General features: G+C 35.1%; 1 protein-coding gene, 1 long non-coding RNA gene and 1 other non-coding gene across 3 annotated transcripts; all 3 read left to right on the top strand.

Annotated features, from left to right (window-relative positions):
* The first annotated feature begins 41,327 nt into the window (after positions 1-41,327).
* On the top strand, positions 41,328-41,409 carry LOC128196884 (small nucleolar RNA U31b). Its single transcript, XR_008249290.1, has one exon. It is a non-coding gene; the product is annotated as a small nucleolar RNA U31b (small nucleolar RNA).
* A 1,742-nt stretch (positions 41,410-43,151) lies between these two features.
* Positions 43,152-50,654, top strand: LOC108340432 (formin-like protein 5). The gene is made up of 7 exons (XM_017577822.2): positions 43,152-44,082; positions 45,429-46,197; positions 46,284-47,082; positions 47,163-47,365; positions 47,852-48,087; positions 48,764-49,628; positions 50,344-50,654. Exons 1-6 carry the CDS (start codon positions 43,921-43,923, stop codon positions 49,610-49,612), a joined length of 3,018 nt encoding a protein of 1,005 aa, XP_017433311.1. The 5' UTR covers positions 43,152-43,920; the 3' UTR covers positions 49,613-49,628; positions 50,344-50,654.
* A 4,551-nt stretch (positions 50,655-55,205) lies between these two features.
* On the top strand, positions 55,206-55,640 carry LOC108340197 (uncharacterized). Its single transcript, XR_001833180.2, has 3 exons — positions 55,206-55,276; positions 55,353-55,448; positions 55,524-55,640. It is a non-coding gene; the product is annotated as an uncharacterized LOC108340197 (long non-coding RNA).
* The last annotated feature ends 16,449 nt before the right edge of the window (positions 55,641-72,089 follow it).

Here is a 72,089-nt window from a genome sequence, read left to right as displayed (position 1 = left end):
TAAAAATCATAAGTTCTAACCTCAACTCTCTTTATTCACAACTTAACTAAAAACAAGATTTCAAGCAAGTTTCTAAGTCAAAAAGGGCTCATTTAATATCAAAATTGAATAAAAAATAATGGTGAAATCAACCTTTATTAGTTCCTAGCTTCTGTTTAGGCTTTTCAGAATTTTGATGTTGATTTCTTCCTTTTCAAGAGCCTTGCCGAGATCCATCAGATGGTTGACTATATGTGTGAACCTTTTTTGCACGTCATAAATGGTCTTTCCAGCTTTCATCCTGAACATTTCATACTTCTGCACCAGGGAATTCTTTATGGCCCTCTTGACTTCATTTGTTCCCTTATGCGTGACTTCAAGAATTTCTCACATTTCTTTAGCTGTCTTGCATTAGGAAAACCTAAAAAACTCATCCATAGTAAGAGTAGAGGCAATAACATTTCGTGCTTTTACATCATATTGTGCTCTCCGGTTTTCCTCTTTAGTCCACTCAGAAAAAAAATTTCAAACAATTTTTCCATTAATCACAAGAGTAGGTTCAAATGGTCCATTGAGTGTAGCATCCCATACACCCTTGTCTACTAATTCAAGAAAAAATTGCATTCTTATTTTCCAAAAGGCATAGTTTTCACCCAGAAATAGAGGTGGTCTATTTGTGGATGCACCTTCACCAAAAGTCTGACAAACAAAAGCCATCTCAGGATTGAACAATAGATTATACAAAAAAGTTAATCAATTTGTTTTTCAAATAAATTTTGAAAACCAGCTCTGGTGCCAATTATTAGAAATGATGAGCTTTGTTTCTCAACACCAAGAGGGAGAGGGGGGGGGGAATTGGTGTTTTATAAAAATACTCGCTTTTCAAATCTTTTTCGCAAATAGAATGAATCTTTAAACCTTTCTTGAACAGCAAGCGGTGTGTCTTCAATATAACAGTATGTGTATTTGAATGATGATAGTAAGTAATCGATTAATGTAGAGAGATAGGGAGAAGAAAAATCAAACTCTGAGTTTTATACTGGTTCGACCTTAATGCCTACATCCAGTGTCCTTTCAATCAACTTGAGATTGAAAGCCAATTTGCACTATAGAGATTTGAGTTTTTAAAACAAGGGCTTTACAATGACCACACTGTCAAAATGTAAATCACCGCTCTAACTCACTAATCTAATATAGCCAAATACAAAAACCCTACAGCAAGAACAATCCTCTCCTACAGTCACCCCTTTGTGAACCCTCTCAAAGTACAAGAACTCCTCGTTCTTCTTCCTGGCAACATGCACAGGGCACAGCTTCACACAGATTGTGAAACTTCTCCTGATCACACAGCAAGCACTTTAGTTGTGCAGAAAGATCAGAATCTTCAAATAAGTCAAGCTTGTCTCTCAAGAAATCTTCAAGAATAGTCCACCACTTCAATTTCTTGTTTCTTGGAGTGTTTGATCACCTTTGTAAAACTTTTAGCACAATCTAAATCAAATATGAAAATATTAATCACAAATTGTCTTATAGAAATCCAATCAAATATATAGTTTTAGTCAATTAAGACACAATTTAATCGATTACTCTTTTAATATAATCGGTTACATTAAATACTTGTAACAGATTTCTAACCAATTAAGCTCCTTAACTAAATTCGCAATTAATGCAATCGATTTCGATTTAATGCTTAGTCAACACATTTAAAAATATGATCATTGAAACAGTTATGGCAAGCATGAAACAATTTTCAAATCAATAACATACTTAATTGAATACATAATCCATGTAATCGATTATGCTTCAAAACTTAGCACATTTTTTAAAACTTTTTCTTTCTAATTCATACACAGCACATTTGAACAACATATGTGCAAACACATGTGTTTTAATCAATTCACCAATTAATGTAATCGATTCAAAACAAGTTGTTTTGCCTCAGTTTAAAAACACAAGTTGTCTGATGACCTAAATGGATTATCACACCTTTATAATTGATTTAGTCATTCAGATATGTTTTTGTGCACATGATTTCCTTATCACCAAATCCTACAGTATGCATACATAGATATGATCACTTTACAAACACAGTATGCAACAATCAACATATTATATGTTCAACATATGTGACAATCACAATATGTGCATATTTCACAATAATCATAAACACATACAACATATAACATATACCTCAATACATATTCATGTGTTTGTATTATTGATAACAGTTGAGAAACTGTTATTTTTATACTTAAATTTGACATCAAAAACAACCTTTATGACTTAGAAACTAGCTTGTAATCATGCTTTTGGCTATGTTTTGGAAATAAGAGAGTTGGATGGGTTTTATGCTTGGTTTCCCTGGTTTTTGCAGGTTTTAAGATGAACTGAATGGAAGAAGTGAAGTAGCCATAAGTTGGAGTCAGAAAAGGAAGAAAAAGTGCATAAAAGAAGAGTCGCAAGTACCGCAAAGCGGCACTCTGAAGACCCGCAGTCACCGTTGAGGGGCAAAACTGCAGTTGAGTCTCAATCTGAAGTATCGCACTTACCGCTGAGCGGTAATTACCGTTGAGTGCCATTTTTATGGGCCTTGGGCCACTTTTCTGTAATTTTTAGGAGTTTATATAAGGCTTTAGTCGAATTAGGGTTAGTATCTTTTGAAAGAACGAAGCAAAATCACACTTTCTTCACTCCTTGGAGGAGGATTTTGGATGCTCAAGCTCCACTCTTCAAATTCTATGGTTCTATCTTTCATTCTTTCATTGTTTTTCATCTAGTTTCACCATGATTATGGTGAACTAAAACTTCATTGTTGTTGGGGAATCAATGTAATCCTTTGAAACTCTCATGTATTGAATTGGTTCTTTAATTCATATGCTTTCTTTCATTAATTGTTAGGGTTTTTCTTCTATAGTCTATTCATGCTTTGTTTAACTCATTCAATTGCATGATCATTGATTTTATTTGTATGCACACATATGAGTAAATCTAGATATGAAGAAGTTCTCCCAATAGTAATATTGCCTAGATATAGGGATAAGAGGATTGATTGCCTTTAAGCTTTTGTGCGTATGTAATGCATGAATAATTGCTAGGGAGACAAGACATTATAAACTAGTGATTAGGAGTAGGCTTTCTTCACCAAGACATTGGGTTTAAGGTAAATTAGAAAGTGGCATTAACATTAATGAAGAAGATGAATTCTTGAATACATGAGATGTTAGCAAAATGATGAAGATGAAGTTTTGATGATGTCCAAATCAAGTCAAGAACAAACAAGACTCATGAAGAATGATCTTTGAAGACTTGTAACCTTTTGTAATAATTGTTTGAACATAGGAAAATTAGTAGTTTTATGTATGCATTCAAAAGTGATGTAAAAATAAACCAAAAAGCCAAAACTGTGCAGTGCTAATCGATTAACAGAGGGTGTTAATCGATTGTTCCAGTGCGCCATGGAGAAGCCCAGCATTGCAGTGTTAATCGATTAACAGAGGGTGTTAATCGATTAACAAGGGCTGTTAATCGATTAACACAGTGAACGTTTGAAAAATTAGCCGTTTTTAGAGTCGTTGAACTATACGTTGGGTTGTTAATCGATTAACCACTGTAGCTAATCGATTAACAAAGTAAGAAAGGCTGAAAACGAAAAATGGAAGAGTCTTTGGATGAGTCTATAAATAGACTCTCATTTTCTCTCAACAACAACTTGAGAAACTCTTCCCTTGTGCTCAAATACTCAGAAACTCTTGAGAATTGTGTGCTCTTGCTCAGCTAAGGAAACTCTGTCTGTAGAGTTGGTGATATACTGCTACGGTGATAGAGGAATAGCTGGTTCATCCTTGGTGTGTCTAAGGAGGTGTTTGGAAGAGGAAGTTCATCCTTCGTGAAGTATTCGGAGGAAGTGTTTCATCCTTTGTGAAGATTCAAAGGAGGTGTTGTCTCATCTCTTGTGGCATCAAGAGAGGTGGTTTCTAAACTTTTACAAATTGTATCTTTGTGATTGTAGTTTGTAATTGTTTTGTGTTAGTGAAACTGTTTATCTTGTTTTGAAATAAGCGACTGGACGTAGGATTGGTAAGATCCGAACCAGGATAAAATCATCTGTGCAAATTTCTCTCAACCTTACTCTCTTTGTTTGTCAATATTAATTGCTAAGTAAGTTTAACTGAGTAGAAATTAAAAGGCACAAGTTAGTATTAAAAACCCTCTTGGTTTGTTATTCCACGCTAACCATTTCGCTGCAGCCGCTCCTGACAATTGGTATCAGAGCTTGCTTTGATAGTCATTCAAATGGCGGGATCGCATCAAACATTTGCAGAGGGTGCTTCTATCAATAAACCACCACTATTCACAGGTGAAAATTACGCATTCTGGAAGGTAAGAATGCAAATTTTTATGGAATCTATTGATATAGATATTTGGGATGCTGTTGCATCTGGTCCTTTTGTTCCAATTAACATTATGCAGGAACCAAAGCCCCGTGACCAATGGACTGCTCAAGATAAGAAAAAATTTGGTAATGATGTAAAAGCTCGTAATATTATTTCATCTGCTTTAACTGTTGATGAGTTTTACAGGATTTCTATTTGTAAAACTGCACAAGAAATGTGGGAAGTACTTAAAGTAACCCATGAAGGTACAGATGATGTTAAGAGAGCTAGAAAGAATACCTTAATCCAGGAATACGAAATGTTCAGGATGAAGCAAGGGGAAACAATAGTAGATGTTCAAAAACGCTTCACCAACATTGTCAATCATCTCATTGGACTAGGTAAATCTTTCGATACTGATGAGCTTAATATAAAAATTCTGAAATCTTTAGACAGGTCTTGGCAACCAAAAGTGACTGCAATTTCTGAGTCACAAAATCTGAACACCATGACTATGGCGGCACTTTTTGGAAAGTTGAGGGAACATGAACTTGACCTCGGAAGACTAGATGAAGAAGAAGCAAAAGCAAAAAATAAGAAAAAGAGTCTAGCCTTGAAATCTGAGGTTGAAAGAAGCAAAGGTAAATCGGAAGATGAAGACTCAGACGAAGAAGAAGAATTGAGACTCATGATAAAAAGGCTCAACAGGTTCATGAAGTCTAAAGGCAAAGGAAAATTTAGATACGAAAAGAAAGATAATCCAGTATCTTCCTCAAATTACCGATGCTATGGTTGCGGAGAAAAGGGACATCTAAAAGCAGACTGCCCAAATCAAAAGAAGGGTGAAGAAAAGAAATTCTTCAAGAAAAAGAAGGCATACATTGCATGGGAAGACGACAATGAGACCATTTCAGATTCAAGCTACTCAGATGAAGAAGCAAACATCTGTTTAGTGGTGAACGACGACGCTGGAAGCCAAGTAAGTACATCTAGCGATTCTGATAATTCTAGTCAAATTAGTGAAAATGAATTGCATGAAATTTATGCTGCTTTAATAGTAGAATCTGAAAAATTAGATAAAGCCCATGAGAAATTGAAAAAGGATTTCAAAAATTTAAAATTAAATTTTGAAAATATTTCTGAACATAATATAAATTTGAAATCAGACTTTGAAAATATTCTTGAAGAAAATAAGAATTTAAAATTAAATTTGGAAAATATTTTTGAAGAAAATAAAGATTTGAAAAATAAAGTTTTAATTTATGAAAAAGGTAAATTTACTAGTAGTGATAAATGTGCATCTTGTGTTAATCATAAGAAACTACTAGATGAAACAACCTCGGGAGAATGTAGTAAAAATAATGAAAATAAGGTTGTTAAAAATAAGTATGTTCCTAGAATTAAAAATAAACATAATCATAGAACCCGTAGAACATGGGTAGAAAAAGGAACAACTTATAGGAACACAAATGTTGTATCATGCTTTTATTGTATGAAAAAGGGTCATACATCTAACAAATGTAAAATTAAGCATTATGGTGTTCCAAGTGGTAGATATGTTTGGGTTATAAAATGATTTCTTTTTTCTAAATCTAACCCAAAGGACCCATACAAAATAGTTGGGTACCAAATGTTTCATATTTAAGAATATTTTTAAAAAAAAAAAAATTGTTTTTATTTTAAATATTTGAAAAGAAGAATTAAAGAAATTTTTATATGGAACAATTTTTAATATACAAAGCATATATAGTTTTCAAACGAAAAAATAGAAAAATGTGTGCATGTTGTCTTTGATGAAATTGTAGACCTTGAGGCAAAACCTCTTGAGTCATTTGAATTACATGCAGACAATGATAAAGATTTGTAGAAAACAACAAATGAAGTAAAGAATGATGACAATCCTCAAGATGAAAATCTAAACAAAATGTGGAAATAACCTAGAGGATTCTCATTACGAAATTGGAGGCATATCTAAAGGGGTATTTTATGCTTCTATGCTTTTTGTTGTATGTGTGCTATATATTTAACTTCTTTGTATGCTTGCCTCTTTAAATTCAATAAAATGTATGTTGTTTTTCCTTAATATTTCTATGCATACATGCTTTTAATGAGGGGGAGTATAATTTCTAAATAAATTTAGGGGGAGCAATTATACATCACTTTTTAATAATGATCAAAAAGGGGGAGAATTATTTAAAGCCTTAAACTTATTTCTAAGTACACTAACAACTGTTTCTTCCTTAAGTTGTGTTTTATATACAGATTATTACCAAAAGCTTTAAATCAAAAAGAAGGTTTTGATCATCATCAAAAAGGGGGAGATTGTTAGCAAAATGATGAAGATGAAGTTTTGATGATGTCCAAATCAAGTCAAGAACAAACAAGACTCATGAAGAATGATCTTTGAAGACTTGTAACCTTTTGTAATAATTGTTTGAACATAGGAAAATTAGTAGTTTTATGTATGCATTCAAAAGTGATGTAAAAATAAACCAAAAAGCCAAAACTGTGCAGTGCTAATCGATTAACAGAGGGTGTTAATCGATTGTTCCAGTGCGCCATGGAGAAGCCCAACATTGCAGTGTTAATCGATTAACAGAGGGTGTTAATCGATTAACGTTAATCGATTAACAAGGGCTGTTAATCGATTAACGTTAATCGATTAACAAGGGCTGTTAATCGATTAACACGGTGAACGTTTGAAAAACTAGCCGTTTTTAGAGCCGTTGAACTATCCGTTGGGTTGTTAATCGATTAACCACTGTAGCTAATCGATTAACACAGTAAGAAAGGCTGAAAACGAAAAATGGAAGAGTCTTTGGATGAGTCTATAAATAGACTCTCATTTTCTCTCAACAACAACTTGAGAAACTCTTCCCTTGTGCTCAAATACTCAGAAACTCTTGAGAATTGTGTGCTCTTGCTCAGCTAAGGAAACTCTGTCTATAGAGTTGGTGATATACTGCTACGGTGGTAGAGGAATAGCTGGTTCATCCTTGGTGTGTCTAAGGAGGTGTTTGGAAGAGGAAGTTCATCCTTCGTGAAGTATTCGGAGGAAGTGTTTCATCCTTTGTGAAGATTCAAAGGAGGTGTTGTCTCATCTCTTGTGGCATCAAGAGAGGTGGTTTCTAAACTTTTACAAATTGTATCTTTGTGATTGTAGTTTGTAATTGTTTTGTGTTAGTGAAACTGTTTATCTTGTTTTGAGATAAGCGACTGGACGTAGGATTGGTAAGATCCGAACCAGGATAAAATCATCTGTGCAAATTTCTCTCAACCTTACTCTCTTTGTTTGTCAATATTAATTGCTAAGTAAGTTTAACTGAGTAGAAATTAAAAGGCACAAGTTAGTATTAAAAACCCTCTTGGTTTGTTATTCCACGCTAACCATTCCGCTGCAGCCGCTCCTGACATGAGAGTGGATAGGATGAATTGAAAACCCCCAACAACATCATCATCATCATATATTTTAATCATGTTTTGCTTCTTTTGATCCAATTGATCAATACATGCATTCATATTTACTTTTCGGCATTTGCATTCAAATTACAAGAATTTGTTTTACAAGTCTTATTTAATTAACTAATCACATAACTGTTTAGGCCGTGAGTCCTTTGGGAAACGATACTTGGTCTTATAATTTTATTATTACTTGATACGATTCAGTTACACTTGTCGAGGGTTAGTAAGTTTTTGGGGCCGTTGCCGGAGACGTGCGGTTTAACTATTCTATTTGTGTGATTAATGATTAACTTTGACTTGATTTTTTTTATCTTTCTATCTTTGTTTTTATCTTTATCTTTTTATCTTTTTAGTTTATCTTTTGATTGTTTTAGTTTTTATTCTTTTATCTTCTTATCTTCTGTTCTTAATCTTTATCTTTCTATCCTTTTAGTTTATCTTTTCTATCTTTTTGTGCTAACAAATTTTTATAGGGACTTTTTCCTTGTGTATGCAGGGTACAATTCGGACTAGAAGCAAGGAAATTTCGGATCCTCTTCTTGAAGGATTGGACGAAAGTAGAAGGAGAAGGAGGATTCAAACTTCTAGAGAACTATTTCCTTCTTCGGAAACACTTCTACAACCTTCACCACAAAGGTCCAACCAAAGCACTGAGGATATGGCAGAGGAGAACAATGGTAGACGTACTCTGGCGGATTACACCAAAGTTGTTGGCTCTCATCACTTTAATAGCATTGCTAGGCCGAGGGTCAATGCTGCAAACATGGAGGTGAAACCGGCGTTGATATAGTTGGTCAAGAGCAACCAATTTAATGGGCTATCACATGAAAGTCCATTTGAACATCTCACCATATTCAACGAGATTTGCAACACTGTAAAGATCAATGGTGGGCCAGATGAAGCAATAAAGCTTAGTTTGTTTCCTTTCTCATTGGGAGGCAATGCTAAGTTATGGTTGAATTATTTTCTAGAGGAAAGTTTTACTGAATGGGAAGTCGTAGTTTCAAAGTTCTTAAACAAGTACTTCCCACAATCTAAAATCAACAAAGGGAAGCAAGAGATCTCTTCTTCTAGACAAGGCATGGAGGAGACGTTAGGTCAAGCCTGGAATAGATACAAGAGCTTGTTAAGAAAGACGCCCACTCATGGCTTTGACAAAGCAATAGTAGTCATTCTTTTCCTTGGAGGTCTTGGTTCATAAACCAAGTTGATGCTAGATGCCTCAATTGGAGGTAATATCAAATGAAAAACTCCAAAGGAAGCCACTGAATTGATTGATAATATGGTTGTTAATGACAATGAGATGCATAATGAGAGAGACGCATCTTTCAACAGAAGGGAGTTTTACAATTGCAATCAAATGATGCCTTGCTTGCACAGAACAAAATCATAACTCAACAGTTGAAGAATTTGACAAAGACACTTGATCAGTTGCCAAAGGAGCTAAAGAGTGTTGCACAGGTCCAACAACAACTTTGTGAACTGTGTGGTGGTGACCATATCAATGGTCAATGCGCTTTTCCAGTGGAAGCTTTAAAACATGTCAATTTCATGGCTAATCAATTTCCTTACCGTCAAGGGAATTATAATCAAGGATGGAAATCACACCCAAGCATGGGTCAAGGTCAGAATGGACAAGTCGGACAAGCAGGACAATTCATTAGACCATAACAGCAACCATCAATTTGGCAACAAATATCTGCATTAAATGAGAAATCATCAAAGCTTGAAGAAACTCTTCAGCAATTTATTCAGGTGACCATCTCCAACCATAAAAGTACTAAAGCTACAATTAGAAATATGGAGATCCAGATTGGCCAAATGGCTAAGGATTTAAAGGAGAAGCCTGAGAAGAATTTTGGGGCTAATACTGAGGTTAACCCTAAGGAAGAGTGCAAAGTTATTGTAAGTGCAGATGATGAGAGGGTGGATGATGAAAAAAAAAGAGTTGAGTTAGTAATAAAAGAAGAAAAAGAAGAGAGAAAAGAAAGAGATGAGAGAAAAGAGAAAGACAAGAAGAGGGGAGAGAAAAAGATAGAGAAAAGTGATAAAATTCTTCCTTACCCTAAGGGGAGTGAAAAGATTGAAAAAGAGAGACAATATGGGCGCTTTAAAGATATCTTCAGGTAATTGGAGATTTCAATACCTGTGAATGAAGCATTACAGCAAATTCCAACTTATGCAAAGCACATGAAGCAAGTCTCCATAAAGAAGAAATTTCTAGATGAAAAAGGAGATTGTAGTGTTATTGAGAAGAAGCCACTTCCTCCAAAAGTGAAGGATCCAAGAAGCTTTACTATTCCTTTTGTCATAGGGAAGGACAAAATAAGGAAAGCCTTAATTGATTTAGGGTCAAGTATTAATTTGATGTCTTTATCTCTGCTTGAAAGATTTGGTGATCTTGAAGTCAAGCCAACAAAGGTAACCTTGCTAATGGCAGATGGATCTTTAAAGAAGCCCTGTGGTATGGTGGAAGATGTTGTGGTGTGTATTGACACATTAAAATTCCTGGTGGACTTTGTGGTGATGGAGATGAAGGAGGATGATAAGGTTCCAATCATTCTTGGAAGACCGTTTATGAAAACGGCAAAGGTAATCATCAATGTGGATGAAGGGACTATAGTGCTTCAAGACCGAGGAGAGAAGTTGATCTTTAATGTCTTCAAAGAGGAGTAGTATATTCAAGAGAAGGAGGCTAGTCATAAAGCTGCATGTAAAGATGCACCCTTGACTAGTTCAAAGGCTGCAAAGCCAGGCTTCAAAGGTAAAAATTGTTTTTTGTCACAGGTTAGGGAAGAAGAAAAAGATGGCAAAGGAAGGAAGGTTCATAATGACTTGATGGAGGAACAACTCAAACTTGGTACACTTGTAAGATTCAAGAACAAGTTGTGGGTTGTGAAATCACTAGTGCAAAAAGGACTTTAGACATCTGTTATTTTGGGCTTTTAACGTCTGATCTCTGTCCGACGTCTATATGGGTGACTTTAATGAGACGTCGGACCCTTTAGGTCAGACGTCTCTATAGACGTCAGACCTATATAGGTCCGACGTCTATATAGACATCTGATCCATACAGGTTAGACGTCTCTGAGGTTGCTCCTAACTCATGGTGATTCGAGTTTACAACTTTATATTTTAGTTGAAGAGAATGTATTGTACATTTTTTTTATTGGATGGTTTTAAAAATGTAGTGGAGGGAATTGGAGGAGTACAAAATGCAAGAAATCGCCGCCATAGAACGCCGCCTAAAGACACGAGAATAACTGCACCAAAACCCAACGAAAATGCATTTTAATCAGTTCAAATGAAAGATAATGCATCAAAGAGTGATGTAATCGGAGTAAAATTAATTTAAAGCGGTGCAAAAGTGAGAAAACGAACCTGAAAAGCGTAACCCATAGAGAGAAAACGCGACGAAAATGATGAACAATGAGTGCGCGTAACGGCTGTCTCGCGTTCACGGTGTTTTAATGCCAAAATTTAGACGTCGGTTCCCCCAATAAACAGACATCTAAAGTGCTTCAGAAGTCGGAGTGGTGGGATCAAACGTCTAAACGGAGTCAAAAAGTGACTTTTTAAATTTCTGGGTTTAGGGTTTAGACGTCGGTTCCCCCAATTAACAGACGTCTAAAGTGCTTTAGAAGTCGGAGTGGCGGGATTAGACGTCTAAACGGAGTCAAAAAGTGACTTTTTAAATTTCTGGATTTACAGTTTAGACGTCAGTTCCCCCAATTAACAGACGTCTAAAGTGCTTCAAAAGTCGGTTCCCTCCATAATAGACGTCTAAATAGAATAAAAAATTATTTTTTTTAACTTTTTCGTTTAGTTTTGGCGTCTATTCGGGGGAGCCAACGTATATGAGTATTTAGACGTCGGGCCCTTCCATAACCGACGTCTAAATAGTTGTTTTATTTACGAAAAATGCCACCGGTCATTTTTTACGTTGGATATTCGATGGTCAGACGTCTAAAGGGTGACGTCAAAGGTCTTTTTTGCACTAGTGAATACTATAAAGAGAATGGAGTGATAAAGATTGAAGCTCCATATTCAAGGATAGTCAAAAAGGTGGACTGGAAATAGCTGATGAGTTGGTGTGATGAAATAAAAAGGAACACCAACATTGAAGATGGAACTTGAACTTTATTAGGTCAAGCTAGTGACAATGAAAGAGCGCTTACTGGGAGGCACCCGAGTGATTTCAGAACATTAATTTTTTATTTTGGTTATGTAATTTTATAAACTATGGACATTGATTTTTGTTTGAGATTTTGTGGTATAGCATCTACTAATGCATGTTAGGTGGTTGAGTATCTACTGAAGGATACTACGTTTGTTTACACCTACTGATGGGTGTTGGTCAGAAAGGTTTGCACTTACTGAAGGGTGCTGGAGGATTTTGGGTCAGGCTCGTGACGTTAAACAAGCGCTACCTGGGAGGCAACCCAGTTGATTTACTTTATTTGTATTTGTTTGTTTTGATTCTGCTTTAGATGCATGATAGGAATGGAATGCATGAGTGATGTGAGAACATAAATGCATAAGGAGAGTAAGAGGCTTGATTATAAGACACCTAGGGCGAGCTAGGAAGAAGAAGAAGAAGAGGTGCCACACATGCCGCTCAGCGAAAATTTCCGCTGAGCGCCAGCACTGCAGAGTTATGTGGGCTGGTTTGGCTCATTTGCGCTCGGCGAGATTAGGCCTATTTGGGTATTTTTATACTCTAGGGCGCGGTTTTGCTTCTGTTTTCAGATTTTCCTCTTCCCACACAAATTTCAAGCACTTTTCCAAGAGTTCTCTCCACTTTTCTCTTCTTCCCCCTTCACGAAACCTCTCTTTCACTCACTTTTGCACTAAGTTTCCATCCAAGTTTGGGGTTTCGTGAGAGCATTGTTGTTGGGGGCTGATTTGTTCACATTCTTAGAGATTTTTTCACTCATCTAGCATCTCCACCCAAGTAAGTTCAAGCATTTTCATTCTAGGGTTCTTAAAAGCATGAATTGATATGAACATGGTTGTTTAAGCATGATTCTTTAGGGATTTTGATTTCTATGCATGATTAGATGAATTAATTGTTGTTTGAACCAATTAAAATGCTTGATTTGGGTTTGGAACTGGGAAGATTGCAAGTGGGTGGAGATTAGGATGTTTTTAAAAATGATTTTGAAAAATCTGCAGAATCGTCGCTCAACGGAAATTAACCCTAAGCGCGATTCTGACAAGTTGATTTTTTGTGATCTTTTGGTTGTTGGCTTGTTGTACAGGTTGTGCTGAGGGGTATTGTTTGCCCTCAGCGGTGATTAGGAATGGTTTTAGGATGTTGCTTATGGTTTACTAATACTCAATGATATTTCTTGTGGTTTTGTGAATTGTGTTTGATGTAGGGATGAGAATTAAGACTATAGGATCCAAAGGAAGGATAAGGAACCAGAACGCTGATGACAAATTTCTGAACACTGAAAAACGGCGCCAAAAACTTGTTTAACCCTCGGCAAGTGTACCGAATCGTATCAAGTAATAAACATGGTAAGACCAAGTATCGTTTTCCCAAGAGACTCACGGCACTAAACAGTTATGTGATTACTCAACTAATTAAGACTCTAAAGAACATATTTTTGGGTTTTAAATGTAAATGCAATAAAATAAACATGAATGCATGAATGCGATTTGATCAATTGAGGTTAAACACAAGAAAGAATGGATGAAGTTGATGATATTGTTGTTGGGGTTTAGATTTAACCTAATTCACTCTCATGCATATAAGAATTCATATTTCTTTTACATTAATGTTAATGCCACTTTCTAATTTACCTTGCGAAGAAAGCCTATCCTAAATTATGAGTTCATACAATTCCTAGCATCCCTAATAATTAATTCTGAAGCACAGAAGCTTAAAGGCAACCAACCCTCATATCCCTATGTCTAGGCGATATTACTTTTGGGAGAAATTCCCCGGATCTAGATTTTACCGTATGTGTCCATATCACTAAAATCAATAATCATGACATCGAATGAGTTAAACAATGCAAGCTTTGAGCAAAGAGGAAAAACCCTAACTAATGATGAAAGAAAGCATGTATCTTAAACAAGATTTTTAAACACAAATTCAATACATGAGAGTTTACAAAGGTTACATCTTTCCTAACAAAAATAGGGTTTAGCCTCCAACGTCATGGAAAAACTAGATGAATAATGGAATGAAAGAATGGAAGAGATAGAAAAAATCGAGGAAGAGAAGCGAAGAGCTGTCACCATCCCCAAATCTACCCCCAAGGGGTGAAAAATGTGTTTCTGTGCTTAAGCCATCAAAAGATACAAACCCTAGGATGTGCAAGTCCTTAAATAGGGCATAAAAATAATAGAAAACAAGTCCAAGCCCAAAAAAACAAAAGAAAATCGGTCCAAGCCCACTTAGAATGGCGCTCAGCGGTATTTTACCGTTGAGCGGTAATAGCGCATGATCCATTTTGCCCCCAGCTGTTGTTTTTGCCCCTCAGCGGTGATTTTGGCACCTGAAAAGTGGCGTTCATCGGTATTTTACCGCTCAGCGGAACTTTTTCTGTATTCTGGTTGACTTTTCAGCATTATGGTTGACTGGTTGACTTTTCTGGTTGACTGGTTGACTTTTCTGCATTCCAATCATTCGGTACTTTAAATCTTCTTTCAAATCATTCCAAAAACCTACAAAATCAAGGAAATTTAGTGATAAAATCATAAAGCATATCCTCAACTCTCTTATTCACAAAACTAAAACAAAATCATGAGTCCAAGCAAGCTTCTAAGCCAAAAAGGGTGCATTAAGTATCAAAATTACGTATAAAAATAACGGTTTTAAACCGTTATCAAACGCTCCTATGCTAACAAGTTCCTTTCATGCAAGCATGAGCGCCACTTCAAAGTTGTCCAAGATAGGAGGCTTTTAATGGAAATGAAGGCTGGATTGATACCTGACTTTGCTCCACAGTTTGGGGAGCAATTGGAGAACAGGAATTGGGGGAGACTAGCCACTTACCCTGCACCAGCTAACATAGTAGTGGTAAAAGAATTCTACACCAACGCAAGAAGGTTGGGTGATCATCCTGCTGAAGATTATCTGAGCTATGTTAGAGGACACGTCATTCGGTATGACCCTGATTCCATTAGTAGATTCTTAAATACTGAATGGGCTGGTGAGCAGTGTCAGTTTGCTGTCAATATGGAAAAAGGAGCAGACTTTGGTGATGTGGAAAGTGTGCTATGTGTGCCTGGTGGACACTTTCAGAGAAATAGGAATGGTGTTGTAGTGAACATCAGGAGAATTGATCTGACTCCTCTAGCAAAGTATTGGATGCCATTTTCTCATGCCAGCATCCAGCCATGCTCACATGCTCAGACATAACTATCAGCAGGGCGCTTCTCTTGTACTGTGTGCTCAGAGGGCTGAGCATTAACATTCGACAGGTTATAGCTAATGAAATACAAGTATGAGCCAACACTATGAACAACAAAGCACCTCTGGGGCATCCCTCTTTGATTACACACTTATGTGAGCTAGTTGGGGTGAACATCTCTGCACCACCATTTGAGAGGCCTAGGAAAGTTATTGATGAGGCCTATTACAGACAGTATTGTGGAGGTGAAGAGGTAGCTCAGCCAGTACCACCCCGCTGTCCTCGCAAAGCGAGGGGACCACCACATAGCCAGGCATCTGGAGAGCCTTATGAGGCAAAGCCATTCAGATAAGGGATATGTATATGTCTCTTATAGATGCCCAGATGCAGTCTATTCACAGAGAGCAGGTGGCCACAGCTGAGATGATTATTGGGATGTATGATACACCCCAACACATAGGTGGACCATGGATGAGTTTCATAACGTGGTTGCATGGCCAGAGGAGCAAGCCCATGGCAGTGAAGCTGGAGCAGCTGGAGCTTCTGCTATAGAGGATGATGATGATGATGATGAGTTTGAAGATGTTGATGCTGAGGATGATGAAGAGGAGGAAGATTCAGATGACAGCATGGGTTGATGAGGAGCTGAGATAGCATCTACTGATGGATGTTATGATACAAGAAGGCCTAGCACCATTGGGCCTATCACAAGAGGGATGATTAAGAAACTACAAGATGAGTACCCTCCCAAAGGCCAAACCCTCTTTGCTATCTTTGGATGGAAGATTGGAGATCTAGAAGATGCTTTTAAGATGCCAAAACATGGAGAAGGGTAAAAGTGGACTTTGGCACATGGGGGGGGGGGGGTGTGCATAGTAGCCTAAGGGGTAGTATTAGCTTATTTTAATTCCCTTATGCGCCTATGTAATAAGCCACGTGAATAATATGGCTTCTAGAAATCTATCACATTTTGCACATGTGGGTGAGGTGGCATTTGATCCGTATTTTATGGATCTACTTACCTCACATGTATAAGCATTGCCTGGACTTGAGATTTAGCTATATAATCTCCTGGGCTAAGCATGTATTTCACTTTTGGAAATATATAGAAGATGAATTCTGCACTTTGCAATTTTCTCTCATCCGAAAGTCATCTCTACTTGCTTGCTTTTCCATTGCTATCTTCTTCCATTGTGGAAGCCGCCTAAGATAGTCTACCATTCCCTCAAGCAAACTTCCATTTCACCTCACCATAATCACTTCAATCCGCTGCATACATTTCACTCAGTCCAGCCAAAACAGAGAGCCTTCTCGGCTACAACTGATCCAGCACTGCACCAAGCTTTTCTTGATTGTTCCATTGATTCTTCAGTTGCAGCAGAGCTGGTTGCTTCCTCCAGTCTCACGGATCTGCGCCTATGCATCCTCCTTGATGCATCAAGTGGTATCAGAGCCAGGTTCAATTTAGAACCGTGAGATAAGTCCAGATTTCTTTCATTTCTTTGCTGTCAAAAATTTCCTGGTTGTTCTTGATGTTTTCTGAAAATTCTGCACTGTTTTCTGAAAATTCTGCACTGTTTTCATCAATCATTGTTGTGTCTAGGATCTACTCTTACTTTCATTGGATACTAGCTGTCTTTGCTTGAGTGTTCCTTCATTTTATTCGGCTGTTATTGGTTGTTTGAGTTTATTTTACTATTTAAACATCATTTCTGGTTTTGTCTTAAGTCTTGTTAGTTACTTTGCTGTTTTTGTTATCAAGTCTGGTTTTCAACCAAGTTTTACCAAAAATCTGAGTTGTTTGAATGTGACTACACCAATTAAGAGCAATGAATACTTCAGAAATGAGCTCAAGTGTTTAGATCTACCATTCAAACTCAAATCTATGCAGGTTGTTCAAATCTGACAGCATTTCAGTTTCTGTTTTCTTTTGTGCTGCATTGCCACTGGTCTTATGGTCATTTATTGTTCTATTGAACAGCAGTTGAGTGATCCATTGTCTGAACAGTTTGGAAGATGAAATGAGTTGATTACAAATAGTTTGTCATATGGCAAGAGTGTCCAAGCATTTAGCCGAGATGCATGTGTTTTCCTTGAGTGAATTCTGCCTAATTGTGTGTGGTTAGTATTAGATCATTGCTAACCATTCTCAACACTGAATTTCTGCATTTGTGCAACTTTCAAATACCATTTCTAACTCCTCTTTTCTGTTTTCAAATCAGAATTGCTTTTGAATCAGAATTTGACCATGCTAGTTGTTAAATTTAGCTGAAATTTGGTACTGCAGTAGTAATTTTCTGTTTTATATAGTTTTGATGCATCCAATTAGTTCCAACAAGTCATAATTCATCATCAAAACATGTTTGAATCATTGGAAAATAACTAGGTGCAGTACTATTCATTTGGTATATTTTACTGCATTGAAAAATTGACTCTGCTGCTGGTTTTTTGTCAATTTCTACACTGTATTACTTTGCTTGATTCATCACATTTAGATGTAGTAAAAGCCATGGTCCATTTAGAATATCAAGATAACAATTCCAAAGAGATATTACATATTTAAAAGGCACTTAGGACCATTGCATCATCAGTTTCGAAAGTGAAGTGTATAGTATTGTTGCTGTTAAAATCTGGTGCAGAAATCTGGTGCAACTCATGCAGGCATTTCATCAAACAGTTTTGTCAATTTTCAATACATAACCAATTCGTGTGTGATTCTGATTTAAAGTCTTTTCTTGTGTTTAAATCTGATCTAGAACCCTTCTTAGGATCTATTTGAGGTGCCACCGTGTTTGAAAACACTTTCATTGCTTGATTTTCGAATTTTTCTACATTCTGCACACCAACTGTTTGAAAAATTTCCTGGTGTTGCTGTCTTTTGGTTGTGAAAAATTACAGCACTTGAGGTGATATTTTCAGTGATTAATTGGCTTGTTGGGTAGGTGGTTTATACCTCAGGAGGTGTATCACAATTGGAAGCATCAAAGAAGGTTCAATGAAGAGGAGCAAAGACAAGAAGATGGTACTTGGGATGGAAAAACCGTGACAATTCTGCACTTCCAAAATGTGCTGCAGCAAGTGCTGAAACAGCAGCCAGCAGAATTGTTGCTGCAGAGTTGTGTTCTTGAGTGATCACTTTGCAGCTGAGAGAATTGTTTAGAATCCAGTAGATTCAAGTTCTTTGAGAGTAACCAAAGCTGCACACATTGTTCCTTAGCCTATTCTAACTTTCCTTTTCCAAGTTACCAAATTTTCTTTGTAATTTCCATTGTTTTCTTTGGTTGTAAGTTCCAAATCCAAGCAAGTGAGGTGCTAGAGTTCACAAGTGCTCTTCCCTCATTTGTAACTAGACTCAAAGAAGTCTCACAACCTAAAATTGAGTAGACGGTGAGTGTGTCTTAGATCCAAAGTCTAAGCCTCACCTAGGAGACCTCACTTTAATGGTTTTTCCAATCTTCGACTAGATAGCATATATCTTGTGCGAATAGGAAGCTCTCTTAGGGGTCCGAATTTAGAGTTAGGTTGTGTTCTTTCTTTGCTTTGTGTTTTCTTTGTTGTCTTTAAGACTTAAGTGGATTTAAGAGTGATTTTGATCTAAGGACTCTAGTAAGTAGCAAGAAGCATATTTGGCAAGGATAAGGCTTGGTACTTAAGCATTCCTAGTGAATCACCTCCCTTACCTGGAATATTGCTTCAAGTGAAAATCTCTAATCTTTACTTCAAGAATAACATTTAAGTCCATCATAATGTCTAGAAGGCATTCTCCTAGGATTAGTGATAGTGAAAAAGAACATTTTTCTCTTCAAACTTTAGTTAATGAATTCAAGGAAATAAGAAGAGAAATGAATGAAGAGAAAGTCAATAGAGAGCTTCAAAATGCTGTTATTCAAGACGAGTTGAGAATGATAAGGAAAAGTAAGTCTAGGGGAAGTCAGAGTGAAAACTCTCAAGAGGGAGGGATGTCTATGAGTCTGCGTGATTATTACCCTCATCAGCCTTCTACTTCTAGAAGGCATAGGAGAAATTCACATGCACCTCCAACCCCTAAAGAAGTCAATGTTGTGTTGCCTCACTTCCATGGGAAGGACAATGTAGAGGCTTATCTTGATTGGGAGATGAAGGTGGAACAATTATTTGAATGCCACCAAGTGAGTGAAGGGAGGAAGGTCTCTCTAGCTACCCTAAGTTTTCAAGGGTATGCAATGTACTGGTGGACTGCTTTGGTCAAAGAGAGGCTTAGACATCAAGCCCCTCCCATCCACTATTGGAATGATCTCAAGTCTGCCCTTAGGAGGAGACACATTCCCTCCTACTACAATAGAGAACTCATGGATAAACTCCAAAGGTTACAACAAAGGTCTATGACAGTTGAGGAATATAGACAAAAGATGGAGTTGTATATGATGAGGGCAGGTATAGTGGAGGGTCCAGAAATTACTTTAGCTAGATTTTTAAGTGGGCTCAATTTTGACATAAGAGATAGGGTTGAACTTCTACGTTATAGAGATTTGAATGATCTTGTTCAAATATGTATAAAGGTAGAACAACAAAACTTGAGAAAATCTTCTTCTAAAAGAATTCAAGTTCAACCTACTTTTGAAAAGAAAATTTTTAAAGAAAAAGAGCCATTTAAACCTCTAGCCAAAATAGAAGAGAGACCCAAGAAAGAAACACCCTCACACACCAGAACCAGTGAAATCAAATGCTTCAAATGTCTAGGAAGGGGTCATGTAGCTACTCAATGTCCTACAAAAAGAAACATTATTTTGAAAGGCAAGGACATTTATAGTAGTGAAAGTGACACCCCAACTAGCACAAGTGAGAGTGAGGAAGAAGAGAGGGAAGAGGAAGTATATACTGATGATGGGCAACTGCTCATGGTGAGAAGGATACTTAGCAACCAACCAAGTCTTGAACACATATCACAAAGAGAGAACATCTTTCACACAAGATGTAAAATTCAAGAAAATCATTGTTCTCTCATTGTTGATAGTGGATCTTGTTGCAATTGTTGTAGCACAAGGTTGGTTGAGAAGTTGAAGCTTGATATTATACCCCATCCAAAACCTTATAAACTTCATTGGCTAAATGAAGATGGGGATATAATAGTCAAGAATCAAGTGAAGTTGGCATTTTCCATTAGGAACTTCAAAGATGAAGTTTTGTGTGATATAGTTCCCATGGAAGCATGTCATGTGTTATTGGGGAGACCATGGCAATTTGATCATCAAACTATCCATCATGGTCTAACCAATACCATCACTATCCATTAAAAGGACAAGAAGTTTGTGCTTCATCCTTTGACTCCTACCCAAGTGGCTAAGGATCAAGCACAAATGAAGTCTTTAAGAAAGCAAGAACATGATCAAAAGAAAAAGTCAAAAAGAAAGGAAGGTATAGCAACAAATGTGTCACCTAAGGTCACTCAACATGAAGTCCTTTTAAACAAAAAGACTTTAATCAATACACTTCAAGTTGAGCAACCTTCATATCTTCTTCTTTGTCAAGGGACACTTACATGCACATCTAGTGATTCAAAGACTTCAACTCCTTCTCCTTCCATTCAAAAACTTTTGAAAGAATTTGATGATCTATTTCCACAAGAAATTCCAAAAGGGCTTCCACCCATAAGAGGAATTGAACATCAAATTGATTTCATTCCAGGGGCAATTCTTCCTAATAGGCCAGCCTATAGGACAAACCCCCAAGAAACTAAGGAGATTGAGACACAAGTCCAAGAGTTGCTAGATAAAGGCTTAGTTCAAAAGAGTCTAAGTCCATGTGCTGTACCAGTGTTGCTTGTCCCAAAAAAAGATGGTAAGTGGCGCATGTGTTGTGATTGTAGAGCTATCAACAACATCACAATCAAGTATAGACATCCCATTCCTAGGCTTGATGATATGTTGGATGAATTGCATGGAGCACAAATATTTTCAAAGGTAGATTTAAAAAGTGGCTATCACCAAATAAGAATTAAAGAAGGTGATGAATGGAAAACTGCCTTTAAGACCAAGTTTGGATTATATGAATGGCTAGTTATGCCTTTTGGTCTTACAAATGCTCCAAGCACATTCATGAGACTTATGAATCATGTCCTTAGGGATTGCATTGGGAAGTTTGTAGTTGTTTACTTTGATGACATCTTGGTATATAGTCAAAATTTGCAAACTCATGAAAATCATTTGAGAGTTGTTTTAACAATTCTTAGAACACACAAATTGTTTGCAAACTTTGACAAGTGTACCTTTTGTGTTGATAGTGTCATATTTCTTGGATTTGTGGTCACCAAAAATGGGGTTCATGTGGACCTAGAAAAAATAAAGGCTATCCAAGATTGGCCTCCCCCAAAGAATGTAGGAGAAGTAAGGAGCTTCCATGGGTTGGCAAGCTTTTACAGAAGATTTGTTCCTAACTTCTCTAGTCTTGCTTCACCCCTCAATGAGTTGGTGAAAAAAGATGTTACATTCCATTGGGGGGATAAACAACAAAAAGCTTTTGAGCTACTCAAAGAGAAGCTCACACAAGCACCCATTCTAGCTTTTCCAAATTTTTCCAAAACTTTTGAGCTAGAATGTGATGCTTCAGGATTTGGCATAGGTGCAGTATTATTACAAGAAGGACATCCAATTGCATACTTTAGTGAAAAACTTCATGGTGCCTCTTGTAATTACCCCACCTATGACAAAGAACTATATGCACTTGTGAGGGCTCTTCAAACTTGGGAACATTACCTTGTTGCCAAGGAGTTTATCATTCATAGTGATCATGAATCACTTAAGTATTTGAAGAGCCAACACAAGTTACAAAAGAGGCATGCTAAGTGGTTGGAATTCATTGAACAATTCACTTATGTTATTAAATACAAGAAAGGAAAATCCAATGTGGTGGCTGATGCTTTGTCAAGAAAAATTAATCTATTAGCCACATTGGGAGCTCAAATTCTTGGATTTAATAACATTCTTGAATTATATTCACAAGATCTTGATTTTGCTCATACCTATGAGGAATGTCTCAATAAGCCTCAAGGAGGATTCTATGTGAAAGAGGGGTATCTTTTTAAAGAAGGAAAAATTTGCATTCCCCAAGGTTCACATAGAAAACTCCTTGTTAAAGAGACACATGAGGGAGGATTAATGGGGCATTTTGGGGTAGAAAAGACCCTTGGCATGTTGAAAGAAAAATTCTTTTGGCCTCACATGAGAAGGGATGTTCAAAGGCATTGCTTTAAGTGTATAACTTGTTTAGAAGCTAAATCTAAATCAATGCCTCATGGACTTTATACTCCTTTGAATGTTGCTTCCACCCCTTGGGAAGAAATAAGTATGGATTTTGTGTTAGGTCTTCCCAAAACTTCTAGGGGTTTTGATTCTATCTTTGTGGTGGTAGATAGATTTAGCAAAATGGCTCATTTTATACCTTGCCACAAAGTAGATGATGCAAGCAACATTGCAAAGTTATTCTTTAGAGATGTGGTTAAACTTCATGGTCTACCTAAGGTAATAGTTTCGGATAGAGATACAAAATTTCTTAGTCACTTTTGGAGGACCTTATGGTCTAGATTAGGGACTAAGTTATCTTTTTCTACTACTTGCCATCCTCAAACAGATGGTCAAACTGAGGTAGTAAATAGATCTCTTTCCACTTTACTAAGGGTAGTTCTAAAAGGCAATCAAAAATCTTGGGATGAGTCTCTTCCTCATGTCGAGTTTGCCTACAATAGAGTAGTTCATGGAACTACTAAATTGTCTCCTTTTGAAGTTGTTTATGGTTTTAATCCTTTGACACCCATGGATTTAATACCCCTTCCAAATTCTATTGATTTTGTTCATCAAGAGGGGGTATCTAAATCTAAGTTTATCAAAGAATTACATCACAAGGTTAAAAATCAAATTCAACAACAAAATGAGAAATATGCCAAGCAACACAACAAGGGCAAGAAAGAGTTAATCTTCAATGAAGGTGATCTAGTTTGGGTTCATCTTAGAAAGGAAAGATTTCCTCAACTAAGAAAATCCAAACTCAATCCTAGAGGAGATGGACCTTTTAGAGTGATCAGGAGGATAAATAACAATGCATATCAAATTGATCTTCCCCCTGAATATGGTGTTCATGCTACCTTCAATATATCTGACCTTAAACCTTTTGCAGGTTATGCAAGTGAAGATGACGACCCTATGGATTTGAGGGCAAATCCCTCTCAAGAGGGAGGGGATGATACAAGAAGGCCTAGCACCATTGGGCCTATCACAAGAGGGATGATTAAGAAACTACAAGATGAGTACTCTCCCAAAGGCCAAACCCTCTTTGCTATCTTTGGATGGAAGATTGGAGATCTAGAAGATGCTTTTAAGATGCCAAAACATGGAGAAGGGTAAAAGTGGACTTTGGCACATGGGGGGGGGGGGGGTGTGCATAGTAGCCTAAGGGGTAGTATTAGCTTATTTTAATTCCCTTATGCGCCTATGTAATAAGCCACGTGAATAATATGGCTTCTAGAAATCTATCACATTTTGCACATGTGGGTGAGGTGGCATTTGATCCGTATTTTATGGATCTACTTACCTCACATGAATAAGCATTGCCTGGACTTGAGATTTAGCTATATAATCTCCTGGGCTAAGCATGTATTTCACTTTTGGAAATATATAGAAGATGAATTCTGCACTTTGCAATTTTCTCTCATCCGAAAGTCATCTCTACTTGCTTGCTTTTCCATTGCTATCTTCTTCCATTGTGGAAGCCGCCTGAGATAGTCTACCATTCCCTCAAGCAAACTTCCATTTCACCTCACCATAATCACTTCAATCCGCTGCATACATTTCACTCAGTCCAGCCAAAACAGAGAGCCTTCTCGGCTACAACTGATCCAGCACTGCACCAAGCTTTTCTTGATTGTTCCATTGATTCTTCAGTTGCAGCAGAGCTGGTTGCTTCCTCCAGTCTCACGGATATGCTCCTATGCATCCTCCTTGATGCATCATGTTATCACCTCTAGAGCAGGATTTTTACGTTTAGCTTATTTGCTTCTGTTTTTATGAATAGGGTTTGATGTACTCAGTTTGAAACTTTATTTGTTATGATGGTTTGCTTGTGACTTATGCATGATGAGTAATGCTTGATGATGCTTGGATATGGATTGATGTTGAGATTGTGCACATTATATGGTTATACAGGTGGTGATTCACGAGCTATGTGAACAAATGCATGATGTTGTGATTGTGATTATGATGCTAAGCAGGATGTGTATGTGGAATGTTGATAAGCCTGTGTGAGGATTGAACTCCAGAGTTTTTGTTAGTGAGTGCTATTACTTTGAAAGCATGAATGACTTTGCCCAGGTTTTCTATGACTGAATCACTTGCTTGTATGTATCATATGATCAAGGCCATCTGTTGTTACCCTTTATTAGCCAAATGCATGATTTTAGCCCAATAAAAGAGAGCACAATGTGTTCTAAACTTTGAACCCTTAGCTTTGAACATGATAGAAAACCCTTTTTGAAAAGTTTTACCTTGAGTTGATTTGAAGATATCTTGTGGTATTGATAAATGTTCAAGTTTGGGGTTGTTGGGTGGTTTAAGAAAAGGGGAACATGAAAAGCATTGAGCTAAGCATGTGAAAAGTAAAAGAAAAGGGAAATAAAAGAAAGAAAAAGGAAAGCTCAATGCAAAAGAAAGTTGGGAAGAAGGAAGAATGGTTGTGTTTAGATGATTCACTTAACTCAAGGATTTTGTGATCTAGAAAAACCAATTTTCTTGTTAGCCCAGCCACATTATAAGCCATAGAAGAGTCCTTGTGATGATACTTGCTTGTGAATGTGTTTGATTGTGGTTAAATGAAAGGCAAAGTTAATTCATGTGACATTGTGATAGTAGAGTGAAGGAGTGACCTCTTTATACACTTGTGTGTTTGAGTGAAACACTTTATCTAGTGAGGAAAGATTCTATGAGTACATGTTTACATTTATGCTTAGTTGATTGATCATTCATGAAAAGAGCATTTGTTGAAAATTATTTGATTATGTGAACACTAAAGCATGTGTGCATCTTGATTGAAGTCTTTGTGTTGAGCTGATTTGAGTAATTACTTGTCTTGAGAAAAGAAGTTTTGAATGTGGTGAACCATTGTAGGGATTGGTGGAAGATTGAGTTACATCTTGTTTGCTTGAGGACAAGCAAAGTTCTAAGTTTGGGGTTGTGATAATAGTTGAAAAACTGTTATTTTTATACTTAAATTTGACATCAAAAACAATCTTTATAACTTAGAAGCTAGCTTGTAATCATGCTTTTGCTTATGTTTTGGAAATAAGAGAGTTGGATGGGTTTTATGCTTGGTTTCCCTTGTTTTTGCAGGTTTTAAGATGAATTGAATGGAAGAAGTGAAGTAGCCCTAAGTTGGAGTCCGAAAAGGAAGAAAAAGTGCATAGGGTTCTATCTTTCATTCTTTCATTGTTTTTCATCTAGTTTCACCATGATTATGGTGAACTAAACCTTCATTGTTGTTGGGGAATCAATGTAATCCTTTGAAACTCTCATGTATTGAATTGGTTCTTTAATTCATATGCTTTCTTTCATTAATTGTTAGGGTTTTTCTTTTATACTTTATGCATGCTTTGTTTAACTCATTCAATTGCATGATCATTGATTTTATTTGTATGCACACATATGAGTAAATCTAGATATGAAGAAGTTCTCCCAATAGTAATATTGCCTAGACATAGGGATAGGAGGATTGGTTGCCTTTAAGCTTCTATGCGTATGTAATGCATGAATAATTGCTAGGGAGACAAGACATTGTAAACTAGTGATTAAGAGTAGGCTTTCTTCACCAAGACATTGGGTTTAAGGTAAATTAGAAAGTGGCATTAACATTAATGAAGAAGATGAATTCTTGAATACATGAGAGTGGATAGGATGAATTGAAAACCCCCAACAACATCATCATCATATATTTTAATCATGTTTTGCTTCTTTTGATCCAATTGATCAATACATGCATTCATATTTACTTTTCGGCATTTGCATTCAAATTACAAGAATTTGTTTTACAAGTCTTATTTAATTAACTAATCACATAACTGTTTAGGCCGTGAGTCCTTTGAGAAACAATACTTGGTCTTACCATTTTATTATTACTTGATACGATTCGGTTGCACTTGCCGAGGGTTAACAATTATCAATGTGTTGTCATCATCAAAAACTACTACCATAGGGATTCGGTTCAACTATCATAGTACTCCCCCTATCAACATTGGTGATGACGATAGACAGGTCGTCATCCGTGACAAGAGGGTTAGAGGGACCGCCGACATGGTTGGGGTCATTGTCGCCCAACTCATTGGCGAAGGTACACCACTCAAAGGTATCGTTGATGGAGTGGGACTTGAGGACGAGGTCGCAATCGGAGTAGACGATGTCGTTGGTAGAGTGGTCGAACACAACCTCCGTTCACTTCTTGCAGTCGCTGCAGAACGCATCTGACATCTTCTTCCTTCTCTCAAAGTTCTAATACAATGCAAGAGACTTTGTTTGCACGTAGAAAGACGAGCTAGGTTGGAATATGAGCGCGAGAAAAAGGCACAATGGAGGGGAAGACGCTCATGCACGAGAAGAAGAAGAATAGTGCAATAGGGTAAAGTAAAAATATTAAGGATATTGCCTCGGTTATTTACTTACCTGATGCCTAAAGTGTTCGAAAAAAATTCAAAATGAAAAATCTAATGGCGATTTTGAAATTATTTTTAACCTATACGCCTCGGGTCATGGTTAAACCGATGCCAAAAAAGTCTATAGACTCGGTTCTGAAAAAATCGAAGCAATAGGAGGAATTAGAACGTAATAGACTCTATTTTGTAGGAAGACACGTGGGATTTTGCAAACCTTTATGTCTCAGTTCTGAAGCAACCGAGGTAATAGACGTTTTTCTACCTCAATTCCCCTTGAATCGAGATCTATAAGTTCACTGAAATTACAAAAATACCACCGCATTTTCTTACGCTTCGGTTTTCTGGAAACCAAAACGTATTACCCGCGTTAGAATCCTCGTTTTGCACTGGTGGCATTAAGTGAATAAATGAATTATTATTATTATTATTATTATTATTATTATTATTATTATAATAATAGTTATTGGAACATATAGTTTTTATAGTCCGATATTTTATTTCTAACTGTGAAGTTTAATTTTTTTTAAATATTTCAAGTCTTTTTTGAGTTTAGGTTGTAGAGATTTTTTTTACATGAATTTTAGTTTTGTTCGGTCATATATTTTTGTATTTCATTTTCTTATATAAAAGTTGTATGTACTGATATATGATTGATGAATAGTTAAGATATAAACTAAGTTTCATACATGATTTTATATTCTAATAGTGACATGTGTTTTTGTAGGGTTTGTTTTATGTATCTATGAATGTAAGGAGAATAACGATTGTAAGGGAAAGGTAACTTTAGGTTGAAAGTCAGCTATTTATGTTGTTAAAGTTTGTCAGCACACAACGACCAAATTAGAGAAGCCAACAAAATGTCGAACTATTGCTTATTGCCCATGTTATTGTATTCCACCATGTGAGAAACGGTATTGTGATGTAAGCATTGGTTTATGCAAATACTTGTGTGATAAACAGTGAGAAATGACTTTAAATAAACAATAAGGTTTCCAAAATTGTATCCCAAATAGAAAATCATTTTTTCTTTACAAGTTTAGAATTTAATTATTGGAAAATCAAATTTTGAACTCTATTGATCCCTATTGATGTGCGTTGGAATTCATTGTGGCAAACACCTAATTTTTTTACCTTGTTCTTCCACAAAGTTAAATAAAAGAAAAGAATTATAATAAATAATTAATAACTTATAAACAATAACTATTATAAACTTAGATATGAGTAAATTTTTGGATTTTGAAATAATAACAACATTGAAAATAAATTATGTAGTGCCCTAGAAAGACAAGGATAATAGACTACATAGAACTTTCACAAAACTTATGAGAAACATTTATACATATAAGTTTTGTCTAGAAAATAAGCCTATTTTAAGGATATGATTCTACATCCTTCAAAAGCTTCTGCACCATTGTTTCCTCATGTATTCAATACATGTATAATCAGGTTATCACATCGACAACATTTAACCCAATAATCACTTAAGTATACATTTCAACAATTTCCTTTATAATTTATTATAAAAACATTCATTAGACTGAGTGACTGTCAGACCTCAGAAATTTAACCCAAACCCCACCTGTTTAATCTCATTTAATGCACCCAAAACCCTGTTCAGATTCATTTAAAACACACCCAAAACTCTGCACACTGACGCCAGGTGTCAAGAATGGAAGATTCGAAAATCAGTAAGTGGAGGACAGGTGTCCATAGGAGAGGGCACGTCCGTTGGACGTGGGGTAGACAAAAATGATTTTCTGAACAACCTTGTTCACTCTCCTCTGCATGCACTTCTCCTTCCCAACTCTGACTTTCCATTTCCTCCTCCTTCTCTCTAGAAATTCCCCTTCTCTCTACTGTAGCTCACTCTTCTCTGCTCCGATCACTGTTCAGGCACCATAGAAGGATTTCCGACGTCGTGAGCTTCATTCTGGACCGAACAGTTCCAGATTCTGAAACTGGTAAGTTTCTCTTCTCCGTCGAGCGTTCATTTGAGCATGCAAAGCCAAGCTTTGGTTGCACGCGGTCACCTTATCTGAACCAATCTTGGTTTTCTTTAATTTGATTAGTTTAAAGAGTTTGGTTGAGCGTTGTGGGTAGAAGAGTATTGATCCGGCCTAGAACCCCTGTACTTAAATTATTCTTTGAGTATTGATCTAAACTCACAAGAGTCAGTTCATTCAACTGATTCAAGTGGTAAATGACGTTCGTCATATGTGGTGTGTCATTGTCGTCGACTTTATTCTATTCTGGAACGGGAGATTTCTCGAACTCGTTCCTTACGTTCGTCCTCGTTATGAAGAGGGATGAACGTTCGGTATTTTATGTCCTTGGAACTGAAGACGAAAATTATATTAAAGTGAAAGGTTATAAAGGATGAACAGTATATGAGATGAATAAACGGTTGTAGATTTTGAACGAGCGTTCCGGGGAGGACCGACTCTTGGATGAATATTGATATCGTAAAGTATGAACGTGGACAAGGCTTAATTGACAGTTCATCCTGATGTTCCGTGAGTACTTGTCCTCACGTAGAGGAGGGTAGGTCATGTGTGGGAACGGCAGGAGGTCCTAGTCCTTAGGAGTACTTTGGACTGATAGGGATAACCTCGGGTGGCAGCTGTTGAGGGTATCTCAGTTACTACATCACCCGGGTGCACGAACGTCGTAGCTACACAGATTCATACCGTCCGGACAGTCAGTCTAGTGATAGGCTTCGTACTGATATAATTGTGGAATTACTTTTGTGTGTTGGAATGTTTATTTTATATGTTGGTGTATGAATTAAATTACATAAGCTTACCCTGTGTTTTCATTGTGTTGTTTTGTCCTTGTACGTCCGTCTTGTCAATTGCAATGATCATCCGTGTGGATGTGAGCAGAAGGAGACGCATTGTTGGAAGATGTAATTGAAGAGGAGAATCTGGTGGACATTGAAGTTAAGGCCGAGCCTTAGGTCGTTCGGTTAATTTTAGATGTTAGATGTTTCGTTTTGATCGTTCGGTAATTGGTTTTGTAAAACCATTCTATCCGGACTCTTCTTATTTCTGTTAAATTGTAATTAACTCTGTACTTAATGTCGTTCGGCTTTTGAACGTTAATATTAGTGTAAGACTGCACTGTTTGATTATTTAATGTAATTCAATTCTATTATATGGTTTTACTGTATTTTTGGGATGTTACCGTGACCCACATACAATACATCTACTTAAAAACAAGATGTTGTCACGAAGAATAAAAAATTTCAAGATTCAATTTTTTAATAACTAAATTCGAAATGTGAAAAGAAAACAAAAAACAAAAAATAAAAAATAAATAAATAACCTTAATTGGCATAATCATTGTGAATTTGTGTTGTTTATTTAAAATAATTTCCAAATGCCTTTTTATTGATACATTTCTCAGTGTTTATGACACATGCATTTGCATAAACCAGTTATTTGATCACAATAGGGTTTATCACATGGTTCAAAACAAACTATTCGACTTTCGCATTCAGCAGCTGTTTTACATTTGGCTGGGTTCTCTAGTATGCTCATCCTGCACTTACAAACTTTATCAACACAAATAGCTGAATATCTGCATGAAGCTATCTTTCCCTTGCAATCTTTATTCTCCTTACATTCATCCTTACCTAATACAAACCCTAAAAAAACACATGTTACAATTAAAATACAAAATCATGTTAAGCATGAAATTTTAACATGTAAAACTTGATTTATATCTTAAAATTAAAATTCAATGGCTTAAATATCTACACTCATATGCTACGAAACTGATTTATCCAATGAGAAAAAGAAATAACTCAAACACCTTACCATTACAAACTATCAAAGAAAGAACAACTACTACCAAAATAGTCTTCACTGGAGCCATCTTTGCCTTTGTTTGCTTTACTATTTCTTGTACTTCCTCTTATGTATATCTTAGTTTTTTCTATTTCAGGATACAATTGAGGTACATATTTATAGCATTTCTATATCTTCGTCAAAATAAGAAAGCAATGTATTCAATATGTTACTTAGATGATGTTTCAGTCAAACTTCTTTTTATGTAACACAAATATCTTATATTAAATTAATAGTTAATCATTTAAAACGTACTAATTAAGTTTGGAACATCCATTTCATGAATGAAACGTCGTTTTTACTTTGATAAATAATAAAAGTTGCACTATAAAAATATATTCATTTTCAGAAATCAAGGAAAGATGAACTCACACAAATTAATTAAGGTTGAAATATTTATTTAATGAATGAAAGATGGTTTTTATGTTAATAAATAATAAAAGTTTAACCATAAATATATTTATTTTATACTTCTACAAATCAAGGGAAGATGAACGGACACAAATTAAGTTAGTTTTTATAATATTATATAATATATTTTACTGAATAAACGTTAAATTTAACAATGTACTTTAATTTATCGTTTTTTTCCCTTCATTTTGAATGTAATCCTTGTTCTACCCACCCACTTTACACAAACATTGTTATCCAAGAAACATATCTCTATCAATGTTATTTGGATATGAAATAAAGTTAAAAGAAACATTGTTCATTTTATTTAGGTTTAATCATTTTCGATGTTTCTTTTTATACAAAATCGTCTCAAGTAGATCCTTCTATTATTCGTTATCTTATTTAAGTCCATATTCGTGTAAAATTGATTCAATTGTATCCTTGTCGTCAATTTTAGTAAACGACATTAAGATTGTAGTCACGCGGCACACTGACTTTGCAAATCTTAAGGCAAAGTTAGGTAGTTATTTTAAGTTTTAAAAAACTAAAATTTAATTAAAATAAAACATGTTATGCTAAATGAGGGATTTTTTTTCACATAATCAAGTAACGAAAGTAGGGTTTGAGTGAATTATTTCATTTGGTTCCAAATTGGGGTTTATTCAATTAAATTAGTTATTCATCAATAAGATTACGGTTTCGTTGGAGGAAGCAAATTGACGGTGTGATTAAAAGAAACACGATTTGCTCTTATTAAGTCTCGTACATGCTTACGCCACCACCCAAATCACAAAGTCAACGCAAGTTTTCGTAGAGCACCACTACGATTCACCCAACCTTCATCAAATCGCGAGAATCGCGCAAGCAACCATACCTCCAACTACAAATCGTCACCTTTGTGTCTTCACCTATTAACCCAGAACAATCTCCAACTAGAAACATCAAACCCAAACCGCCAATGCCGTGAACCCTTATCACGTCTCATGAACTACATTTGTGTCCTGCAAGAATGAACCTACAATTTCGCAAAACAGGGAAAGCCATCATTAGAACACGAACACCATTGTATAGTCATGTGTCATTGCAGATGAAAGGGGTGAAACCTTATGTGCGTTAGCAATCGCAAAGAAAGAAAAAGCACAAAAGCAAGTTTTCCCTAATTTGAAAACCCTAATTTTTGGGTGAGAAGGGGATTTTCGCAACCCACGTCGCAGAAGAACAATTTCGAACACCTTAGGCGCCCTTTTTAATTAGGGATTTTCACAAATTAGGGATTTAATGAAATCCCAAGTTTTTGTCATTTCAAAATTACAAAACCCACATCACTAATACCCTAAATGTGTCACATGCTTAATATTTGCAAAGTCAGCATGCCACGTGATTGACCTCTTAACGTCGTTTACTAAAATTGATAGCAAGGGTACAATTGAATCAATTTTACACAAATAGGAACCTAATTAAGATAATGAATAATAAAATGACTTATTTGAGACGTTTCTGCATAAACAGATACCTCGAAAATGATTAAATCTTTTATTTATGTTGGAAGTCCGTAATATATAGTACTTTGTATTTGGGTTCATCGAAGTAAAAATAATTGACTTCTTTTTCCGATTCATGGTACTAGAACAAGCAAACTCTCGTTGAAAACTCCTGATAAAACCAGAATCTAAAGATACATTTAAGTAAGTTGTTAAGGTTCCAAAGTTAAAACATTATTATTAGGAAAAACAATTCTTGGAGTATATTGATGTGATGATATCATAAATTTAAAACTTAGAATATTGATTTCACCAGTCAGATCAACTTGTTGATGCTCCAAAACTTTGCTAATAAAAACACCATAAGGCAACTTGTGTTCATGGTTACTTCAAACTTCAATCATATGATCACTCATGGAAGCAACCTAGTTGGTTGGTATTGATGACAAATTTATGAACACCGAAAAACGGCGCCACAAACTTGTTTTAACAATCGGCAAGTGTGACCGAATTGTTTCAAGTAATAAACTCGGTAAGACCAAGTATCGTTCTCCCAAAGGACTCACAGCCTAGTTTAGTTATGTGATTCGTTGATTATTTAAGACTTAAGAACGAAATAAGTGGAGTTTAATATGCAAAACAGAAAATAAACGTGTATGCATGAATTTGATCAATGGCTAAAACAAAATACAAACACTTCAATGGAATATATGGATGAGTATGTTGTTGGGGTTATCAATTTCATCTTATCCACTCTCATATATTTTAGGAATTCAACAATCTTTTCATCAATGTTAATGCCACTCTCTAAATCACCTTGTCAAGAAGGCCTATCCTTAATTACGAGTTCATACAATTCCTAACATTCCTAGTAATTAGTTCTGAAGTGCATGAGCTTAAAGGCAACCAATATATTATTGGGAGAAATTCCCCGGATCTAGACTTCCACGTACGTTCCCATATCGACAAAATCAATGATCATGACATCGAATGAGTTAAACAATGCATGCTTTGAGCAAAGAGGAAAAACCCTAACTAATGATGAAAGAAAGCATATATCTCAATTAAGATATTTAAACACAAATTTCATATATGAGAGTTTCACAAGATTACATTGATCCCCCAATAACAATACAAGGTTTAGTTCACCATATTCATGGTGAATCTAGATGAACAATGATGAAAGAATGAAAAATAAAACCCTAAAAAGGTAGAGAGGTAGCCTGAGCATCCAAGATCCTCCTTCAAAGGGGTGGAAAAGAGAGTGTTTGCTTCGTCCCAGCCAAAGATACAAACCCTAGGACGTCCTAAAGCTTATATACTATTCTAAAATTACAGAAAATTTAGGCCTAAGCCCATAAGTGTGCCGCTCAGCGGTAAAGTACCGCTCAGCGGTAAGTGCGTGAGTTGGTTTCTTCCCCTCAGCGGCCATTTTGCCCCTCAGCGGATCCCCCGTGAGCTCCTGAGTGCCGCTCAGCGGTAAACTACCACTGAGCGGCAGTTGCGGCTTCTCCTTTTGCACTTTTTGATGTCTTTTCTGATTCCATCTCTCTCCTTCTTCACTTCTTTCACCAAATTCACCTTAAAACCTACACAAAAACACTGAAATCAAGCATAAACCTGTCCAACTCTCTTATTTCGGAAAATATGAACAAAAGCATGATTTCAAGCTAGTTTCTAAGGGTTAAAGGTTGCTTTTAGTATCAATTTCAAGCATAAAAATAATAGTTTTCCAACTGTTATCAGGTATCCTTGTCTTTATAGCATTTAGCAAAAACACATCCTCAATTGTTAGATGATTCTTTATAGTACCTAAGCCAGTATAAATGCACACATTTTTTCTTCCCTATTCAATCCATTATGCAGGTACAATTTGTTTACCTTATACCTTCCTAGATACCTCAGACAATCCTTATAAATTTCCTTCTTGTTTGTCCATTTATTAACCTCAGAATCATGCACATGAGACATATAACCTTCAGCCTTTAAACTAGTAAAAGAAAGCCAGACATCATCGTCAATTTTGATATTAACACCTTACCCGAGAATGTATAACTCCATCGAAAACTTTCATATTTGTATAGAAAACTTCTACTAAGTCAGGATAACAGTCACCTTTCATTTGAACAAATTTGGAAAGTCCTTGATGTGCAATCCATTTCTGAAAGAAAAGCCCTTCATTTCTGAATAGCTTCAAATCCAATGTAAGGGACCACAAACTTGAGTTTTCTAAAACATGAGAATCTGTTTCGAACTTCGTCATCACTAATCCATCCATTTGGACTGGCATTCCTTGCAACCTGGGCAACCTTCTTCCCACGTCTTGATAATGAAGAAGAAGTCATTTGTGAACAGGATTTTACAAAGTATCTTTCTTAGTTTAGGGTTTAAAACTTCAGTTTTAGACGAAATGATTGCAAGACTAGATTCACTAATCTTATATTTATAGATGCGAATCCACTAAGTTCAGGAAAAAAACCCATTTAAAATATTTAAAAATTGGAAAAGCCCATTACAACAATTTAATCGATTTCATTAGTTTCTGAATCGATTAAGCTTAAACCAATCTCAAACTTTTGAAAACAGAGAAGCATTGAGAGAAGTTTAATTGATTACATTACTAATATAATCGGTTAAAATTCGTGAAAACATTTTTCAACCAATTTCAATGCAGACAAGCACAAATCATTCACATATATCAGTACACATATCACAGATTAAGAAGGATGCATGAATTTCAGAGTTCAACAACAATTACCACATGTGATACTAAAGAGATTAATGATTTTTCCTTTATGATCCTTCCTTAGTCCTTGTCTGCCACCAATTTAGTTTATTTTCCTACAAAATCATCAAATGGTTTGGAAGCAGGTACCCAAATAAACTTGGGGCCTTTTGTGTTAGTCACAGTAGTTGGTTCTTTGAGAATCCATTTAAACTTTCCCTTTGGAACACCAACTTTCTTATAATAACAAGATCTAATAGTGTGACCAATTGAATTACAATAGAAATAGGTAACAATAGAAGGTTTACTCAAATCAGTAAATTTCTTTGAGTTAATTCTTTCACTTTTAGCACTGTAACTTATTCCTTGCTTATTTATAACCCTTCTTTGAGATCCTAGAAAAACTTCTAATTTTGATCTACCAATTGTAAATTTTGAAAGTGTGCTTGTTAGGTACTTTATCTTTCCCAGATAAGCAGGACAATCTTTGCAATCTTTTTCAACAATTCTAGCTTCAGATTTAACATTCATAGCAGATTGTAAAGTAGCATCAAGATCAATATTCAATTTGTCATTATCTTTAACAAGGTTATCAATTATGTATTCATAATCTTTTCTTTCATTGTTTAATTGATTAACCTTGTATTGAAGCTTCATTGCCTCTGCATGGAGTTCTTGAAAAGCATTCAACAACTGATAATATTTGTCCTCAATAGGCTCATCACCGAAGTTGTTGCCACTGCTTTCAGAACTGACAGATCCAGCCGTGAGACACATATTTGTCTCCTCCTCTAGACTTTGATTATCTTCATCACTGGAAGAACCTCTTGAATCACAGTCTTCCCATTGCTTGCTCTTCTTCCTGTCCTGATTGAACCTTTCCTCAGTTTTGTGCTTCTACTTTAAGGTTGAACAGTCAGGTTTTATATGAACCTCTTTTCCACATTCATAATAGGTGGGAGTAGCAGCCTTGCCTTTTCTTTTGCCTCTTCTTGAATTACCTGCAAAATCAGATGTAGTATTTCTAGATTTCATAAACTTAGTAAAATCCTTTACCATCATGTTAAGCACTTCCTTTTCTGGTACTTCTGCATCTGAATCATTGTTTCTTGAGGCTTTCTTGCTGGAAATTTTGAGAGCTACAGAGTGCTTTTGTTCAGTTTCTTCTTCCTCTTGCAATCTTGCAAGTTCCAACTCATGCTCCCTGAGTTTGCCAAACAGTGTAGCCATGTTCATGGTGGTAAGATCCCTTGATTCAGATATGGAAGTCACCTTAGGTTGCTAGCTTCTATTCAAACTCTTTAGGATCTTGATGTTAATCTCCTCCTTCTCCAATGAATTTCCAAGTGCAATGAGATGGTTAACAATGTGTGTGAACCTTTTCTGGATGTCGTAGATATTCTCTCCATGCTTCATCCGAAATATCTCATATTCCTGAATGAGAGAATTCTTCCCGGCTCTCTTTACTTCATCGGTTCCTTCATGAGTCATCTCAAGAACATCCGCCTTTTTAACTTGTCAATAGTAAGTGCAGAGGAAATAATATTTCTAGCCTTAATATCATACTGTGCTCTTTTATTTTCATCCTGGTTCCATTCAGAAAAATTCTTTGCAATAGTTTTTCCATCAACATTTTAGTAGGCTCAAAAGGTCCATTAATAACAGCATCCCAAATACCTTTATCAATAGATTCTAAAAAAATTCTCATTCTAATTTTCCAAAAAGGATAGTTTTCTCCTACAAACAGAGGGGGTTTGTTTGTGGAAGCACCTTCTCCAAAGGTTTGAGAAACAGAGGCCATCAAGATCAAATTAATCGATTACATATAAAATCTAATCGATTATTTTTCGAGTTAGTTTCGAAAAACCAGCTCTGGTGCCAATTGTAAGAAATGTTAGGCCTATTTCTCTTACCAAGAGTGGGGTGAATTGGTTTTTGATAAAAATGCTTTCTTTTCCTCTCTTTTTGGAAATGTTTAGAAGGATCTTTAACTCGCTAGACAATAAAGAAATAATTTATTAAAAGAGTTAAGGGATAGAAAACAAACACAAATTTTTATACTGGTTCGGCTTCAATGCCTACATCCAGTCCCTTTCAATTAACTTAAGATTGAAAAACCTTCCACTATAAAGATTTGAGTTAATACAACAGGACTTACAGAGACCAACTCTCAAATGTAATCTCCTCACTAACTCATAAATCTAATATAGGAATAGCCACACTCCAGAAAGAACAATCATCTCTCTGTTGTACCCCTTTGAGACCCTTCTCAAAGTCACAAGAACAACACGTTCTCTTCCTGGCAACACGCATAGGGAAACCACAATCTATGGATTGTAAACAAGGTACTAATCTGGAAAGAAAACACCTTAATGTGTAGTTGATTGATCAGCCAACAAAAGTCCAAAGCAATCCTTCAAAGAGTTAAATATTACGTATCTTGATTCTTGGAGAACCAGCGCATTTGCAAAATCTTTTCTTGACTCTCTTATGTCAGATTTAAAAGTTCAAATGATCAAAAGTTGTTAATGTAGAGTGTTACGCGTCAATATATAGATTTTCACATGTCTGACGCTTTTTAATCGATTACCAAAATAATGTAATTGGTTACACATTTAACAAAGTTACACTAGAATTACATTAAAATAGATTTAACTGATTAAGCAATTAATATAATCGATTGCACATAACTTGTAAGTCAAAACATTTGAAAATATGACCATTATGAAAGTTAAGACTTATCATGAAACAATTTTCAATGTGTACCAGATTTAACCGATTAAGGAAACTGTGTAATCGATTAAGTATTACACTTAGTCAATTTTGAAAACCTTTTATTTTCAAAACTCATCACAGCACATTGCAAATAGGTGTTAGCAAATGCACGAGTTTTAATCGATTATACATATAATGTAATCAGTTAAAACTTGTAGTTTGCCATAGTTTAAGCATTAGTTATCTGATGAACTTAATTGATTACATAAGCACTACAATCGATTACTTCATACAAATATGCATTGTGCAAGTGGTTTTAACATTTCAAAACATGAGTATGCATACTACATATGTAAACACATGTATGATCATAGTGAGTATGAAAACCAAACATTTCAGGTATATGTTTTAAACATAAAGAAACATTTTTGTTGTTGTCATGGAAACATATATGTTGTTGTCATCATAAAAGACAAAACACATAAAGGATTGGGTTTAGCATTCACATTGCTCCCCTTGTCAACAGTCCGCTTAGGCAAGAGCAAATGTCCAAAATAAATGAATATGAAACACTATATTCCCCACAGTTTCATTATCAAAAGAGTTTTTCGATTCTTTGAAAATCCTACACCTCCATTCACTAAAATTTTGCTTCCTTACAGAGCTTTCGTAACCAACAATCATTTTGTTAATTTTTTGTCTTTGGATTTCTATTAATTCCTTCAATTCAAAAAACAAGGTATTTCTTTGTTGTTGATTCATCAGTCATTATGAAATTTTTTTGGCTTAATTGCTTACTTGGTCCCTACATTGGGAGGTTTTTTTCTGTTTAGTACCCGCTTTTAAAAATGCATGTATTGCGTCCCCATGTGGTATAATTTGCAACAATCAAGTCCCTTCCGTTAAATGGGCAGAAACAGAGTTAACTCTATGCTGACGTGGCTATGAAATCTGATCTTTTTGTTCTCTCTCTTTTGCTCTTCCTACAACGCCCAACTTTTTATCTCTCTTCTATAGTAATGGTGTTCATAATTATAGGATTTTTATTTCTCTTTTGCATTATTCTGGTATTTAAATCACATTCAATAAATTAAAATAATGACTAAAATCACATTTCCTTCCTTTTGCCATTAAAATAAAAAATAAAATCTTTATTAACACTAATATATAAAATTTCAAGTCTACATAATTTCATGCTAATCTTTTCTTAAATCGTGATGAATATCCCCAATAAAAAGAAAATAAAGACAAAGTAGAGGAGCAGATTCCGGTGGCGCTACCGGTCATAGACTTCGACATAGTCATCTACGCGATGCCACCTCCACGAGATCGCGAAGCGAATGGTGGCCAGCGGGTTCGGTAAGGAGTGCTCGCACGTGCACAATAGTTGAATGAGCGAGTTCCTAGAGGAGAGCATATCGAGGTTAAGGTTATAGAAGCTCAGAATCGAGGACGTTCACAAGATGACGTGGCAGAGAACCCAATAATGCAGCATTACCAATTGATTAACACCTTAGAAAATTATCCACCCAGCAGAGAAAGAAGACCATACGCCCAAGAATAACAATAAAACAAAAACCTCGCATTCTCAAATCGCAAAGAAAGAAAACAAGATTAGAAATTCCAATTCACGCCTTGAATCTACGGAGAACAAATAAAATCGAACCCAAATGCGAACTTAGGACCACCCCCAATTCGCAAACCCATAGAGAAGAACAAAAGCCAAAACCCTCAACTTGCGAACCACCAAAACGTTGTCATCCACTTGCAAAGCAGAAACATAAATCATTACCCAACGCGATGAACGAAGATGAACGAAGACTGCCAAACCGCGAAACACCAGGTCCGTTATTTCCCTCCACGACCACGCCATCACAAGGGTTTCTCGCAGGACGGAGATTTTTGAGATCAAAACCTCGCGGAGGTGCCACTACTGCAACAATCACTACACCGCAAGAAAGGTGTTCGCGCCTTACCTGAAAAACCCCTAACTAGAACCGCGAAGGAGAAGAGGAAAGAAATCCTTTTGACGCGGTAAACCGAGAAAAGAGAAAGGGAAGGAAGCTTCCCTGTTGCACGAGCTCCATAAAGGCAGCCCAAAGCTGGTCTGCCTACAAAAGAGAAAGACCAAAATTTGGGAAAGAGGAATGGGTTTTGAGAGAGAATTGCCAAATATGAAGTTTAATTAGGGTTGTTCAATCTGAATTTCAATTTGGAAAAATTAATCAAGGACAAATTAATTAAAGTTTTAATTAGGATTTTAAAAAATAACATTTAATAAAAAGAAAACCTAACCTAATCAAGTTATAATTATATTTAGGTTTAATGTCTCGGTAGGTCCCTATTTTCGTCCAGAATCTCAAATAGGTCCCCTTCTTTTTCGATGTCTCATGGGTCCTTATTTTGTGAAAATTGCATCAATCAGACCCTTACCGTTAAATTGGACCTAACGACATTAATGTATACTTGACGTGGCTCGTTGGACTATATTTTTAAATGACGTGGAATTCATTATATTCTGACATGTCTTATTTATTTATTTTTTTCCAAAAGAAATTGACAACCATCATCGGGTTGCCTTTGTCTCCTTCGTGTTGCCAACATCTTTGTTATCTCTATTGCGCCACTGTTTATTTTATTAATTGGGGAAGATGTTTTTCGAATCAAGGTTTCGCCCCTTCATTCACGGCGGCCAACGGTGGATGTGAAGGGTCTCTCATTTTACAATTTGAAGGCACAGAGATGGCTCTCTCATGGCTCTGTAGTTTTTCTATTTGCAGGGTTTCCATAGAGGCTTCAATGGTGTTTGGGTGGCAGCATGGTTGTTGTTGCGGCATGGTGGCCATGGAGGCTCGCGACTGACAGTGAGGTTGATGGTGGCGTTTCGTGAACTAGGGTTTATCGCGATTGAAGTTTAGGATGAGCTCTCTTTGATTTTATGGTTTACAGGTTTGGGCTTGGCGAAGGTGATAGAGGTGTGCCACGACGATGCGTTATTGGGGTGGTGCAGAGATAAACTTTCAAGTTCATGGATCAAAACAAAAAGCAAAGAAGTGGGTTGGGTTTGGGCCCCGTTCTGCAAAAACCTAGCCCATATTAATTTTCATGTTTTATAAATGTTGAGAAGCAAATTTCTCCGGTAGGGAAACCCTAATTGAGGTTAGTAAAAATGGCGGTACCCTTGATCTTGAAGAAGATCGTGAAGAAGCGAGTGAAGAAGTTCAAGCGGCCCCAAAGCGATTGCAAGATCTACGTCAAGGTCAGTCAACTGTGTGGGTGAAGTTCATTACGGTTGTGATTTTTTTAGCTTTGTTTAGGTTGAAATGATGATGGTTATTGTTTCCCCAGTCTTAATTTGCACTAATCAATGTAAGATGGTGAATGACATTATTATCTTATCCCTTGTTTTTCAATTTTAGTATATTAGTTTTAGGTTTAGATTCGTCCTTTCTTCCATGTTTACGAATTTCCTCGTTTATAGATTGCTCTTTCCTGTTTTTCAATTGCTCTTTCTGATTGGGCTAGGTTATTTAGAGAAGTAATAGATTGAGATCTTGGTTTCATCTATTATAATCAAAATGTTTGTCTTTGCTTCAGCATCAGAGTTCATTTTGTTCTTGTTATTTTTTTAGCTTAGTTTGTTTCTGTCTTCTAAACATTGCCAATCGGTGTTGCAGAAATAAGGATGATAGGAGAAGGGATGATGATTACGATGAGGATATGATGGAGCAGATAAGGATGATGAGGATATGATGGAGCAGATAAGGATGATGAGGATATGATGGAGCATATAAGGATGATGAGGATATGATGGAGCAGATAAGGATCCTGGGGATGAAATTGGTGAAGATGATGATGTTGTAAAGAAGGATCCCAATTTTTTCTCAATTTTTTAATTTTAAAATAACTCAAATCCACATCATTTAGCCACGTCAATTAAAAATATAGTCCAACGTGCCACGTCAAGTATACATTAACGTCGTTAGGTCCAATTTAACAGTAAGGGTCTAATTGATGCAATTTTTACAAAATAAGGACCCAATTGAGACGCCAAAAAAGAAAGAGACCTATTTGAGATTTTGGACGAAAATAGGGACCTACCGAGACATTAAACCTTATATTTAACGAGAACTCTTCTTGTTATTGTTCTCTTTCCATATTTTATTAAAACTAATTCAATCATTAGCTTGTCTAACTCCAATTCGTTAATTTTGATTTTAATTAATATTTGAAAAGTTCGTTGAATTTGAAGGCTTCCAAACTGCAAAAAGAAAAAACTCATCAAATTGATGTTCTAGATCAAGGAGTGTACGGTATAAAGAGACATTAATATAGAAGAGAGACAAAAAGTTGTATGTTGCAGGAAAAGCAAAGGAGAGAGAAGAAAAAATACAGATTCCTTTGCTACGTCAGCACGAAGTTAATTCTGTTTCTGCTAATTTAACCGAAGGGACTTAATTGGTACAAATTATACCACATGAGGATGTAATATATGCATTTTTAAAAGCGAATACTAAACAAAAAAAAACCTCTCAATGTAAAGATCAAGTAAGCAATTAAGCCAATTTTTTTTGTGAAACTTGAATATTTTATAGAAATCCATATTAAAAAGTTAACAAATCTGAATTTCGAAAACCTTCTCCATTTTACATAATCTATGATTCTTTTGCTGGTTCTTTTATTTAAAAATTTTCAAATAAATTAGAAAATCATAACATAATTAAACCTAAGAAAATTTAGAATAATAGAAGACAATAATGATTAGGAAATTCACATTAAGTATTTTGAAACATACATCACATTTTTTATTTATAGTTCCATGAAAAGAGCAGAGCTGAGAAAAAAAAAATGAAACAACTACAACAACATAAAACAATAAACAATAATAATGGATGAAACAACGAGAACAAATATAAACAGATGTCAAATATTAGATTAGCTAAATTCATATTTTCTCAAATAGTTTTTTTCTTTGTAAAATAGTACATTAATACATTTAAGTTTAATTATTCTAGTCAACCTTTCACAATTAACGAAAATAAATATTAACACACAGACATACCACGCTTTCTGCTGCTGTTTTTTAAATTTCAAATGTAGTAATTAATATATGTTAATTTTCAAACTTTATATAGATTTCCTTTTGATCGACGCTGGAATAGAAAACTGAGTGGAAGACATTTTGAAAGTGGCTGCCTTGCAATGACTGAATCCACCATCCAGAATCTTTTCTCCAAGACGGTTCTTCACGCGTAGGGTTCTTCTGTCTGGCGCCAAGAAACTTCCTTTTCCTTAGCAGCAACTCTCCCAACACATTCATTTTTTTTACTATAAGTCTTTGCTTTTGGTCATCTTTTTACCATTTATGACACACTTTCTGCACACGGGAAAAATAAAAAGTTGTCGCAATCAGCAACATTTCATGGTCAACAACGGTAAAAGCCGTCCTTTTTGAGGTTGGATCCTGCAAGAAGGAAATATCCTTTTCTTGAATCTTAATTTGGAGCTCCAGTTTGTGTTTTCACTTGGAGGGTGATTGATGCTTCGACACCTACCCAAGATTTTGTTTTGTTTGGAGTTGTTTTCTGATTGATGCATGTGGTGGGGTTTGGCTGGACTTGATCTGAATCGATAAAAGTTTGAAGCTTTGGAGAGGGGCAAGTATTTTTGGTGTTAGCTTTCGGTCTTTTTGTTTGATCTTGAAGTTTTGGTTTTTGCTGCAACTCTTGGTTGGTCTTGACGGATTCACCTCTGTAAGGTACCGAGTGGGGTTCTGTTGAAGAATTGAAGTGGTTTTGAGCTGGATTGTGAAAAGAAGGTTCTTTTTTTTCTTGGGGCTGTTTGTCGGCCATGAAGGGATTGGAGGGGGATTTTGTCCTTTGGTGAAATGAAAAGCATATCAAACACTTGGAATGGGAATTCAAAAACATATGGTTAACGTAAAGGCTAGCTTAGGTGTTCTTGTGGTTCTTCTTCTTGTAGCAGCAGTCAGTCCTTTGGAGAAGAAGGAAACAGAAGATGATTTTGTTAGAAAGTTACTTGATCCAGCATCTGGGTTGTTCGATGAACACACGGTAAGGCTCCCTGTGTTCGGATTTTGTAGGTTTCTATTATATATTTGGTTTGGTTTTATGTTCAAATAACAAAAATCCAAAAGGTGATCACCTGATCATGGTATTGGAGCTCAGAAATTTTGTTTCTTACCCTGAGTGAGGTGTTTGCTTTTTGTTTAAGGGTTGGTGTGAATGCTTTGTTTCACTTTCTCATTCTTATTCTTATCTTAATTCTCTTAGACTGACATTTCTTTCATTTGGCAATCCCAATCCCAATAATGCTGTAAGCTTTTTAGCCCAGATATGCTATAGTTTTTTGTGCTTTTGCTGCATAATTCTTAACTCCTAAGAAAATGGTAGTCTCTGGTTAATATGAAATATATTTTGGCTTCTCATAGAGGTAGCTACATAAAAGTAACTAATCTTGCAATGATTTCAGCCTCACATTGAGCTAGTTAACATGGTTACCTAAATCCTTGATTCCATCAAGTTTTGGTCAAAATTGGTCTTAGTTCTTATAGTTCAAAGTTGTTGTTATTGGTCCTTGCTTTTTTATAATTGGAATCATCGTTTCGGGACTATGCAAATTTTGACAGTAAATGAAGGGACCTAAAACACATTTTTTCTTAATAGTATGATGCTCTGATGAGATTTGGATCTAGAGCCAGAAGAAGTTGTTCCGATGTCTGTCAACTTTTTGTGTAAACTGCGAACCTCTAGACTGTTTGTAGGTGATATTGATTGCATAGAGACATCTCATTTGGATTAAATGCAAGTATTTCCCTCCTTTACTGCGCATTTGGCTAGGTCTAGTTAGTCAAATTCTATTGCTATCTTCTGCATAACTCTTTGCATATAGAATAGTGGTTAGAGAAGAGGAATGGCTATAGTACGTTTCACTACTAGTTATTTTCCAGTATGACATCTGGGTCTTACATTGAACTGTGAACTATGCATCCTCTTGTTTTGCATTTTCTGTGTCCACAGATTAAAATGTTCCATCCTTAATCGGAGATCTTACATTTGTGCAAAGTTTTAGTTTTAGTATGTTGTATTGTATGGTTGCCATAGTATATAAATACTAATTTTGAGAGATAATCATCTGTTAAATACTCTATTGTGTGTGCTGTGTTTACATGAGAAACACAGACTTGATGAAGTTATGTTTGCTTGAGCATTCCTTCCAAGTTATTTTTCTAAATTGTTTTGTAATTGTTGCTAGTTGTCATCTGACTCTAAATTATAGGGACTTCATTGTTTTATTATTATTCGTTAGATTTGGGAACATATAACTCTAAAATTTGTTTCCATGATTTGTAAGTTTTAATTGGATAGACTCTAAAAGTTGTTAAGTTACATGACTGCAGGAAAAAGTCTTATGGAAATATTGCAGGAAAGGTTTATTTCATTTAGTGAAAGATGTTGAGAATCATGATTTGTGTCTTTCATGGGAATTATCTGGCAGCGCCAATATAATCAGCTCAGAGATTCAACCATTAGAACGAGAAGAGACCAAAAAATTTATCAATGCTTACTGTTCTCAATTCAAGGACAACATTCTTCACTGTTTGAGAAAAGATAATCCCCCATTACCTGATTCAGGAAAAGAGGATGATTCCAATATTTGGCATGTCACTTATATGGCACCACTTTTTTCCAGATCCAGTGCTCCTACGAGAAATTTTGGTCGTATTTTGCTCCAGCACATATCAGAACCACCTAGTCCAGGCCCTGCACCTAGTTTAGCACCATCTTCTGAACCCAGTCCAGCACCATCTTCTGAACCCAGTCCAGCACCATCATCTGAACCCAGTCCAGTACCATCACCTCATTCTCCTCCAGTACATAATCTTCCTAGACCACTGCAACCTTCTGCACCAACACCCTTTTTTCCAAAATTGACACCACCAGCAGCTTCAGATATTTCTGCTCCTCCATCTCCGGAAGTTGACAAACAGGAAGATAGTCACAGTAATAAAAAAACAGTTGTTCTTGCAGTAGTTATAACTGCATTGGTGACATTTATAGCTGCAGCACTGCTCTTTTTATGCTGGAGGCGGCATCAGAGGACTGGCCATGTTAGACTAAATGATGATAGGCCTCTTCTCAGCTTGAGCATGAGTGACTACTCTGTTGGTATGTATCATGTTACCATTCATTTTGTACCTTGTTATAATACGTTGTACTTGTACTAGTCTTGACAAAGTGGACTTATCCTACAGGTCCTTCCAGTTTTTCTTTTGTGAATTCAATGAAAGGGGAGAAACCTGGGTTTCAGTCAGCTAGTAATAGTTTAGTAGACAATAAGTATACTGTGCAAGAAAGTCAATCAATAGGAGTTCATAATGCTGCTACAGGGTCACCATTTGAACTGAAACCTCCTCCCGGGAGGATGGGAATCATTCCTTCTGGAATGCCTCCCTTAAAGCCTCCACCAGGAAGGTTAAACCCTCCTCCAGGCAGATTAAACCCGCTTCCTCCTGAGCCACCTTCATTTAGGCCTTTGGATGCTGCAGCTCCTCCAGCATCTACCACTACTGTTGCTGCAGTTCCTCCTCCTGCCCCTCAAAAGCCTGCTAGCATTCCACCTACTCGACCACCTCAACCACCAATGGGTGCCAAACCTAGCCCACCTCCACAAACACTAGCTGGTTCCAGACCAGGTCCTCCTCCACCACCTCCAGCACTAGCTGTTTCCAGACCTGGTCCTCCTCCTCCACCACCCCCGGCACCAGCTGCTATTAAACCTGGTCCTCCTCCACCACCACCACCCCTAGTACCAGGTGGTTCCAAACCTGGTCCTTGGCCACCACCACCACCACCTGTTAATGGCGTAGCTCCTCCTCGACCTCCTCCATTTGGCTCAAAGGTGCCCCAGCCTTTGGCTAGTGGATCAAAAGCTACAGTTGCAAGTGAAGTTGATGCTCCCAAAGCCAAGCTAAAGCCCTTCTTCTGGGATAAGGTTCAAGCAAACCCAGATCAATCAATGGTTTGGAATCAAATCAAATCAGGATCATTCCAGTAAGGAATAAACACCAAGCCTCTTTTATTTATCAAATATAATTTATCATTAATGTCCTCAATTGACAAACATTTTACAGATTTAATGAGGAAATGATAGAGACACTTTTTGGCTATAATGCTGTGGATAAGAACAATGGTCAAAGACAGAAAGAGTCTTCCTCTCAAGACCCTTCACCTCAGTTTGTCCAGATTATTGACAAAAAGAAAGCACAAAATTTATTGATTCTGTTGCGAGCATTGAATGTGACAATGGAAGAAGTTCGCGATGCGCTTTATGAGGGTGCTTTCTTGCTCCTTCAATTTTCCTCTAAAATTGCTTATAACTGTAACATTAATATTGGTTCTTCTGGTGCACCCATAGTTGTCCTTATTTTATAGGTTTTAATATTGTTCTAAAATTATTTGATTATCATATGTTGAATACTAGGGAAGATAGATTGCGGTAGTCCTGCCTATGCTTGATACAATATTTTACTGAACAAATGGATTAATGCCTTTGAACCTTATTTTAATTTGAATCCACACAATTGCAATACTATATGTATTATGTTTTAAGAATTTTTCATTCCTTTTTAAATACGAATGTGTCACATATTGTATCTTGTTATTTTCAAAATAAATGTATTTTCATATCGGATGTGTTGTATACAATACACGTAATGTATTTGTGTATCATATAGATATAGAATTCTGAGAGAAAAGTTGTTTAGTTGGACTGTTCCACACTTGTATGAAAGACTTTCTCAACCTCATTTTGGCTGAACAGGACATGAGCTACCCCCAGAGTTCCTTCAAACTTTGCTAAAGATGGCACCAACATCAGATGAAGAACTTAAGCTCAGACGTTTTAATGGTGATCTATCTCAACTTGGTCCTGCTGACAGTTTCCTCAAAACCCTGGTTGACATTCCATTTGCATTCAAAAGAATGGAAGCTCTGCTTTTCATGGGCTCATTTAAAGAGGAGCTTGGAACTACTATGGAGTCTTTTTACATTTTGGAGGTATACATCATACGTGTGGTTGCTTTGCTTATGCTCTTTCCATCTTATTAATCATGGTGATTTAAATTTTTACTTGAACTGATTCCAACTGAGGTTTTAGAATTACCTGAGTATGTGCTATACCTATATCATCCTAATATGGCTACTGCCAATCACAGAACATCAATGCTATCATAGGAAACTGGTAAATACTTGGCTGAGTATGTTGTTCGTTGCGTAAGTAATGCCAAATTAAGGCTTTAATAATATAAAGTGTTTTGGTTAAATGACAAATTTCATTTGATTCAGATGTTGGTATCATTCGATGTTTTGGTTTAATGTCAAAATTATTTGAATATGAAGTATTTATTTCATCTGTCAAATCACTGCATGATTACTTTGTTACTCTGTTTCATTTTGCATACATATCCATGTTAAGAAATATACATGTAATTCAAGTAAATTTATAATTAATGTAAAATTCTGAGTTTGATTGCAGTTAGCGATCTGTTAGTTTTAAAAATGCTATCAAACATTACCTGGTTTAGTTTAGTTTTATGCTATGTTAATTAATTTTAAACCATGTTCTGTAATTGATATCCTATTGTCGTTTTGGAATCTCTGTTCATATTTGTTTACTTTATTATCTTCCTGTTACCTTGGAGAAATAATCTTATTCTTGTTGCAATTGTACAAGGTTGCTTGTAAGGAACTAAGAAGTAGCCGGCTATTTCTGAAGCTTCTTGAAGCTGTTCTCAAAACTGGAAATCGAATGAATGATGGAACTTTCCGTGGTGGTGCTCAAGCATTTAAACTTGATACACTTCTGAAATTGTCTGATGTAAAAGGAACTGATGGGAAGACTACACTCTTACACTTTGTTGTTCTAGAGATTATCCGTTCTGAGGGCATAAAAGCCGTCAGAAAGTCCAAAGATAGCCAGAGTTTGTCTATTATTAAATCAGATGACCTTCAGGATAGTATTCAAGAAACAGAAGATCACTACCATGAAATTGGCCTTCAGGTGGTTTCACACTTGAGCAGTGAACTTGAGAATGTGAAAAAAGCAGCAGTTCTAGACGCTGACAGTTTAACAGGAACAACTGTTAAACTTGGCGAAGGTCTCGTAAACACGCGAGACTTGATAAATAAAAACATGAAGAATGTGGAGGAAGACAGGGGCTTTTGTGAGACAGTGAAAAGTTTTGTGCAGAATGCTGAGGCTAATGTTAAGAAACTGCTGGAAGAGGAGAAGAAGATCATGGCTTTGGTGAAGAACACTGGTGATTACTTTCATGGGAATGCTGGGAAGAATGAAGGCTTAAGGCTGTTCATAGTAGTACGGGACTTCTTACTAATGCTGGATAAAATATGCAAGGAGTTGATAGACACACAGAAGAAGCAAGCAAAAACGGTAAAACAAGAGAATCCCCGGGGACAGTCTTCCTCTGAAACACGGCCACCACCTGATCTTCGACAGCGGCTCTTCCCAGCAATTGCTGAAAGGAGGATGATTGACATTAGTTCAGATGATGAGAGTCCATAGATTCAAGTTGAAAGTGGTATTGAAACTGTTCCCTTACTAAAAGCATATATACTTGTATTGCTTAGCATAATTGAAGACTTGCATATTGTTTGGCCTGGCTTTTCTAGATGTTAAAATCTATTTTAATACTGAAAGCTATTTTGATGTTAAGAGATTTAATTGAAAGTTAAACTTGCTAGATAGTTTGTCAACTTGTATAGGTGAGTAAGAGAAACACATAAAATTAGTTTATTTTGCTACTTTTAAAATGTCCTTTGAAGGAATGACAAATATTTGTACTGTCAGTATAATTGTTTTTGGTGCTATCATTCAATCACCAACTATTATGTATAATAAGTTTGTATACTTTAGAGGAGTGCTAAAAACACTCTTCCTCACACACCTCCCATAAGTTAAAATTCATTGCAAACTACAAAATCCTGAAAGAGAATCATGAAGTAGGATGTGGAACCCACAAATTTGTTTATTTAACTTTTCTCTTATTTTAATAATAATTAACGTTTAAGATGATATAAAAAATTATTTGACAATGTAAAAATTTTAATTTTGCAGTATATGTTCATTAAAGTCTTTATAAAGAGAAACTATTATGATTTAGGTATTCTGTAGAATTCAGCTTGGCTTTGCTTCAACTTTAAGAAGAAAAGTTCCAAATACTATCCAAATCTATTATGTTATTGATCATTGATATTTGAATTTGAACTGATGGTTCTTTTGGCGTACTTGTGCAGAAGGATGGTTGCATGTGTTTTTTCATGAATGATGGAAGTGGCATATATTTTTCACTTCTCAAACTAAATGTCATATGTACAGACCTGGCGGGAGCTGTTATAAAGCAATGCAATTGCTTTCTATCACCATTGATGTGCTTCATAGTTTGAGATAGCCACTTCTGGAACTAAAGTTTGTGTAGGGTCTTGATTTTTTCTCTCCATGATTCTTTATTGAATTTAGTATGTTAGTGCATTTATTTATTGAAAGGGGCAGGAGAATGTAGCATATTACTTTTCTTTAATGAACTTCAAATTGCATTATTTTTTAACTATAGATTTAACAACAAGATTGCACGATAATGAAAAAGGCAACCCATGTAGTAATCATTTTAGTAGATTGTTAGGAATTTTAACAAGTATAAGTTCTATTCGCCAGTTTAATATAAAGTATAAATAAGGAAGAAGATTTTTAATGAGTTTTCAATGGTGTTGAATTTTTCGTGGGAATTTTCCTCAAAAAAAATAGTCTAGGACAGCATAATTAAGCACTTGACAGAAAATTAAACTAAACTATGATCCAATGCTAATGCAAGCATTATGGACCCACATCGGTTAAAATGTTAACTAAGCATTATGGTCATAGGTTGGAATGCCACCTAAGCATTTGTGGTCTACACGTCTATTAGAGGATGATGAGAATACATTTATCTACAACATTGCTTTGTGGGACTAATGATTAATACACAAGACTTTATTTTATAGTGGTCACCTTTTGTATTTAGATTTGTAATTTTTTTTTTGTAAATTTATCATTTATACCATAATCTATTTATATTATTCATTAATCGGTAACTTTATTGGCAGATTAGTAATGTTGAAAGGGTTAATTTTAAATAGCGCAAATTTTTCAATAGTTGATTTGCTCTGATTTCCTAATTATTTGCACAAGTTAGAGGATAATGTGACACTTTATATCAAATAGGTCTTGGGATTCCTAAATCATATTTTTAATTTATGTTCAGATCAATTGGGTTGATAAATGTTGTACCAATTATATGAAACTACGTCCAATAGAACATTATTTAATGTTTTTTTGAAGTAGATATAGATCCCAAAAGGGTTGCATATGTTCTTGATTTTTGGTTTCACCCTCCTTGTCAATGGTTAAAATTCAATATTGATGTTGCAAAAAAAAGGCTCTCATGGTGTATTAGGTTGTGGGTTTGATACTTTTATTTTTCCTTGAAATAGATGAGTGTTTTGTTTTATAAATAGTAATACTATACATACTCATTTTTCATTTGTTTACATTGATTAATAAACTTGTTGAGTTTAACATTATATCCATTATATCTCAAAGTGACATTTGGTGTAATAATGTTTATATCTTCATTTATTTTAAGTCTTTTGGAGATAATTTTATAAAATTAGGGATTAGTTTTAGGCGCGGTGTCGCCTCAAACTTTTTTTTTAACTTTTTCTTTTCTTTTCTATTTATGTGATATTATAATTTTATATTTATCATTTCATGTTTTGGGTGTTGCTCCCTCCACCTTCCCTTTACTATTTTGTCCTTCAGTAAAATTTTATTTTTAGGGTTATTATTTTTGAATTTTTACTCACTCCCAATTCATCCCACTAATGACCTATTATTAGTCCCAGTAAGAAACTTTTCTTTCATTCTAATGTTAGACTTCTTCCTCTCTTTTTTTCACTGTGAGAATATATGTTCGTTCGGTGGTATACTAAGAAGTTGCAAAGGTTGGTGGTGGTGGAAAGAATTGATCAAGTTGTGTCGGGTTTGTCGGGTTTCATTGGTGCAGTGGTGCAGTGGTGCATCCTCTAGGTGCGTGAATAAACCCTAAAATAAAAAAGGTAAACTTTACACGGATGTTGACATTGGCGGAAGGATGTTCACATTCGTTTAAAGTTTATCTTTTTTTATTTTAGGTTTTGTTTTATTAGTTTATTCTTTTATTATTTTTGGAGATATTTTAATAATTTAATTTAAATGTTTTGATTTATTATTTTTGAATATATTTTTGATGTATTTTAATAATGTATATTTATATTAGTTTATATTTATATTTTTGTATTTTGGATGTTATATATAATTAGTTTTTAAATGTAATGATTTTGTAAAATATATATTTTTTATATATGATTTTTGTATCGTTTAATGCTTTAACAATTTTATAATTATATAAAAAATTACTTATTATTTTATTTATATGAAATATATAATTTAATTATATGAATATTTTTATATTTGTTTGATTAATTATTAATTATGTTAATAAGGCTCATTATAATTTTATAGGTGATTATTATTTAAAATGGATGAATATCTTCATATGGATTCTCAAATTGGTTGTAGTTTGAAATCCGATTTCTCTTCATCAATTAGCAAAGTTGTAGAGGGAGATTTAACAAAAAAATTTACCACAAATGAAATATTTCGTTCACAGGAGTACTTAATTCAATGGGTAAGAGGGATGACTTATGATTTAGGATTTGTTGTGGTAATAGTAAGATCTGACATAGCTACTGGTGTACGGGGAAGAAAAATGTTCGTCATACTTAGATGTGAAAGAGGGGGAAAATATCGGAAATACAAAGCCGATGCGGTGGCTAGTGTATACGGCACTCGTAAATGTGAGTGTCCGTTTAGATTAAAGGGTAAACCATGTTTAGATGGGGCCGAATGGGTGTTGAAGGTGATGTGTGGACATCACAACCATGAGTTGGCTGAAACTTTAGTTGGTCACCCTTATGCTGGCAGGTTAAATACGAGTGAGAAGTAATTACTGGTTGATATGACAAAGAGTAAAGTTACACCTACAAATATTTTATTAACACTCAAAAAAAATAATGATTGAAATGTCACAACGATTAAACAAATCTACAACGCAAGGCAAGCCTATAAACGATCATTAAGAGGGTCCAGAACTGAACTACAACAGCTTATGATGTTGTTGGATCGGGATAAGTACATTCACTGGAGTAGGTGTGTTGATGATTCAGAGGTTGTTACTAACCTGTTTTGGACACATCCTGATGCGGTCAAATTGTTAAACTCATTTAATGTTGTATTTTTTATGGATTCCACACATAAAACAAATAGATATAGACTTTCGTTGCTTGAGATTGTGGGTATGACGTCTACAGGCTTAACCTTTTCAGTAGCATTTGCTTTCTTGTCTACTGAAAGGCAAAGTAATTTCACATGGACTTTGGAAAAGCTGAAAGGTTTATTTTTAACATCAGAGGGTGGTCCTAAAGTCATTGTCACTGACCGAGACTTGGCTTTGATGAATGTCATTGCAAATGTATTCCCTGAGTCATATCAGATGTTATGTCGGTTCCACATCCTTAAAAATGTTAAAGCTAAATGCAAAATGTTAGTTCATTTTACTGAGGTTTGGGATGTGTTGATGAATGCATGGGAAAATGTGATGGATTATGCTGATGAAAGCTTGTTTGCTGAGTGTGTGAATGGTCTTCAATACGCAAGCAGCTCATGGTCTTTGTTCTTTGAATATGTGAATCAGACTTGGATTATTTTGTACAGTACATACTTTGTAAAGTTCTAGACGAACAAAGTAATGCATTTAGGGAACACAACCACAAATAGGTATGTTGTAATGTTATTTTATTTATTTGTTTTGTAGATAAATATTTATTTGCAGTTGTTGATGTTTTTTATTGTTTCAGTGTTGAATTTGATCATTGGAGCCTGGAGAAAGTTCTGGGCAATAGTATGGGTGATTTGTGTTCTTGTTGGGATAATATTCATAATTTCATTATCCTACAACATAACAAGATTAAGGCGTCATTTGAAAGTAGTCTATTTCTCACAAGTGACCATTTTAAAGGCTATCGATATAGAGAACTTATTGGGCGTGTCTCTCAATATGCATTGGATCTCATTGCTAAGGAATTGAAAATAGTGCAACAGATAGGATTGAACTCCTCAAAGTGTGGATGCGTATTGAGACGTACATTCGGTGTCCTCTGTGCATGTGAATTAGCACGGTATGATCCTAGGATGATCCTTGTGGCTGAATTTCATATCATGTGGCGAAGATTGCATTTCTCAAATGTTGAATTAAATGAAACTGAGCCCTAGTTATCCATTAAAGATGAGTTGAAACAAGTAGAAGAATGATTCAATGAAGTTGACATTAGCGTTAAAGTCACCATTAAGAAGAAGTTACTTGACATTGTTTGTCCTACATTGACATCAATGGTCCCTCCATTACATAAAGTCAAGACAAAGGGTGCACAAAAAAGTAAAGTCCAACGAAAAGAAAGGTCTACTACGCGGGATCCATCATATTTTGAGCATGTGGATGCCTTTCATTCAACCATAGAATCTTCATCTGTGAGAAGTAAATTACAATCAAAGCCAAAAGCAGTGAAGAAAAAAGAGAGTTCCAATGATATAACAGTTTGATTCTACTACTCACCCCTTCATTGTGGACGTTGTTGATGTTGTGGCTGATGGGCAATGTGGGTATAAATGCATTGCTGCGTTGTTGGGACTCGGAGAAGATTCATGGCCCGTTATCAGGAATGAGTTGTACAAAGAACTCAGTGAATGACATGATGAATACACAAGGCTAGTAGGAGGCTATGATAGACTAGAAGAACTGAGGAACTCTTTGTTGGTGTAGTCACTGTCGACGATAAGTGTTTCCCATTTTATGTATTTTATTTATTACATCTATTTTTTCTAACAACTTGTTTTATTCATAACAGGCTAATAGGAACAATTGGATGACATTACCATACATTGGTTATGCAATTGCTAATCGATATAACGTTATCTTAGTGTGTATGTCATACTATTAAAATTATACTATCTTCTCACTACGTTCCACACCACCTTCTGATATAACAACATTGCTTAATTTGTATAGGACATGTTCATGGATGTCATTTTGTGCAAGTAAGTGTATTTTTTTTATGATTTCATTTTAAAATTACTTATCAGTCAATTAATTATTGTAATTTGTATAATGCAGGTTAAGCTACAAGAAGGTTATCCATTGCCCATGGTGAATATAACTCAACATCGCTTAATTTGTATAAGACATGTTCATGGATGTCATTTTGTGCAGGTAAGTGTATTTTTTTGTGATTTCATTTTAAAATTACTTATCACTCAATTAATTATTGTAATTTGTATAATGCAGGTTAAGCTACAAGAAGGTTATCCATTGCCCATGGTGAATATCATGTTCTCAACCTACTGTTATCCTGAGGCACGAGCGTGGTCATCTATTTATACTAGTAGGATGCAAGCATTTTCACAGTTGATGGGCATAACAACATCTTATGTTGACTTAGGTGATTCGTGATATTTATATTATGTATGAAGATATGTAAAAATACACTATTATATTTCTTTATTTAAGTACTTATTCTTAGTATTCGTGATATTTATATTATTATTAATCGTGATATTTATGTATTATTTATTTATGAATGAAGATATTTATATTTTCAGTATTCGTGATATTTATATTAGTTATTGTTAATTAAGTAATTAATTTTTCCACTTAAACGTATAAATATTTGATCATCTATATAACCAATATAAAAGAACATGTAACTCAAAATAAAAACATTAAAATTATAAGAAATTATAAATGTCTAATACAAATACAAAGGAAATATAACATCAAATAATACATAATGAGAAAAAGGAAATATAAAGTCCTATAATACATAATGAAAAAATGAAATACAAAGTCCTATCAATTAGACGTCGACCGTCTACCACGCACATGCCTCTACCCTCTCCTAGTCGGGGAATATTCGTCGAGTCCCTCATTAGCAATCTGAAGCAGGTCCACTAACACCTGATGTGCAATAGTACCTTCGGTCACATGACGACACGATATCAAGGACTGTAACATTCTCGCCATTCGCCTAAATCTAGCCTGCATTATAATTATATCAAACAATTAAATAAACAAGGTGAAGAAAATTTAATAATATAAGTAATGAAAAATAACATACCAGGGTGCCAGATGGTGAAGGTGGAGACGGTCTACGATGGGGTCGCGCCTCCTGTGGAATATCGGGGCGTTGTCTAGGCGCAAGAGGCAGTCGTGCGTCATCTACAACAACAATAATATAAGGATGTGAAACCCTCCTAAACCACTGAATGTACCCATCGACACAGTCAGAAGGGGATGCTGCATGTCTGACATTACTCACAATGTGAGCTCTGAAGTGCAACCAAACATGATCAATGGCCACTATATCTACATCTGGAACCGCAGTCGGTGATCGTGGAATGTCTTGCTGAAACCCAAATTGCCTCAACACACGCTCAGGCAAATGACGATAAAGGGTGTCACCAATTCGAATCCATCCAGAATACATACAAATGTCGAAGAATGGCTGAATGGCCCGATGCCCCTCATACGGATGCCATACAACTCCACTGTATGTCAGCGCATCCAACTATGACCGAATCTCCGCAAGAGTGGAACTCTGTCTAGGGCTCTGCCACCGCATGGCACATGGTGTGGTATCATCGTAAGAAGTCACCAACCGCCTCCTTCCCATGCCAGGGAAATGTTTGTATATCCAACTCTAAAAAAACAATTATTCAATTAAATTTCATCCATCTTCGAACATGGAAATAAATACATGAAATAAATGTTAAAGTTATAACTGTATTTGAAATAGAGTCAAGTATTCGGCCATCTGCTTCGTGGAGGCGAGACTCGCATTCCCGAGTTGCTCGTACAAATGGGCGAGTGCAGCAATGCCCCAGGCATATCTGCCACATGCGTGTACATCTCTAAATAACAATAAGTAAGACACGCGTATATAACTGACACTCTTATTTGCAAAAATCGTGCATCCTACTAGATACAACAAATATGCTCTAGCAGCATAGTCCCAATGCTACAACTCACACCTTTGAACATATATCTCTCTAAACCAACTAAGTCTGACTTTCGGACCATGTGCGTCCTCCATCTCAGCACCAACTGTGCCACCATCAACACCGAGCAGCTACACAAGGGCTGTACGAGTCTCCTCAAACTCCAACTCCTCTAAATCACACATTTGTCCCATCACGGGCAGATGAAGTAATGTCAAAACGTCATCAAGAGTAATCGACATCTCCCCTATAGGGAGATGGAAACTACTGGTCTCGAAATTCCACCTCTCTATGAATCCGAGGAGTAAGCCCTTATCAACGTAATCATAACAAATCTCTGTGAGAGGCATCAAATTGGAGTTCAACACAATAAGTTGAATTCCCTCGTGGCATGTCCCCTCGATCCTACACATCAATATCTAATAAAATTTCTATTAAAAAAATAATAAAATAAATTTTATTTTTGCACTCACCCAGTCTTGTGCGTCAGCAACGAACCATCACGTGGACCTCTAGGAAATCCACCGACATCCTCTTGTATGTTATGAATATCTGCATGCTCCTCCTCCTCATCATCGTCGTCAAGGGCCTCAAATGCATCCTCTTGACCATGAGTCTCATACGTCTCATATGTCTGCTCCTCAAAGGCTCGCTCCTCAACTATAGGGTCATCCTAGATAGGAGTTGCACGACTTCTACGAGCAGAAACGGTAGGTCTTCTCCTAGCTTCATCCTGCGCCGAACTCTCTGCTCGATAACTCTCACCTCGAGAACTAAAATATGCACCACGTGTTCTTGTCATTTCTAACAAAAATTTATTTGTTTCATTTCAAAAATTAAAAAAATTATTGTTTTAAATATCATTAATAAACTATAAAAAATACAATTCAAAATAAATTAAACTAATAATAATTAATTTATTAACTACAACAAAAATTAATTAAAATAAACAATTAGCTAATTAATTCAAAAAAAATATTTAAATACATTTCCATTTAATTATTATTAAATTAATTATTATTACAAATACAAATTTACTATAAATAAATTAAATACAAATACAAATACAAATTTACTAACATTAAATAGAATTAAATTAATAATATTTATTTCAACAAATAAAAGTAATTTAAATATATAAAAAATTACGTATCTAATTTAAACTTAAACAATTCATTTAAAAACTACAAATAGAAAAATTTATAAAATATTAAAATAATAATCTAAAACGTGAAATAAAATCTAAAACTCTATCAAATAAATAAATATATATATATATATATATCAAATATTACTGTTTAAAAAAATTAAGAAAAAAATATCAAATATATATTTTCCAATTATAAATACTAAAAAAAATTAAAATATTAAAAAAAAATACAGCACCCTAGAGCCAAAACAGATGTGGGATATCCGATTGGCCTTCAACGGATATCTCACATCCGTCAATGAAAGTCGGACATCCGTGAAAGTCCAAACGGATATCCCACATCTGTTCTAGCCTTTCACAGACACTGTTTAGGCTATGCAGGCGAACAATCAAGCGACACAGCGGACAACAATAAGCACAGATTCAAAATAAACCCTAAATTAAACTAAAAAATGGTGAGCGGAGAACCAACCTAGACAACCGTAGATCCACGCTCCTCCACGCTAGATGAACGACCTCCTCCACGCTGAACAAGCTCCTCCACAAACGATAATCAAAACTTTGAAACCCAAAAGGAAAATGAAGAAGAAAGAAATGGAGGAGGAGAAGTGAAATGAAGAAGACAATTGGGTTTGGGGTTGTAGAGTAAAACGAAAATGGCAGAGATGGGAAGAGAAATTGTTAAACAGAAATGGGAGAGATGAAAAGATTGGGTGCAGGGAAAGTAAATTAGGAGAACTAGCTTTCAAATAAATTAAAATAGTAAAATAGTAAATTTAAAAAAATTTAATTTAAGGATACAATTGGAATTAAAGAAAATTGGGGAGGTGGAGAGAGAAGGGAGTAGTGGTGGAGGAAGCAACACCATTTTCTTTACTTTTTTCATTTAATAAATATAATCTTGTATTAAATATAGGTAGATGTTAGAATAAGTATTTAATGTAGGTGATGAATTGTTGTATTTGTGAGTTGTTAGTATTAAATGTCTAGAGTTGTTTAACATTAATTATTTAGATATTTATGATGTATTTTTTTTCTTATATATCAACTTAAAAGATAACCAATTTCTTAAGCTCTTTAACTCTTATTTTTAGTTTTAAGTTGATATTAAAATGGATCGATCATGCTTTGTTAGTTTTGTGATTGTCCACCACCATCCAATATTATTATGTGATGTTGTCAACTCTTTGTTGACCATCAACCACCACCAGCCATGTCTATTGTTCCTGACTTTCATCATCTATTGTGAGCAACTTTTCTTTGTCATTGGAATATCTCTAGGTCTTTTCCAAAAAGTTGGCATGGCCTATGAAGATTGTTGTTGTAATGTTGATTGTTGGTTAAATTCTCCTTTCTCAAAGTGGATACTATCGTCCTTAATGTTCTTTTTGATAATAAAATTTGTCACACTCAAAATAAATGTTTCTCCTTACATGGTTTCCCTAATAAGATAGAAAATATATGATATTCTAATAGAGTTGAACCATATTTTTATTATAAAAAATATCAAGAATATATCATGTTAGAAAATAATTGCCTTGTTTCTTTTACTAAGAGGGAGAGTGAATTGGTGATCAATAAAAACAATTTCTTTTTAAATCTTTTTGGAAAATTAGAATGATCTTTAATCTATCTTGAAACACAAGCAATCAAGCACATGCACTAAAAGTAAAAGAGACAGGGAAAGAAATACAAACAGGGGGTTTATACTATTTCGGCCTCAATGCCTACATCCAGTGTCCTTTCAATCAACCTAAGATTGAAAGCCAATTGCACCATAAAGATCTGAGGTTTTACAACAAGGCTTGTACAGAGATCACTTCTCAAGTGTAACTACCTCTCTAACTCACTAATCTAATATAGCCAATAACAAAACCCTACAGCAACAACAATCCTCTCCCGCAGTTACCCTTTGAGACACCTCTCAAAGTCCAAAGAACTCCATGTTCTTCTTCATGGCCATACACAAAGGGAACAACTCAATCCAATATTGCTAAACACGAAGTCTGATAAGCCAGGAGTACACCTCAATAGTGCAGTAGTTCATCAGCAGTGAAAACAAGAATTTGTTCTTCAAGAAACCTTCAAGATTATAAACTTTTGTATTCCTTGTTTCTTGCAGTTATCTATGATGTGATTTTGATACTAAATGCACCCTTTCCTACTTAGAAACTTGCTTGAAATCACATTTTTGCTTTAGTTTTGTGAATAAGAGAATTGAGGTTATACTTAATGATTTTATTACTAAATTCCCCTAATCTTGTAGATTAATGGAGTGATCTGGAAGAGGAGCAAAAGTATGAAGGATTCGGAACTCAAGGAGCAAGCAGAACTGTAGAAAAATAGGAAAAAACGCAGTGCTGAAAAACGTTGTCCAAGCCTAAGTGCACCTTTTAGGGAGGCTGAGCGCCAAAAGTTGTTGTCCAAAGCTTGGGCGCCCTTTTAGGGGCGCTAAGCGCCAAATTGAGTGTCGGTTTTCGCCCGGGCGCCCTAAGTGGGGCGTTGAGCGCCAACGAGATGGGCCTGAGCTTTTTTTCTGTTTTGATTCTGCTCTATTTAAAGGACCCATACGCCCTAGGTTTTGTATCTTTGCCAAACGAGGCACAACAACACACTTTTCCACTCTTTGAAGGCGAATTTTGATGCGGGAGCTTCCATCTTCAACATTTAGGGTTTTTCTATCTCATTCTTCTCCATTGTACATCTACTTTCACCATGACAATGGGGAACTAACTTCTATTTGTTGTTGGGGGATGATGTAACCTTGTGAACTCTCGTGTATTTGAATTGATTCTTAATAATTTATGCTCTCTTCATTAATTGTTAGGGTAATTCTTCTGTGATTAATGCTCGCTTTGTTTAACTCATTCATAGCGTGATGTATGAATTGCATGAGTGTCGGGAGGTTCCTTACAATTCAGGTTCTTATAGAACTATTCCTAAGAGCAGTATTTCTCAGGAATGGAGGTATGAGTCTTGGTCGTCTTAAGCTCCTGATCTTTAGAATTAATTATTAGGAATGCTAGGAATCGTATGAACTAGTAATTAAGGATAGGCTTTCTTCACTGAGGGATCGGGTTTTAAGTAATTTAGTGAGTGATGTTGATTTTAATGAAAAAAGAAGAATTCTTAGATACATGAGAGTAAACTTGGTGAAATCTCACCTCAACAACATATTCATCTCCTAACACAAACCTCATTCGTTCATCGTTGTGCTACTCTTCAAGTGATCAAAACTGCATTCATATTTAATTTTCTTTATTTGTATTCTAAACCAATGCTTTCGTTCCTTTTAAGTCTTAATTAATCAAGTTATCACACGACTGTCTACTGCCGAGAGTCTCTTGGGACACGATACTTGGTCTTTCCATTTTATATTACTTGTACGATTTGACACACTTGTTGAGGTACACTTGTCGAAGTCTCAACAAGTTTTTGGCGCCGTTGTTGGGGACTCACGGTTTAAACTATTCTATTTGTGTGATTCTTGATTAACTTTGACTTTATTTTTATTTTTCTCTTTATATTTTTATCTTGCCTTTTTGTTTTGTTTATTTCTAACAGTGTTTTCTAGGATTTTGTGTTTAGTGCATGCAGGATGCAATTCGGACAAGAAGTTAACTACATGGGCACTCAATTCCACCAAGGTAATTTCAACCATGGATGGTTACCTCATCCAAGCATGGGACAAAGTCAATTTGGGCAAGCTGTCAGACAATTCAACAGACCACCACCACCACAACAACAACAACAACAACAATGGCAGCAACAATCGTCTCTTTCAGAAAGAATGGCAAAGCTAGATGACACACTTCAACAGTTGATGCAGATGTTTGTATCTCATCATAAAAACACTGAAGCGACACTCAGAAGGATGGGGATGCAGATTGACACCTAGTTCAGAAGATGGAAGATTTTGGGGGTAATATGAAAGTTAACCCTAGAGAGGAGTGCAAAGCTGTTGTTACTAGAAGTTGCAGAATTTTAGATGAGAGAAAAATAGAGAGAAAAGAAGAAGAAAGGTTGAGTGAAAAAGAGAAAGATGTAGAGGAAGAGAAAGAAAAAGAAGAGAGTGAGAGAAAAGAAAAGGAAAAAGAGAGAGTAGTAGAGAGAAAAGAGAAAGTTGAGCCAAAAGAGAAAGAAGAGAGAACAAGTGAGGTTGAAAGAAAGAGAGAAAAGAAGAATATGGAAAAAGAGAGAAAAGAAAAGGAAGAGGTTGAGAGAAAAAAGAAAGAATTATATGAAAAACCCCTTCCTTACCCAAAGAATTATTCTAGGAAGGAGAAGGAAAAACAGTTTGAGCGTTATAAAGAAATCTTCAAGAAATTGGAGATTAAAATTCTTGTGATTGAGACATTGCAACAGGTTCCTGGTTATGTTAAATTCCTGAAGAAATTCAACAAAAAGAAAAAATATCCAGAAAAGGAAACAATTGAGGTACAGGGCAATTGTAGTGTGATCTTGCAGAAGGCACTTCCTCCAAAGGTTGAAGATCCGGGAAGTTTCACTATTCCCTGCATTATTGGGAGTCATGAAATAGGGAAAGCCCTAATTGATTTAGGGTCCAGTGTCAATTTGATGCCCTTATTTGTACTTGAGAAGATTGGCGGTCTTGAAGTCAAGCGTACAAAGATGACTTTGCAAATGGAAAATGGATCCATTAAGAAGCCCTATGGTGTGGTGGAAGATTTAGTGGTTTGAATAGACAAGCTTAGATTCCTGGTGGATTTTGTGGTGATGAAGATGTGGAAAGATATGAAGATCCCTATTACTCTTGGAAGGCCATTCATGAAAACGGCCAAGCTTATCATCAATATTGATGATGGAACTATAGCACTCAAAGACCAAGAAGAGGACGTGATATTCAGCGTCTTCAATGCTGAGCAGTAGATCCAAGTGAAGAAGATTAGTCTCAAAGCTGCATGTGAAGATGCATCAGGGACTAGTACAAAAGCTGCTAACCCAGGCAAGAAAGGTAAAAAATGTTTCCTGTCACAAGTGAAGGAAGAAGAAAAAGACAACAAAGGAAAAAGTGTTCATCAAGACTCTTTGGTCAAACATGAAGAACTCAAACCAGGCATAACAATGAGATTCAACAACAAATTTTGGATTGTGAAAGAACTTAAATCTGATGGACTGATAGATATTGAATCTCCAATTTCAAGAAGAGTCAAGAAGGTGAACATGAAGTTGTTGAAGATAAGTTGGTGTGGAGAAAGACAGGAAAACACCAAGATTAAAGATGTGACAGGAGCTTGATGGTGTCTAGCTAATGACATTAAAGAAGCGCTTACTAGGAGGCAACCCAGTTTCTGATTTTTCTTTTTTTATTGATTATTTATGTGGTTTGGATTTGATTTTTCTTTGTGTGTTTGAGTTTTTCTTTTAGGTTATATGCTGCTTCTTATGGCAGTGATGACAACATTTACTTATGGATGCTAGGAGGACTCAGATAACAACATTTACTGATGGATGATGTTATGATGAGGATGACGAATGATAGCATCTACTGATGGATACTGCTACAACATCTACTGATGGATGTTGATATGATAAGAATGGGGAATAATAGCATATACTAATGGTTGCTATGTGATTAAGCATCTACTGATGGATGTTATGAGATTAGACATCTACTAATGGGTGTATTGTCAGTGTCTACTGATGGATGCTGGAAGATTCAGATGATAGCGTCTACTGATGGATGTTATTTTACCTCTAGAACAAGATTTCTTTTATTTTTATGTCTATTTTTTTATTATTTTCATTGTTGAACTACATTTTGCTTCTGTTTTTATTGCTTTGTTTTGATTGTAGTATAGGTTGATGTACTTGGCTTGAATTAACTGTGCAATAATGATTTTATTATGATATGTTGTGTGATAAGATTGCTTTATGATGCTATATTATATTGATTGGTGTTGAGGTGATGCATGATGTGCTTATATACAAGTGATGGCTCACAGTTTGTATGAAATAGATGCTTGAGGTAAAATGTGATTGACATACTGAGCAGGATGTTTATCTGAATTCTAAACTTGAAAGTAACCTGTGTGACGAATGGGCTTCAGAGTTTTTTTTTTTTTTGTGAATAATTGCTATTACTTTGAAAGCATGAATGCTTTTGCCCAAATTTTCTGTGATTGGACTACTTGCTTGCAGGTTTCATATGATCAAGGTCATCTTTTATTATCCCTTCTTTTTAGCCTACACATGATTCTAGCCCAATAAAAAGAGAACAATTTGTTCTAACCTTTGAACCTTGAGCCTTAACATGTTTTGAAAACCCTTTTTGAAAATCTTTACTTTAAGTTAAGCTGATAACATTTGTGGGGTATTGATGAAGGTTCAAGTTTGGGGTTGCTGGAAATTTGACAAAAGAAATAGAAAGAAAAAGCATTGAGCTAAGCAGTGAGCAATTGAAAAGCAAAAGTAAAGAAAAATGAAAAGAAAAGAAAAGAAAAGCTCAATGCAAGGAAAAGTTGGGAATATGTGAGGATGGTTTTGGAAAGAGAGGTTGTGTTTAAATGATGAAATCATAGATGTCTCTCTTAACTCAAGGATTTTTTTGTCCAGAAAAACCAATTTTCTTCTTAGCCCAGTCAAGCTACAAGCCGAGAAAAGACCGTGTGATGAAAACTTACTTGTGAGTATGATTGATTGTGGTTAAATGAAAGGCAAAGTTAATTTGTGTGACATTGTGATAGCAAAGTGAAAGAGACACCAACACTTCATTATACACCTGTGAGTTTGAGTGATAAACTTTTGAGTGCTTGAGTGATACACTTTTGAGTGCTTGAGTGAAACACTTTCCTTGGTGAGGAGTAGTTCTTTGAATTCATGATTTCATCTTTGCCTAGTTGATTGATCATTCTTAAGGATAGCATCTATTGAAGTACATGAGCATCACATTGAGTTTGATTGAATTAAGGCATTTGTACATCTTGACTAACATCTTTATGATGAACTGGTAAAAGTGATTACTTGTCCTAGAAGAAAAAGTTTTGAAATATGCTGAGCCATTGTAGTAATTGTTGAGAAAAGCTCAGTTACATTTTTTTTTTCTTGAGGACAAGCAAAAAGTTTGGGGTTGTGATAACGGTTGAAAATACTGTTATCTGTGATGTGATTTTGATACTAAATGCACCATTTCCTACTTAGAAACTTGCTTGAAATCATGTTTTTGCTTTAGTTTTTTGAATAAGAGAATTGAGGTTATACTTAATGATTTTATTACTAAATTCACCTAATCTTGTAGGTTAATGGAGTGATTTGGAAGAGGAACAAAAGTATGAAGGAGTTGGAACTCAAGGAGCGAGCAGAACTGTAGAAAAAGAGGAAAAAACGCAGTGCTGAAAAAAGTTGTCCAAGCCTGAGTGCCCCTTTTAGGGGTCTGAGCGCCAAAAGTTGTTGTGCAAAGCTTGGGCACCCTTTTAGGGGCGCTGAGCGCCAGTTTGAGTGTCGTTTTTCACTCGGGCGCTCTTTTAGGGGTGTTGAGTGCCAAAATATGTGCCGCAACACGCCCGGGCACCTTGAGTGGGGCGTTGAGCGCCAGCGAGATGGGCCTAGGCTTTGTTTCTGTTTTGATTCCGCTCTATTTAAAGGACCCAGACACCCTAGGTTTTGTATGTTTGGCAGAGGAGCGCAACAACACAATTTTTCACACTTTGAACGCGGATTTGGATGCGGAAGCTTCCATCTTCAACTTTTAGGGTTTTTCTATCTTATACTTCTCCATTGTACATTTAGTTTCACCATGACAATGGGGACCTAACTTCTATTTGTTGTTGGGGGATGATGTAACCTTGTGAACTCTCATGTATTTGAATTGATTCTTAATAATTTATGCTTCTTTCATTAACTGTTAGGGTAATTCTTCTGTGATCAATACTCACTTTGTTTAACTCATTCATAGCGTGATGTATGAATTGCATGAGTGTCGGGAGGTTCCTTACAATTCAGGTTCTTGTAGAATTATTCCCGAGAATAGTATTTCTCAGGGATGGAGGTATGAGTCTTGGTCGTCTTAAGCTCCTGATCTTCAGAATTAATTATTAGGAATGCTAGGAATCGTATGAACTAGTAATTAAGGATAGGCTTTCTTCACTAAGGGGTCAGGTTTTAAGTAATTTAGTGAGTGATGTTGACTTTAATGAAAGAAGAAGAATTCTTAGATACATGAGAGTAAACTGGGTAAAATCTCACCCCAACAACATATTTATCTCATAACACAAACCTCATCCGTTCATCGCTGTGCTACTCTTCAAGTGATCAAAACTGCGTTCATATTTAATTTTCTGTATTTGCATTCTAAACCAATGATTTTGTTCCTTTTAAGTCGTAATTAATCGAGTTATCACACGACTGTCTAGTGTCGAGAGTCTCCTGCGACACGATACTTGGTCTTACCATTTTATATTACTTGTATGATTCGGTACACTTGCCGAAGTCTCAACACGTCTCACCACACCTCTATCTCTTTTCGCAATTCACAAAATATCATATATGAAAGTTAGAAATGACCCAAAAGTCTATAGAACAGTGTGCAGTGCGTCAATTTATATTTTTCTCATAACAGACGCAAACTAATTGATTACGTTAGTAATGTAATCGGTTACATTAATAATAGATGTAACAGAATTAAAATTCAAATATTTCTAATTGAATGCACATTTAATGTAAGTGATTTCTAATCTAGTCAACATATTTGAAAATATGACCGTTAATATTGTTATGACTATGCATGAAAACAATTTTCAAATAATAAAAGACTGAATTGATTACATGAATAATATAATCAATTAAGCACAACACTTAGGCATTTTGAAAAAGTTTTCTCTTCAAAATTGATCACAGCACATTTCAAAAAGATATATGCAAAGACACGAGTTTTAATCGATTTTACACTTAATGTAATCGGTTAAAATATGTTGTTTTGCCACAATTTAAAACATAAGCTATTTGATGAGCTTAATTGATTACAATATCATTGTAATCGATTATTTCATGATGAGTTGCTTTGTGCTTGTGGTTTTATCATACAAAAATATTTAGTATGCATACAGAAGATATAAACACAATTATGATTACAGTAGTATGTACACAATACAGATAATAACAAAACATTTATATATCAACATATGTATCAATCACAAATACACATTTCTGTTGTGTCATGAAAACATGTGTGTTGTTATAATCAATGTGTTGTCATCATCAAAAACAAACACATCAGGGAATAGGTTTAGCACTCATATTGCTCCCCCTATCAACATATCAGTTTGAAGTTCAACTACCAAGCACTTGATTAGTTCATCAAAAGTTTGCATCTCTCAAACCTTGGAATGGTAAAGTCCATGGATAATTGATTCATATGCATTAGATCGTATTTCTAGTTAGGTTCCATATTTAATTCCATTTTTCATCCTAAAATTCCTCAAAGTTATTACTTTAGCCAATGCATCCAAAGTTACTTCTCAAGGATTTGGTCAAATATTTATCTCCGTCTTTGATCCTAAAACATGTTCCTTTTGTCCTTAACTTTTTAAACTAAATTCCTTAAGTCAATTAAATAAATACAGAAATTGCTCAATAACATTTGATATAATTTCTTTTGTTATTCAAGAGTGTATGTTAGACACCTTTAAACAAAAACTAGAAAAACAAGACAAAGAAGAACCAAAAATAAACTCTCAAACTAAATAATTCACTTATTAACTGTAAAAGAACAATGTTTATAAAGGAAAAACTTCCTTTCTCACAAATTCTTCCCTATCACCAATGTTAACTTTCAATACAACAAAGATAACTCTCTAACACCTCCCAAAGTAAAACATATTTAGTCTTCTTTTCTAAAAGAAAAAGAAAAAATTGAATTAAAATGCACCTTTGTCCTTTAAGTATAATTCATTTTGATATTTAGGTCCAAGTTGAGTTTCATCTTTTGGGTTCTATTATTTTATTACTTTTATTGATTATTATTGTTGTTATAGTTGGGTTTACTTAATGAAGATTCATACGGACTTTTGAAAATCTTCATGTCATTCCTTAAAGAAACACTACTAGAATTTTTCATATTTCATGAAATTTTTCTTGCAAATTTGTTATAAAATTTTGCAAGAAAAGACTTTTCTTGTCATTTATTCTAAGAGTTTTAATTGGTAGGTAATTCTTTCATGGATAATTATTTCGTACAAAATTATAAAATTCACAGGTATTTCCTACAAAGTTTCCTGTGAAAAATGTTTTGTACAAAATATTTTGCAAAAAAAAAGTTGGTCGCAATTTCTTGCAAATTAGTTTTCATGACAAAAATGTGTAAGTATTTCTTACGAAAAAATTTCAAATCAAAATTAGCAAGAAATGTGTTTTTTTTAGTAGTGAAATCAAGAACCAATTTGTTTAAGTGATCAAGATCTTGAGGAGTGATAATACCAAAGAATACTTTTCTTTTACTTTTTTCACTCTTTTAAACTCACAAGGCATTTTACCTCATTCTACATGTCCTCGTACACATTAGCAAAATGGTATAGTAGATAAAAAGAATAGACACTTAGTTGTAACTACTCGTACCTTGATGTTTGGTGCCAATGTTCCTATCCATCACTAGGGTGATATCATTCTTTATGCATGTTATCTTATAAAAGTTGGACCTATCAGTGCAATTAATTGCCTCAAAGCTCGACTAGTAGCAAAAAGACATACCAAAATCTTTAGGCTTGACTATTGTCATACTTCTTCTCTAGTAACCAAAATTACTACCAAATTTTTCCTTGCCATGATAGTCATTTGTCATTGGCCCTCATCATCAATTAGTTAGATGTTGAGAATTTTTTTTTGACATGGTGATCTTAAAGAAGAAGTTAACATGGAGAAACCTCTTGGGTGTATTGCTTAGGGGGAGTCTAGTTAGGTTTGTAAACTTCATCGTTCTTTTTGTGGTCTCAAGTAATCTCCATGTGCTTGGTTTGGAAAATCCTGCCACATTGGCCAAACTTTTGGATTGAAATGCAATAAGAAAGATCATTATGTTTTCTAATGTCACACCTCTCCTGGAAAATATCTGTACTTAATGGTGTATGTTGACGATTTAGTCATTAGAGGGAATGATGCTACTATATTATCTCATTTAAAGAAACAACTATGTAGTCATTTTCAAACATAAGACTTAAAAATCTCAAATATTTTTGGGCATAGAAGTAGCTCAATCAAAGGAAGGAGTTGTAATTTGTCAAAGGAAATATATCTTGACATTCTAAAAGAGACTAACATAATTGATTATAAACCAATGGATTTTCCTATGGATCCAAACTTATTTATCTTACCATTACTAGACCAAACTTCTCTTTTGTAGTGGGAGTTGTGAGTTAGTTCATATATAATCTTTGTATTGATCATTGGAATGTTGTAATTCAAATTCTAAGATATCTAAAAACGCACTAGGACAAGGATTACTTAATGAATATGAAGGAAATACCCAAGTCTTTGGATATTATGATGTTAATTGAGTTGATTCTCCTATGGACAAGCACTCTACATAGTATTTTTTTTTCAAAGGAAATATTGTATCTTGGAAGAGTAAGAAAAAAAATGTTGTTGCATGGTCAACTAATGAAGGTTGTGAGATTCAACCAATGAAGATGTATTGTGATAACTAAATTGTTGTCCACATTGCTTGCAATATGTGTTCCTTGAAAGGATTAAACACATAGATATTGATTATTACTTTGTTCGAGAAAAGTTGTTGTCTAAGAAAAATTATATTGAGTTTGTGAGATCCATTGATCAACTTGTAAATGTGTTAACAAAATTTGTGTTAACAAAATCTTTCGGAAAACCTCAAAATGAATTTATTTGTTTCAAATATTACAATTTGTATGCTCTAATTTAAGAGAGATATTAGAATATATATTAAATATAGTTAGTTGCAAGAATAAGTATTTAATTTAGGTTATTACCGGTGTTAACATTAAATACCTTAAACAATTAACATAATTACTTAGAGATTTTTAATGTATTTTTTTTCTATAAATAAGATAAATTAGCTAAGAGATTATCAATCTCTTAAGCTCTTTTTCTCATACTTTTAGTTATAAGTGTCTTTTTCATCCATGTTGATAAAAAAAAGTTATTTAAATATATATTATAGAATAAATGAATATAGTTTTAATTTATTCATACATAATATAATATGTTAAAGAATTCAGCTCAAAAGTATCTTATCTTTTTAAACGTATCAAAAAAGACAACACATTATACTCTAAAAGAAAAAATATTTCAAATATGATCATTTTAACTTTAATAATCTTATCCCAACAAAAACTAGAATTAAAAGCATTTATAGTGTCTGTGAGAATGAAAAAAGAACTCCAAAAGTAGATACTTATCAAAGTGTTGATAGTTTATCTTTTAATCTTTCAAGATATAAAATTTTGACAAAAACATAATACTTTAACATGATACCAACTCAATTTTTCGCTTGGAGGATATTGTTCAATAGAGGGGCAAAATGGAAATATTTAAGGAGGAAAAATTACAACCAGGAGATAAGGCAAGTGTTTTATAGGGATTGGAAAAGGATATCACACCTTTTTTTTACATGCAAAATTGCAAACAAAGTTTGAAGCATGTGTAATTAATGGATAGGTATAATTTTTGTACAACATAACCACTTAAATATGTATTTTCAACAACATTCTTTATCGACTGGTAATAATAAAGAAAATAGATTATGGAAGGATATGTGAATAAAATTGTATTTAGACAAAGAAAAGTAGATGAAAATTTATTTTTACTTTAACAGAATTAAATATTTAGGTATGGATAAAACATAAAATATCAAATATAACTTGTTTTACTCAAACTGGAATCTACGCTCAAATGAGATTTTCCCTTCTGTTTTTGGTTGAAAATATTGCAGTGCAGTATGAGATGATGATGATGACAGAAGCTTAGACAAGTTGGAATAGTTTAGTGCCTATAAAACTTTTACACTGATTACCACTGGTTGAAGCTCCTACGTGACAGTATCACACACATTGAATCCTTCAACATCCTCAACCCCAGCCATATATATATATATATATATATATATGTATATATACATATATATACATATATATATATATATACATATATATATATATTATTTATTATATTTGTATACATTAATTATTAAACCAAATTTTAATTTTTTTTTTAATTTTGGTTAATTCCCCGTGTCCTGGGTTCACCGTAGCTTTAGCCAAATCCCAAATCATTTTTAGGCTACTGAAGCCTAGAATAGCTGTCGCGTAGGTTTGGTTTTATATTACAACTTTCTGGTAAATAATTGGATTGGCCTTAAATAACTACTCTCAACCACATATACAATTTAGACATTTCTTTTTCTTCCAATTCCATGATTTCTTTTTATGGAAAATGTCTTGAAAGCCACCCTTTGAACCGAGTATAAAATAAAATCATGATTATATATTCTAAAAAGTTTAAAATGTTAATATTATTATACGATTCGAAATTACTATTTTTCAACATTATTTAATATTTTAGATTTTATAATTTTAAATTACATAATTCAAAAATAAATTCTAAATTATATCAAAAAATATATTTTATATTACTCTTTTTATCGGAATTTGACTAATAGTCTCCAACGATGAAATGAAAAATATTCAATGGTGACATCTCTTGTATAAAATGTTTTTAGTC

The sequence above is a fragment of the Vigna angularis genome, chromosome 5 (genome assembly GCF_016808095.1).
Source record: "Vigna angularis cultivar LongXiaoDou No.4 chromosome 5, ASM1680809v1, whole genome shotgun sequence".
Taxonomy (NCBI): domain Eukaryota; kingdom Viridiplantae; phylum Streptophyta; class Magnoliopsida; order Fabales; family Fabaceae; genus Vigna; species Vigna angularis.
Note: the sequence above shows the minus strand (reverse complement) of the source record. Positions and strands in the feature narration are given on the sequence as shown.

Excerpts from the sequence above, each read along its gene's own strand:
- LOC108340432 (XM_017577822.2), top strand. The coding sequence starts at position 43,921 with ATGGGAATTCAAAAACATATGGTTAACGTAAAGGCTAGCTTAGGTGTT. Across the intron at positions 44,083-45,428 it reads GGTTGTTCGATGAACACACG|GAAAAAGTCTTATGGAAATA; the intron begins GTAAGGCTCCCT and ends ACATGACTGCAG. Across the intron at positions 48,088-48,763 it reads AGTCTTTTTACATTTTGGAG|GTTGCTTGTAAGGAACTAAG; the intron begins GTATACATCATA and ends CAATTGTACAAG.